Here is a 71,929-nt window from a genome sequence, read left to right as displayed (position 1 = left end):
TACTTTCCTGTGTTTCAAGACAGCAGAACACTTTCTAACTTGATTGAGTGAGGGGAAACCCCTCTTTCAAAAATGGTAATGGCTTTTTGAGAATGGAATGCAGTGTCTACTAGATTTCACTTCAGGGTAAGTGAATGAGACATGGGCACCTGTAGTTCCTGATATCCCAGGTGAAACTGGGTCAGATCCCCAGTGGATGTAAGTTAGAATTGCTCAGCTGGAATCAAAAGAGGTTTGCTAATTCACACAAGGTGAGGATCTGGTCCATGCAGTTTGACCAGGGTTGTAATTCCCCTCTGCGCCTCTAAAATTCAGGCATATGCTGTGTTCACATGGGACAGGATCCTGCTCCTATGCCAGTGCAAATCTGGAGTAACTCTCCTGAAGTCAGTGGAGTTATTCCTGTGTAAGCCCAGTGTCAGTGAGTGGATGATCAGGGGAAGAGACACTGGTTTTTGGCCCATTGGATAAATGGGCCTGATTCTTCCTCTCGTTCACCACAGTGTATCTCTGGGGTAACTCCACTGCAGTCAGTTTGGCTGAGTCCCCTCTTACCCATTCCAGAGTGAATCGCCCCTGTCTATGCCTCAGTTTCCCCATCTGTAAAATGGGGATAGTGACCCTGACCTCCTCGGTAAAGTTCTTTGAGAGCTACTGATTTTAAGCCCAGTATAAGAGCTAAGTGTTGTTTCTATTGGTTTGCTGCCTAAAGAATCTTTCCCACTGTGCTTTGTTATTCAGCCAACTCTTCTTGGGACTGGATCCACGAATAATGGAATGAGGTTTGACATGCGGCAAGAGCATGTAGAAATTACTCAGAATTTAGTGCAGAGGAAATCTGTGAAAGTAGGTGTGTGTGTTTACAAAACCCATGCGGGCATGTGGGAATTAAACCCAGCTTCTCTGAGGATTGGCCCATGAGTTATTTGGTTAATGGCCCCTCAAGCAATTCCCTCTGTAGTTCTGAGAAAGTCTGTGAATTTCTCTGAAGATTATGTCCCAAGGTGGCCTTCTGAGCTGATGAAATAAGCCATCCTGATTTAAACACTCTTTCATTGCCTGAATGGAGCACATAAGAAGACAGTAGTATATAAGAGATAGATAGATAAATAGATGTCACTGCAGCAGACAGTAGTATATAACATATACATAGCTCATTTTCAGTTATAAGTATATACTAAGATATACTGATAATCTCTTAAGGATATTTGATGGTTGATTTCATTAGAGCAGGTTGTGTTCTTGAATCTTTTGAAAATGTTCAAAAGGTGTGTGTCCTAGAAGCAGAATTATTGTCTGTTTTTAAAAAATTATAACTGTGTTGGTTTTTCTCTCCATGCTTAAGAGAGCACCTTTTTTCTACACTTGATGTGTTAGCAGTTATGTTTAATTCAGGATGCATCCACAGAACTGCCACCCACACAGTGAGTATTCTGAAAGGTCTTTGAGTATCTACCCAGAATGCTTAGAAGTTACACCAGTTTAAATGAAATCAGAATGTGGTGGTGGTATTATTATTCCTAGCATTCAAATTTATACTAGTTTAGAGCAAATTGCACAAATCCCTCAGAAATTCAATGGATTTGGGTTCATAATTCCCTCAAGCCTCTTAGAGCATGCAATCCTATGATTCTGCATTGCGCTCACTCTCCAGTATAAAAAACATGTTAGGCAATTTCACCTGTGTTTATAGTAGGTTTCTGGTCAGTTTCTTTTTGCTGTCTTGCAGATTAATTGTAGTTTTGCAAACTATGCAGAGATACTTGACACCTTCCAAAATAAAACAATCTTCCCCCATATATGGTGACTTTAAAGGAGAAAGAAAGAAAGAAAGAAAGAAAGAAAGAAAGAAAGATTCTAGCCATTGTATCACCAATAGAATTATTTGCTACATTCATGTCAGTGAGAACACCCTGAAAACAGTGCAGTTTGCAGAGAAACTAATTAAACTGAAGAAAATGGGATCACACTTTGTATTAGGGTTCCCTTTATAAGTTCTTTAGAAACAGACTTGGAAGGATCAGTTTTGTATTGGTAAATGACGATAAATGTTGATTTCACCACATACCCAGAAAAATGACAAATATATTTCCATCAATAATCCAGGTAAGGAAGGAAAATGCTGCTTAAGGGTATTTGATTTGCTTATTTTGCCATGTGATGTTGACAGAGTTTTAACAGTTATAAACCTTTAACATTTTGAATCTCAACATCTACTGTCATTAAATAATTATTGTCTGACTCTGCTCCATTGTCTGGTCCACATAATGAACTGCAACTGTGAACATTTAATTGATAAAAATGGAAATAAACACTTACAAGCGATAATATTGCGCAAATATGAAAATCTAAATCCATAAAAATAGAAAAGCAATGCTTTTAAAAATAAGCATTGATATTAGCCATCAAAATTATGAGGAAAATGAATTCTTCCACACCTATTGACAAAGTTTAATTGATTTTAAGCATGTAAAGACGTAAACATTATATGTTCCCAGGGTTATAAGCACATCAGTAGAAAGTTTCAGAAATGGTTATATATCGGGTTTATAAACACATTTGGAGTGGTTGGCCTCAATACAAATTAGTTAAGCATTTATTAAAACTTCAATTATTAATCCTTTACAAAACTTAAATATGGAACCTTACTATAGAGAATACCCAGAATTAGAAGTGAACTGAGTCTGGAAATCAGGGGTGCCATCATGGTTACCAATGGTTCAGAGGAGGTATAAGTCAAATATGCACACATCATCATCATCAACAACAGAGGATTCTCCTTTAGATGTCCTTTAAGATATCTCAAGGCAGACATTCTGTTCATTCCCTCTGGGGCACCTGCATTGGCCACTGTTAGAAGAGAGGATACTGGTCTAGATGGAAATTGATGTGACCCAGTATGGCCGTTCTTATGTAAGTTCTTACGTTCTGATGTTCTGGCTCTGTGGAGGGAGTGTGTGCTAATAGCTTAGAACAGTGGTTCTCAAACTTTTCTTTTCTTGGACTACTTGAAAATTGCTGAGGGTCTCAGCGGATCACTTAACGATCTTTCCAAATGTTTGTACCCTTAGCTAACTATTCTAAAGCACTTTGGATAAAAGCGCTATATAAAAAAAACCTTAATAATAATTAACATATTTTTTGTTCTACAAATAAAACCACACAACTCATATTTTAATATCAGTAATCATACTTTTTTAATGTGATGGATGTGCCTTCCCCCGCCACAGCAGCCCCCAAGCTGGGGCTGGGAAGGAGAGTCGTCTCTCCCCAGCAGCCGCAGCCCTGGAGCTGGGGAAAGTCGGCTCTCTGGCTGCCACAGTCCTGAAGTCCCAAATTTGCCCCACCCCCTCTTCTCACCCCACTGCCCCTCCCAACTACCCCCTATTCCCTCCAAGGCCACAACCTCACCTTTCATGTGCGTCTTCTCAAGGGTCCAGGCACCTAATTAGTGAAGCCACACCTTCACGGCTCCACTAATTAGATGGGTGGCCTTCATTCTGTTCTGTGCGGCTGCTCAGGCACTCACCTTAGAGGAAAATATCTGTGGACCACCTGAATGGAGCTCGCGGACCACTAGTGGTCTGCAGACCACAGTTTGAGAACCTTTGGCTTAGAAAAAGGAACCAGGAATCAGGATGCTTGGGTTCTGTTTTCCAGCTCTGGGAGTGTGATGGGAACTAAGGGTTGGAGGGCTAGGAATCAGGACTCCTGGGTTCCATTCACAGCTCTAGAAAGGACGTGGGGTATCGTGGTTAGAGCACAGGTCTGAGAGTGAGAAATCCAGGATTCTGTGTCTGGCTTTGGGAGGTGAGTTAGGCCAGGTTTCCTAGTTCTGTGGGTGGAGCAGAATCTAAGGCTGGGATTTTCAAAGGAACCTAGGGGAGTTAGGTGCCAATCTGCCATTTAAACTCTAGTTCTCATAGATGACAACATACCCACATCTACTGAGAACTGAATGTTCACTGCTTCACATAAACTGTGTTCAGTATCCTGTAGGATACTGCTCTTTAATGTGAGATGGGGGGGTCTCGTCAAGATAGGATACCTTTTTCCTAAGAGATAAGCTCTGGTTCAACCATTAGCTACTGGGCTTTGATGAATGGGATTATCCAACCTGTATGATACAGGACGTCAGACTGTATAATCCCGTTGGGCTTTAACAATATAATATATTCTCTCTCTTGCTCTCTCTCTTGTTCTCTCTCTTGCTCCATGACTGCTCACTTTGTTGTCAACAATGAACTGCAATTAAACAAGTCATCTGTTTCTTTGTCTTCCTTTTATGGTTTCTTGTGTTTTAACAGGGAGAGCACGCAATGGTGAAGGGAAATCAGACCAATGTGAGGGAATTTATTCTGCTGGGGTTCCCTGGCTCTCGGTATGTGCAGATCTCTCTCTTCCTGCTTTTCTTGTTCATGTACCTCCTGACGCTGATGGGAAACATCACCATCATCTCCTTAGTGGGGACTCACCGCCGCCTGCACACCCCGATGTATTTCTTTCTCTGCAATCTCTCCTTCGTAGACATTTGGTTCACTACGGGGTACATTCCCAAAACTCTTGCTCTCCTAGTGTCCCAAAGCAAAACCATTTCCTTCTCCAGTTGCCTCCTGCAGATGTACTTTGTCTTCTCCCTTGGCTGCACCGAATATCTACTTCTGGCCGTTATGGCCTATGATCGCTATCTGGCCATATGTCACCCATTGCGTTATAGCTCCATCATGAACAGCACTTTGTCCATTCAGCTGGCTCTTGGATCATGGGCAAGTAGCTTCTTGACTATTTCTTTGCTGGCGTTTCTGATCACCAGGTTGTCCTTCTGTGACTCTACCATCATCAACCATTTCTTCTGTGATGTAGATTCTTGGATAGAGCTGTCCTGCACAGACACACGCCTCGTTGAGATGGTGTATATTACTATCTGCTTTATTGTTGTCCTTGGGTCCTGTGCCATCATCCTGGTCTCCTACATTTACATCATCTCCACCGTCCTGAGAATCCCATCTGCCCAAGCCTGGCAAAAGGCCTTTTCCACTTGCTCTGCCCATCTCACCGTTGTGGTTATATGGTACGGCTGCTCCATCTTTCTGTATGTCAAACCATCCAAACAGAACTCGCTGGAAATGAACAAAGTTGTCACCCTCTTGAACACTATCATGACACCATTGCTTAATCCTTTCATTTACACGTTAAGGAACAAAGACATTAAAGAAATCTTGAGAAAGGCATTCAGTAGGACATAGGGTGACCAGACAGCAAGTGTGAAAAATCGGGACGAGGGTGGAGGGTAATAGGAACCTATATAAGAAAAAAGGCCCCAAAATCAGGACTGTCCCTATAAAATCGGGACATCTGATCACCCTAGTCCAAAGCCTTGTATATAACTGATTTAGGCAGGCAGTGAGGGGAAATCAAGTGGGAAATGATGACGTTTTGACATTTGTTTTCATTGCAAATCATAGCGGAAACAAGTATTTTCCAAATGTTTTTTGAAATGGAAATTACAAAACAAACCCATTTCAAACCATTTGTTGTGGAGGGGGGGAATCAAAACTCCACTTCAAAATGTAATGTTTGTTTTGCAATTTACTTTATTATTCCATTTATTAGTTTAACATTATGTCATGACATGTCAGTAGTGTGCACTCTATGGCATGCCTTATTATGTCAATTTTTCACAATATAACAATAAAAGAGTCAAAGTATTCTTTTCTTTTCTCATTTATTTTTTCTCTTCCCTTTTTCCTTTTCACAAACAAAACAAACCACTGATGCAGTGGGGAACACCACTGCATTTTGCAGCTGGACCGTAGGCGCAGACTTCCCCGCTAGCCGGGGGGGAGTGCTCAACCCCTTCCCTGCCCCAGGTCCTACCCCCACTCCACCCCTTCCCCCAGGCCCATGCCCCTACCCCTCCTCTTCCCGCCCCTGCTCTGCCCCCACCCCACTTCTTCCCCTCCTCTTACCTCCCTCTCCCCTGCGTTCGCTCCATCCCCACTCCTCCCCCTCCCTCCCGGGGCCCCAATCACAGCCTGAAACTGCTGTTTGCGGTGGGTGGGAGGCACTGGGAGGGAGGGGGAGGAGTAGATCCGCGGGGCCATGGGTGGACGAGAGGTGCTGGGGGAACAGGGGGTGGGGGGGAACTTGGCTTACGGTGGGTGCTGAGCAGCCACTAATTTTTCTCCGTGGGGGCTCCAGCCCTCGAGCACTCACTGAGTCGGCACCTATGAGCTGGACTCCATAGTGAACAAGGTAAGAAATTTTTCAGTCTTTTGGTTCTTTTCACAGCACTGCCAGGTACTTGCAGTGGGTTGGGATTCTGTGCTTCACCTTCCCCATCTGGCACTTAACCTATTTGAGAATCCCACGAGAACCTTGCTAGGCATTCTTATTTAAAAAAAACTAGAGATGTCTGTGTCTATGGGCCTGATCCCCCTCCCTCTCATTTTTTCTGGTCTAAATCAGGAATAGCTGCCCTTACCTCAATGGGCCAGATCCCCAGCGGGTGCAAATTGGCCATACCTCCCAATGGGGCCAGTTCCCCAGCTGGTGTGAATCTGCATAGTTCCAGTGCAGACAGTGGGGCTACCTCCACTAAGATCAAAGGGATAAAATGCCCAGCTGGTGTAAACCAACAGAGCTATTTCAGTCAACAGCAACTGAATACCTGGCACAATCAGCAGTTCCCGACTAAGAACTATTCAGTGGGCTGACCCTGCCAGCTGTTACTGAGGAAAGTACTTCTTACCCCAGTGATCTCATTGTTACCAATGAAACCACTGGTGTCAGCAGACCTACTCACATGAGTAAGGATTTTCAGGGTTAGGCCCATCTGAGGGTGTGCAGGACTCAGCCCCTGACTAATGTGGTTAACAGAAGGACAAACGACTGACTGGATAGTTCACTCACACCAGTTTTTTGCACTGATTTCTCTCCAATAACTTCAATGCAGCAACATGGGATTTGCCTCAGTGAAAGTGATGGGAGAATTTGGCCTGATCCTTTCTCACAGCCAGACCAAGCCTAAGGGAGTTAGACATCCACCTGGGATTCACAAAGGAGCTTAAGGGAATCTGGTGCTCAACTGCCACTGAAATTCAATGCGAGGTGGGTAGCTAACTGCCTTAGGCACTGCTGGAAATCACACCCTCTGGTAGCCTTGAAAATTACAACCTGTGTGTTTTGGATGTGCTGGATCAGGCTGGTCAGATAAAACACACATGCTTGACTTGAACCTTATATTCATCCACAGGACATATATATATATAGTGTGGGCAGCATCCTAGATATGTTCTAGGAATTATTTTGGAGAAGTTCTTTGGCCTTTGCTATACAGGGGGGCTGACTACATTAGCACAATGTTCCTTCCTGGCATCAGAATCTATGAATCTAAGCATTACATTCTTCCCCATCTCTTTATCCTAGTCTTTGTCCCCCAGCCGTAACGTAGAGGGATGATCTGCCTTTCTTTAGAGCACCACAAATCACCCTTGATCTAAAGGAATCCCCATGGTAAGCTGTAACATCTCTCTGTTAATGCAAAGTGACATTCACCCATGAGCAGAGTCAGCACATGGCCAATTAAGCTCTTGAAATAGGACTTCTATGATCCCCATGAAACAGTTGCACCAAGGCCACAACTTTGGGATGACGTGGTAAGAGGAAGCTGGGTTTACTGGACTTTAGCGGTGCATGGACCTTGTGTTTTACAGACATTGGCTTTGTGTTTTCAGAAATAAACTTTTCATCAGAAAAAAACTTACAATTTATCTCCTCCTTTGTCTCAGTGCCTATTATTTACCACCATCATATACAGTCTGTTTACTCCTTTTCCCCATTCCCGAACCTATGTCCATTTCTTAGTGAAGTTTAAGGCTGTCTGACCGTGTTGCCTTCTTGTGGTAATTATATACATTTGGCTAGGAGCTTCAAAGCACTGTAGGGGAGATGAAATGATTTGCTATTAGGGTGTTTAGCTCCTTAGGCTGTTTTGAAAATAGGGGCCTAAATCCACACCTTTTTTATTCACTGTTGCTGAGATTGGATACCTAAACCCTGTGATAACCCATTGCTCTCATTGTTATGCACTACAGAGCATTGCTTAAGGGCTGACCCAGCCCAGTGTTAGTGGGACCTCGTTACAGAGAGTGAACTTCAGGGAGCTTGTCCCAGGGGGAACAAAGCAGCATTTAAACAGGTTTCAGTTCTCAAGAAATCCACTGTTAGTCTTGGAGTCACCTTTGCTCCACTTCCACAGATAACCCTACACACCTGGAGTGGTTTCACTGCTCCAGGGAAAGGGTGCAAGAGTCAGGATAAGCTCTACCCCTGACATCTGGTGGTGAATTGTGGCAAGTGTGGAAAAGAACTTCAGGGGCTTATCTTGTTTATATAGGCACACCCACCTGCCTAGCATGAGCCCATAACAGCCCAAAATGGTCACTTTGGCTGCTGTGGGATCCCCAGTTTCTCTGTTATTGGGGCAGGAGGAATAAAGTGTTGTTACCCTGATTATGGGAAACAAGCACAATGAAACTGTTTTATGACAGAGGGTCTCACCATCAACTAAGTAGCACTCGCTAGACAAGGGACATGGGTTCCAAAACCCAGTGAATTGAGAGAGGTTGGGGGGTTAGGTATTTGTACTTAGTGGTGTGGACCTCTTGTGTGAGCCTGAAACATCAATTGTATTGCTTCCTCTCTCCACTGTTAAAAGTCAGACTTAATTTTGATTCCATTAGGAGTCTAGTTACAGGCTGTTGAGCTGAATTCACTTTGGGTCAATGGTGCACCAGTAGTGGGTCTCTTCTGTTACAAGCTGAAATTGCTAAAGTTATTAAGAGCTGAAATCACTGAGTGCTGTGTTAACTAATGGGGGAGCCTGAAGCTATATTGCTAAGCAGCTGATGGAGCAGGTTGTGGGACGGCTGGTGGTGTGGAGCGGCTAGCAGAGCGGAGAAGTTTGTGGGATGGTTGGAGCAGCTCACGGAACAGTGAGCGGCGCAGTTTGTGAGGACAGCTGGAGTGGCTCATGGGATGGCTGGAGGAGCGGAGCGGCTGGTAGAGCAGTTCGTGGGACAGTTGGTGGTGTGGACCAGCTAGCAGAGCGGAGCAGTTTGTGGGATGGTTGGAGCGGCCCACGAAACAATGAGCGGCACAGTTTGAGGGGACAGCTGGAGCGGCTCACGGGAAGGCTGGTGGAGTGGAGCGGCTCATGGTGAAGGCTGCAGCAGAACCCCAGGGAGAGGAGGAGCAGTTGGCCTTGGACCATGTAAGGTGCCCCTTAACACTCCGCATACCCCCCCCCATTTCCACTCAGGTGCGTGGGGGTAAAACTCTGCAGATAAACTTTTGAACTCCGGGGCTGCACTGACTGGGGACAGAGACTTTTGAGTTGTGGGACTTTGGGTGATTCTTGGGTTGCTGGACTCAAGAGACTTTTGGGGTGTTGGACCTTGGGGACTTTGGGTGATTTTTGGGTTGCTGGACTCAAGAACCAAAGGGAAAGGACATGGCCCAGTTTGCTGGGGTGGGTCTTTGCTCATGGTTTGGTCTATGAACTCTAGTTGTGGTGTTTTCCCAATGTAATGCTGATGTAGTTTACCTCATGTTATTAAACATTTTCAGCTATACCGAGACTCTGTGCTTGCGAGAGGGGAAGTATTGCCTCTTTGAGGCACCCAGGGATGTGTGTAAGATTTTCCCAGGTCACTGGGTGGGGGCTTGAGCTGGTTTTGCGTTACGCTGTTGGGAGGGGACCCCTATGTACTGAACCTGGCCCTTGCGGCTATCAACTCGGCCTGGCAGAAGGGTTACACATAGACACATTGGATGTCCGGAGATGCTGATTCCAGATGCAGATAGACAGGCTAGGTAGCCAAATCCATACATCAGTAGGTAAACTAAGAAAACAGAAAGAGAAAATCACAGGTCAGAATGATCTCACCATATGTTTGATCCATGTTTAAAAGGCAGGTGAGTTGATTCATATTTTTATTACTTGTAATCTTTCTATTGTTTCAGTTTCAAAGGACCAGATGCTGCTCCACTTGTCTAGGGGTGGATCTGTCTGCAGAGTCCCCTTGACTTCTGCCTGGATGCAGCAGTCTACTCCCGCACAGTCAGTTACAGCACAGGGACAATGGCTGGCAACCAAGCTACTTTCACTCGCTCACCACAACAACAAATGAGATCAGTTGGTGCGTTAGCCAATGTGTGTGTGTGTGTGTGTGTGTTAGGGGGTTGTAGGGCATTCTCTGGAGCAGGCACTTAGCTTTGGAATTCACTTTGCACAGAATCTGGCTGTGGTGGCATTCATGTTCTTACACAAGATCTCCTCCCTTGCATGTTTGTCTGATGAGCTGATAATGGGGAAAAGATTTAGTTTGTGTCTGGGAGGCATTCGGGGTTAAACATAGATGTGACATTGGACAGAACACTGGCTTCATTCCCAGTTCCACTAAAAATCAATGTCAAAATAGCCACTCGCTTCCAAGAGGGCAGGAGAGATTCTCTTACGTGTGAGCAGCCTGATATTCAGACTTGCGGGACACTGAGTCAGAAGTGCCAGTGGGTCAGATTTTCAAAGGAACTCAAGTTTCAGGCACAAAAGATTTAAGATTTAAGCACAAAATTCCCGTTAACGTTCAGTAGGACCCTTCTTTTTTGAATCATGTCAGCGTGCCTAGACAGTGTTTGCTGGGCACATTCCTTTATGATTATTATGAATGTCTCTCTGTATTACATACGGTGGATTTTTAAAAAAAGAAATAGCTTTTACACCATACTAAATCTTTAAGTTGAAGAAGGAGAAAGCTGCTGACTAAAATGTATCCGCATGAATCACCAATAAATCCTGGCTGAACGGACTCAGTAGATTTGGGTAGTCAGGACTTTTGTTAAGCCCTCTGCAGATTTCCTGCATTTTAGGTGCTCAAATTTATTCATTCTCCTTTGACATTCTATTCATTTCATTTTTCATTCCTCTCAGTATCTCATTTCTTTCTTTCTTTCTTTGATCTTTCTGTGTATTCCTCGGTGGTGTGATTTGTAAGTTTTTCCTCTCATTTTTAATCCATTTCACTGTCTGATTATGTTGCACAGTCTCAGACCAGATTTCTTTCCAGTAGTGCTGAAACTCTTCCATCTTATTTATTAGCTCTCTATTTTTTCCTATGCTGGTTTTTAACATCCATCAGATCAAAGAATCTCCTAGGGTCTCTGGTGAAGAAATTGTTCTCTTGGTACTTTGTGCTCAATATCTTTCAAGCCTATGACTCAGGTGGCTCAGCCTCCATTTACATTGTCCCTTCACAACTCTCTCATCCAGTTGCTATCTCCAAGGCCATTTGCTTCTCTTGTCTCTTCAGATGGTTTTTCTCATGCATCCTGTAGGCTGATATAAAAGCTTATTCTTCTGCTTTAACCTTCATTGCCATGGAGGATGGCTCACATCCTCAGATGGCCTGATCTTAAACTGATGAGCTGCTATGGTTACTGCAGCATAAATTATATAATTCTATCGGCTATTGGTGGTTTTACTCCACAGTTTCCTTGAGTGCTTCATTAAGTGCTTGTGTTATGTCATCCAGTCTTTGCTGGTGTACAAATTTCCTACTTGGCCACACTGGCCACTCCTCAATGTCTCTACATTTTGCATGATCTTGATCAACAAATTATTCATATTTCCTGTACTCTCTTCAGGTACTGTTTCATTCATATTTTTTCCTCAACTTTTTTCCCCATTTTTGGTTTCTGTTTATCCTGTATCATTGCTTCTCCCAAAATGTTTGCATGCAGTTCTACATGCCTAGTCTCCCTTTTCAAGTTTTCAGTCGTCATTTGCATAAATTCTCCTCTTTGGAATAAATTTCTCAGTTGTGCAGTGAGTCTATGCTCTGTCATTTCTTTCTTCGTTGTCATTTCTCTCCTTCCAGTGTTGGAGCATTTGTGTGCTCCACCCTCTCTCTTCTGGTTTTGCCAAAAGACAACCTCAGATCATTCATCCTTTTGGTCAGATGATTTCGACAGGCCATTTCAATTTACTTCTATGTGTTAATTTCATTATTTTTTTACAATCTGACAGGTCAGATTTCCTGAGAGAGCATCAATGGGGAATCAAACCAAAGTGACCAAATTTATTCTCCTGGGACTTTCCAGTGACCCAGCGATGCAGATTTTCCTATTCCTGGTGCTTGTAGTTATTTATGTAATCACCCTCGTGGCGAACATGGTCATCATACTGGTGATAAGGACTGATCGTCACCTTCACACCCCCATTTACTTCTTCCTGTCTCATTTATCTTTTGTCACTATCTGCTATTCCTCAGCCATAGTTCTTAAGATGTTGGTGATTTTCCTAGACGAGAACAAAACCATTTCTGCTGATGGCTGCCTTGCCCAGATATTCTTCATTTTACTGCCAGCTGGTGCTGAAATTTTTATTCTATCAGCAATGGCGTATGACCGCTACGCTGCCATCTGTGACCCATTGCGTTACATGGAGACCATGAGGAAAGGGATCTGTGTTCTGCTGGTGAGTGGTGCATGGGTAATAGGCTTCATAAATACCCAGCTTAACACAGATTTCGCCCTCAGGTTGCACATCTGTGGCCCCAATCAGATCAGCCATTTCAGCTGTGAGCTCCCTCCCCTATTGCATCTGTCCTGCACTGATACCTTCACCAGTCAAGTGGTGCTTCTCCCTTCTGTTGTGATACTTGGATCAAGCTCCTTCCTCTTCACCCTGATCTCCTACATTCACATCATCGCCACTATCCTGAGGATATGCTCGGCGCAGGGCAGGCGTAAAGCCTTCTCTACCTGCAGCTCCCACTTGATTGTGGTTGGTTTATGGTACCTGACAGGTTCTTTCCAGTACACAAAACCCAGCTCAGTCTCCTCTGTGGCTCTGGATGAAATGTTCTCCGTTTAGTATAACATCTTGACTCCAATGTTAAACCCCATCATCTACAGCCTGAAAAACAAGGAGGTGAAAAGAGCACTAGGGAAAATATTGGGGACATGGAAGTTTCTCAAGTAGCGTTGATGACCTTATTTAATTTAATTTTATTTATTTTAAAATCTGAAAGCATAGAATTGTGGATAACTAGTGTTTGGGACGTTCTCAGCTCAGGTAATGGACAGACACACTGGGACAAAACCACAACTGGTCTTAATCAGTGTGGCTCCATTCAAGTCACTGGGCCAGATCCCCAGTGTTAGAAGAGTCACCGAAGCATGGGTGACTGGATCCTGGGTCTCCTACTTCCAGAGTGTGTGCTGTGAGCATCAGCCTGTAGAATCATTCACACATTCCTCTCTTTCAATAGCTCTTTAATCTGGACCAGTGACTTCAGGGGTGCTCTGGCCAATTTATATCAGCTGGCGATCTGGACAATTCTATAAAAAGAATCTTCTCATCTATCTATTTCTGTTCTTTTCTTTTTTACTAAATTGTTGAAAACCCCATTTATTGAATTCTATCCTATTAAAAAGCTCAAGCATTTTAACTAATGATAATAATAATTAATACATAATCTAATCTGTGGAGCGAATGGGTTTCCTCCCCAGGTAGGGCTAGATCCACTTGTGACATTGCATGCCATACTCTTCATAGAAACATTGTTATAACATGATTTTGGCATAACTAAAATGCATTTTACACAAGATGGTTCATGTAAGATCTCATTGGAAAGGTTATGATTTGCTGAACATGTTTATCCTATTTGTATGCACATAACATTTCTGTATCTGAAGTTAGTAATATTAACTGTGTAACTATTACAACTGTGTTTATACTTGGGGAACGCCTATCAAACAGAATGCAATCAGTCTGGATGGGCCATTGGGGGAACAATGGGACTTGGAAAATATTAGTCTCTCTCCATCCTGAGAAGCTTCCTGAGACGCTGCTTTGACAACAGTAGGTCAGGTGGTCATGTCATCTGGTACAGGTTCCCATCTTGAGCTGGTATTTTTACACTGGAAGGGTCTGGAAAGCAAAGGATTCCTGCCTTATGTAAATTCTATTTAAGGCTGAGGAGTAAGTTGATCTTGATTCACTCTTCACTGAATCCCCACCCAAGATGACAGCTGGAAAGATCTGAGAAATAAAGACGGAGGGAGAAGTCTGGAACCAGTCAGGGCAGCCTGGGGGGTGGAGGGGGAAGTGTGGCAATTTGCCCCAGGCCCCGGGCTCTGCATGGGCCCTCACAAGAATGACTGAGGCTCCTGCCCCTGCCTGACCCCGCCTCTGCCCCTCTCCCAGAGCCTCAGCGCATCCAAGAGCGTCCCTGGACAACTGCTGCATGGCTCCAGCGGGGCCTGAGCTCCTCTTCGCCCGGGTGGGGCTACGAGCAGCAAATATTTGGCCACACACTTCTGAAACCCCAAACCATACCCAGGTTTTGGCAGACTAATTTCAGCTTTTCAATTGAAAAAAACCACAACAAATTTTGAAGGAAAGCAGACATTGTCCGTGATTTTTTTCTACTTTTTAAAAAACCCTAGTTTTTGATCCAAAAAAAGTTTTGATGGAAAATATTTGTCCAGCCCTTTTAATGAGCTTTAGTGCCTTTTAGCACTAGCTGATGCTGAGAACCAGTGATACCCTGTAAAGAAGTTTTCTCAAAACTGGGTTTGTGCTGCTCTGTATTCTGTTGGTGACAGTGGTGGTGGTGTTGTTTGTTTAAATCTTCCTCTGAAGCATCAGAGATTTGAAACTGTGGGAGACAGGACACAGGACGGGGTGGATCGCTGATCTGAAGTGGTACAGAAACTTCTTTCTCAAGAGCTTGGTTGGTATGTTTTCCTCTCATGATCAGGTCAAAATGATCCTCAGATTTCAGGTCAGGAAGGAATTTTCCCCTTGAGTTTTTTTCACCCTCCTCAGCATGGGACATAGATTGCTTGGTACAATCATCTGGACAGATCTCAGCTGACCAGTTCCCTGTCCTTGCAGGGGCCTTGGGCATTGGTGTCACCTCGGTCGCTCCTGGTCTCTGCCTGTGGCTCACAACAGCTTAGTCTCCTAAGGACTGAAAGTCTAACCCAAGTATATGTGTAACTGGATGAAATTCAATGGCCTGTGATTACAGAAGGTCAGACTAGATAGTCTAATGGTCCCGTCTGGCCTGACACTATGACTTTCAATTTATGGAGGTTGCTTAACCCTCTTAGACCCCATTGGTAAAACCCATTTCTCAGTCACCAGAACTGGCCAAATGTTTTCAGGGTTTCACATGATATTTCATCAAAATCAACATGTTTCATGAAAACAATGTGATTTCAGATAATTTAGCTTATTTTTACAGAAATAATTTGTAAGTAAATGAAATAAAATGTTAGTGTTGTTTAGTCTGCAGAAGAGAAGAATGAGGGGGGATTTGATAGCTGCTTTCAACTACCTGAAAGGGGGTTCCAAAGAGGATGGATCTAGACTGTTCTCAGTGGTAGAAGATGACAGAACAAGGAGTAATGGTCTCAAGTTGCAGAGGGGGAGGTTTAGGTTGGACATTAGGAAAAACTTTTTCACCAATAGGGTGGTGAAGAACTGGAATGGGTTACCTAGGGAGATGGTGGAATCTCCTTCCTTAGAGGTTTTTAAGGTCAGGCTTGACAAAGCCCTGGCTGAGATGATTTAGTTGGGTTTGGTCCTGCTTTGAGCAGGGGGTTGGACTAGATGACCTCCTGAGATCCCTTCCAACTCTGAGATTCTATGATTCTATGATTCTATGAAACATTTCATTTCAGCATCCCTTCAAAATTAAAAAAATTGCTGGTTTAAAAATGACCTTGTTTAGCGGGGAAGTGAAGGCAGCTATACAAATTAAGAAATAATAAGGGAAGAAAGGGAAGTTAATAGTAAGAAATATAAAGCAGAAGTTAGGAATTCTAGAAAAATAATAAGGTAAGCGAAGGCACACAAGGAGAAATCTACGGCCAGCAGAGTTAAGGACAATAAGGCATTTTTACAATATATTAAGAACAAAAAGAATCCTGCCAATGTTACTGGTCCATTAATAGATGGAAATGGCAGAATTATCAATGATAAGAACATAAAAATGACCATATGACTTAGAACAATGGTTCATCTAGCCGAGCATCCTCTCTGCCAACAGTGGCCAATGCCAGGTGCCTCAGAGGGAATGAACAGAACAGGTAATCATCAAGGGATCTGTCCCCTGTCGCCTATTCCCAACTTCTGGCAAAAATCCAGAAAAGTGTTCAATAAATAATAAATAATAAATAAATAATAAATAATTCTGTTCTGAATCTGGGGAAAAAACAGATGATATAGTTTCATCATATGGCAATAATAACACTCTTTCCATTCCACTGGTATCTCTGGAGGATGTTAAACAGAATCTACTAAAGTTAGGTATTTTTAAACCAGCAGGTCCAGAGAACCTGCATCTAAGAGTTATAAAATACCTGGCTGAGAAGTTCATTGGACTGTTAATGTTGATTTTCAATAAATCTTGGAATACTGGGGATGTTCCAGAAGACTGGAAGAAAGCTAGTATGCCAATTTTTAAAAGAGGTAAATGGGATGACCCAGGTAATTACAGACCTGTCAACCTAACACTGAACCCTGGCAAGATAATGAAGTGGCTGATATGGGACTCAATTAATAAATAATTGAAGGAGAGTAATGTAATTAAAGCAAATCAACATAGGCTTGTGGAAAAGAGATACTGTCAAAGTAACTTAGTGATATACATATTTGTAATGAGATTACACATTTGGTTGCTAAAGGTGATTGTATTAACATAATACACATAGACTTCTGTAAGGCATTTGGTTTGGCAACACCCAACGTTTTGATTAAAAAATAGAATGACCTAAAATTAACATGGGACACGTTAATTGAATTAAAAACTGGCTAACTGATAGGTTTCAAACTATAATTGCAAATGGGGAATTGTCATCGAGGAGCGGTGTTTCCAATGGGGTCTGGCAGCAATCGGTTCTTGGTTGTTCACTATTTAGAATTTTTATCAATGGCCTGGAAGAAAACATAAAATCATCACTGATGAAGTTTGCAGATGACACACAAATTGGAGGAGGGGTAAATAGTGATGATGACAGGTCACTGATTCAAAGTGATTTGGGTGACTTGGCAAGATAGGCACTAGCAAGCAATGTATGTTTTAATGTGGATAAATGTAAATATATACTTCTAGAAACAAAGAATGTTGGCTGTATTTGCACAATAGGGGACTCTATCCTGGAAAGCTGTGGCTCTGAAAAAGGTCTGGGGGTCCTGGTGATGCTGTGGCCAAAAAATCTAATGTGATCCCGGATTGTGTAAATGGGAGGATCTTGAGGAGGAGTAGAGAAGTTGTTTTACCTCTCTATCTGGCAATGGTGCAATCGCTGCTGGAATCCTGTGTCCAGTTCTGGGGCCCACAATTCAAGAAAGATGTTGACAAATTGGAAAGAGTTCATAGAAAAGCAAAGAGAAATTAGAAAATGTGTCTCAAGGAGTTCAAACTATTTAGCTTAACAAAGAGAGAGTGAAGCGGTGACTTGATATCAGTCTCTATACAGGGAGGGAACAAGTATTTAATAATGGGCTCCTCAGTCTAGCAGATAAAGGTATAACACAATCCAATGGCTGGAAGTTGAAGCAAGACAAATTCAGATTGGAAATAAGGTGTAAAATTGTAACATTTCAGCTTGGAAAAGAGGAGACTGGGGAGGGGGGGATATGATAGAGGTCTATAAAATCATGAGTGATGTGGAGAAAGTAGATAAGGAAAAGTTATTTATTTGTTCCCATAATATTAGAACTAGGGGCCACCGAATAAAATTAATGGGCAGCAGGTTTAAAACAAATAAAAGGAAGTTCTTCACACTGCACAGTCAACTTGTGGAATTCCTTGCTGTTGGAGGTTGTGAAGTCTAGGACTATTACAGCATTTAAAAGAGAAATGGATAAATTCATGGAGGTTAAGTCCATTAATGGCTATTAGCCAGGATGGGTAAGGAATGGTGTCCCTACCCTCCGTCTGTCAGAGGGTGGAGATGGATGACAGGAGAGAGATCACTTGATCATTACCTGTTCGGGTCACTCCCTCTGGGGCACCTGGCATTGGCCACTGTCAGTAGAGACGATACTGGGCTAGATGGACCTTTGATCTGATCCAGTATGGCCGTTCTTATGTTCTTATGTAACATTGAAAGTAATTAACCATTGGAACAACTTTCCAAGGCTCATGCTGGATTCTCCATTACTTATCATTTTAAAATCAAGATTGGATTGTTTTTTCTAACGTATCTTCTCTAGAAAATATTTTGGAGAAGTTCTCTGGCCTGTGTTATACATTAGGTCAGAATAGATGATCACAATGTTCCCTTTGGTAATTAGAATCTACAAGTCTATAGAATCTGTGGTTTATGTTAAAATTTCTGATGGTGTTAACATGTTCCCATGGAACTGTTCTGTCAGAACATTTTTGACCGCTCTACTTCCAACACTTCAGAATGAAACATTTCATTTCAGTATCCCTTCAAAATTAAAAATATTTCATATTAATGAACATATTGACTTAAAATGGCATTGAAACAATCATTTAATGTCAATTTTTTCAATTTGTCTATTTAAAAAATGAAATCTATATTTGAAAATAAAATATTTTTGTTTCGATTTGATTTTTGAAAGAGAAAAAAATGTTTTGATTTTTTTTTAATGTCCAACCTAAATATATATTTTTATTTTCCAACAGAAAATTGAGATATTTTGTCAAAACTGACATTTTCCCATGGACAATTTTTTATTTTAACTATTCTACATTTTCTGGTATTAAATGGACCATGGAAAAAAAGATTAGCTTGCTCCTCCTAGCTCAATTACTTGTCTTTCAAGAATGAGCTGCCCCTTATCATGCCACCTGTTTTTTTTTTGTCCTCTCTTTTATGGTTTATTATGTTTTGGCAGATTGTGAAATCAATGTGTTATATCCTTGGGGGCAGCCGGTTTAGGAAGAAATCACTGAGGCCAGACAGCAGACAGCTAACAAAACTACCATTTATTTACAGACACAGAGCTCCCCTAACCGGCTGAAGCTGGCTGGGCTATCCCCTAATAATCTAACGCAGTTGCCATAGGAACAAAAACCATGACAACCAAATACACAACATATTCCTCCCCCCCAATAAGAACATTCCCTAAATAAAACACACACTAGACTAGAGAAGGAGGGTAGACTGCCTCCATTCCCGGCTAAACCCTGGGGATTATTTTGCCCCATAACCGTGGGTTCGCCCTAGCTAAAGATCCAGCCGATGAGGAGGCCTTCTGTCTCTAGGTGGATTACGGCGAACTTCTGGTGTTGTTGCACCTGAAAGTACCATGGGCTCAGGGTCCGCAGCACGAACGGGTGAGGAGGTGGTATCAGCTCGTGCTGGGCAAAGGGGTATCTCAGCAGCCGGCAGTAATGGAGGAGAACAGTCAGGAACTGGTGATTCATGATTCGGTGTCCTACCAGAAGAGGTGAAGTCAGACCACTCAACTGCAGATGTGTCCTGAGGACTGGCATGACCTGGCAACAGCTGATCTACATTTCGCCACCAGGTAAGATTCTCTGCAGTCCGGACTGTGTAGGAAACAGGTCCTGTTTGAGTGATGATCGTGGCAGGAACCCATTTAGCTCTGGAAGTATAATTCCGAGCCAAAACTGGCTGTCCCAAGCTAAAGGTTTGGTCTTTTGCTCTGGGTGCCCGTCTGATGACTTCATATTGCTGCTGATGTTGCACAACTTGTCGGGGTTCAGAAGGTTTCAGCAGATCAAAGCAAGTGCGCAGCTGTCATCCCATCATTAGAAAGGCCGGGGATGCCTTGGTCATAGCATGAGCTGTGTTTCTGTAGGAAAGTAAGAAGGTATCCAGACGCTTTTGAATGGAGTGTTGTCCCCTTGCTGATTTCAAAGCGTGTTTCATTGTCTGTACAAATCTTTCAGCTAATCCATTGGTGGATGGATGATATGGTGCTGAAGTGATGTGGTGTATCCCATTTGCCTTCATAAAATTTTGAAACTCCTGAGAGACGAACTGCGGTCCGTTGTTGCTCACAAGTTGTTCTGGCAGACCGAAACGACTAAAGAGTCCCCGTAGTTTTTGAATAGTACTCTCTGCAGTAGTGGACTGCATTATAGAGACTTCTGGCCATTTAGAATGGGCATCTACTGCCACCAAGAACATGCTTCCTTCAAGGGGGCCAGCAAAGTCAACGTGAATACGTTGCCACGGGTTTTCAGGCCAGTCCCATGGGTGTAGGGGTGCCCACTGGGGTGCATTCCTCACACCCTGACATGAAATACAAGCTTTTGCCTTCTCTTCAATAGCACTGTCCAATCCAGGCCACCAAAAATAGCTTCGTGCTATTTCCTTCATGCGCACTATTCCACAGTGACCGAAATGGAGCTGTTCTAACATCTGTGATCTCAGTGGTGGTGGAATAATAACACGTCTCCCCCACAACAAACAACCAGATTGGACCGATAACTCCGTCCTCCTGGACATGTAGGTAACAAGGTCGGATGAGACCGGAGAGGTTTGTCGAGTTTTTCCATGCATCACCAGGTCCATAACTTGGGACAATACTGGGTCAATGCGAGTTGCCTTCTTTATCTGAGTAGCAGTGATGGGTGTATTCTCTACCTGTTCAAAGTAGAAGATTTCCTTTTGGCCACTATCTTGATGTTTGACCGGCAAAGGCAACCTTGAGAGGCCATCTGCATTGTCTTGCAGAGTGGATTTCCGATATTTGATTTCATATGTGTGTCCTTAAAGTAACAATGCCCAACATTGCATATGACTAGCAGCTAATGGGGGAATGCCTGTGTAGCGTCCAAAAATTGACGTCAGAGGTCGATGGTCTGTGAGAAGAGTAAACTTCCACCCAAACAGGTACTGATGAAACTTCCGAATTCCAAAAACAATTCCTAATGCCTCACGTTCGATTTGGGCATAGTTAGTTTCTGCTTTGCTTAGAGTGCGTGAAGCAAAAGCAATAGGTCTCTCTTCTCCCGAAGGCATAATGTGTGACACGACTGCTCCCACTCCATAAGGGGAGGCATCGCAGGCCAATTGTAGGGGTAAGGATGGATCAAAGTGCGTTAGAACTTCAGAATTTAGCAATGCATCCTTAGCTTTGTTAAATGCAACATCACAGGCTTCAGTCCACTTCCAGGCCTTGTACTGCCCAAGTTGTTCGTGAAGTGGTTTTAGCAGTGTGGCTAACTGTGAGATGAACTTTCCATAATAGTTCAGTAGTCTTAGAAATGAGCACAGCTGGCTTACATTTCAAGGTGGGGGAGCTTCCACAATAGCCTTAACTTTTGCAGGGGCCTTATGAAGACCCGCAACATCAATGATCAGAGGGGTAGCCGTGTTAGTCTGGTTCTGTAGAAGCAGCAAAGAATCCTGTGGCACCTTATAGACTAACAGATGTTTTGCAGCATGAGCTTTCGTGGGTGAATACCCACTTCTTCGGATGCAAGCAGTGCATCCACAAACCCGGAAATCCTGGACGCCCCATCATCTCTGGCATTGGAACTCTCACTGAAGGACTGTCTGGATATGTGGACTCTCTACGCAGACCCTATGTTACCAGCACTCCCAGCTATCTCCGTGACACCACTGATTTCCTGAGGAAACTACAATGCATTGGTGACCTTCCAGAAAACACCATCCTAGCCACCATGGATGTAGAGGCTCTCTACACAAACATCCCACACACTGATGGAATACAATCTGTCAGGAACAGTATCCCTGATGATACCACAGCACAACTGGTTGCTGAGCTCTGTGCCTTTATCCTCACACACAACTATTTCAAATTTAATGACAATATATATCTCCAGATCAGTGGCACCGCTATGGGCACCCGCATGGCCCCACAATATGCCAATATTTTTATGGCCGACCTGGAACAACGCTTCCTCAGCTCCCGTCCACTCACGCCCCTTCTCTACCTACGCTACTTTGATGACATCTTCATCATCTGGACCCATGGGAAGGAGACTCTGGAAAAATTCCACCATGATTTCAACAGCTTCCACCCCTCCATCAACCTCAGCCTGGACCTATCTACACGGGAGGTCCACTTCCTAGACACCACGGTGCAAATAAGTGGTGGTCACATTAACACCACCCTATACCGAAAACCTACTGACCGCTATGCCTACCTTCATGCCTCCAGCTTCCATCCCGGGCACACCACAAGATCCATTGTCTACAGCCAAGCACTGAGGTACAACCGTATCTGCTCTAACCCCGCAGACAGAGACCAACACTTAGAAAATCTCCACCAAGCATTCTCAAGACTACAGTACCCACACGAAGAAATAAGGAAACAGATCAACAGAGCCAGATGTGTACCCAGAAGCCTCCTACTGCAAGACAAGCCCAAGAAAGAAACCAACAGGACCCCACTGGCCATCACATACAGTCCCCAGCTCAAACCCCTCCAACGCATCATCAGGGATCTACAACCCATCCTGGAAAATGATCCCACACTTTCACAGGCCTTGGGTGGCAGGCCAGTCCTCGCCCACAGACAACCTGCCAACCTGAAGCATATTCTCACCAGCAACTGCACACCGCACCATAGTAACTCTAGCTCAGGAACCAACCCATGCAACAAACCTCGATGCCAACTCTGCCCACATATCTACACCAGCAACACCATCACAGGACCTAACCAGATCAGCCACACCATCACCGGTTCATTCACCTGCACGTCCACCAATGTAATATATGCCATCATATGCCAGCAATGCCCCTCTGCTATGTACATCGGCCAAACTGGACAGTCTCTAAGGAAAAGGATAAATGGACACAAATCTGACATTAGGAATGGCAATATACAAAAACCTGTAGGAGAACACTTCAACCTCCCTGGCCACACAATAGCAGATTTTAAGGTGGCCATCCTGCAGCAAAAAAACTTTAGGACCAGACTCCAAAGAGAAATTGCTGAGCTCCAATTCATCTGCAAATTTAACACCATCAGTTTAGGACTAAACAAAGACTGTGAATGGCTTGCCAATTACAGAACCAGTTTCTCCTCCCTTGGTTTTCACACCTCAGCTGCTGGAACAGGGCCCCATCCTCCATGATTGATCTAACCTCGTTATCTCTAGCTTGCTTCTTGCTTGCTTATATATACACACCTGCCCCTGGAAATTTCCACTGCTTGCATCCGAAGAAGTGGGTATTCACCCACGAAAGCTCATGCTGCAAAACATCTGTTAGTCTATAAGGTGCCACAGGATTCTTTGCAACATCAATGATGTGTCCCAAATATTCAACAGAGGGCTTGAAGAATTCACACTTGTCTTTGCGAACTCGTAGGCCATACTCTTCCAGTATTTGTAGGGTAGCCTCTAAATTCTTTAAGTGATCCTGTTCATTCCTTCCAGGGACCAGGATATCATCCAGATAGCACTGAACTCCTGACAAGCCGCACAAGATCTGGTCCATAGCCCTCTGGAACAGGGCGGGAGCAGACGTTGTTCCTAAGGGTAGGCGACAGTATCGATAAAGCCCCTTATGAGTCACAATAGTCAACACCTCTTGGGACTTTTCATCGACGTGCATCTGTAAATATGCTTGACTCAGATCAATCTTACTGAACTTTTGTCCCCCAGCCAGGCCTGCAAAGAGGTCATCGATGTGGGGGAACAGATATTGCTCTGCACATAACACTGGGTTGACAGTGACTTTAAAATCACAACAAATCCGGAGGGAGCCATCTTTCTTCACGATTGGAACTATAGGAGTGGCCCATCGGCTATGGGTAACTGGTATTATGACTCCATTGGTGACCAGGTGCTCCAGGTCTGCTTCAACTTTTGGCCTGATGGCATATGGCACAGTTTGGGCTTTCAGATATTTTGGTTGACTGTCAGGTTTAATGTTCAATGTCACAGTGATTCCCTTCATACTTCCCAGATCCTCTCCAAAAACAGCAGCATGTTTCCTTAGTATAGGGGTTAGATTGGTTTCTTCTTTAGTCATCCGGTGCACTTCCACCCAGTTCAGCTGAATCTTCCCAAGCCAAGACCTACCCATTAAGGCTGGGTAATTACCTCTCACCACAAACAGTGGCAATTTAGCAGCCTGTCCATTGAGCTCCACCTTAACATCAATAGTGCCCAACATGGGCACAGCTTCTCCCATATTCGTCTTCAGAACAGTTTTTGTTGCCTTAAGTGGAAGATGCTGTAGCTTTTCTTTATACACAGTCTCGGAGACCAGCGAGACAGCTGCACCGGTGTCCAGTTCCATGCGTATAGGTTTGCCATCCAACAACGGGGTTACCCCAGTATTCATGTGAGCCCACCGCCAAAGACAAAACATGCAGTGGCACTTCCTCTTGCGATGAGGTGTCACTTTGATCATCCTGGGTCTGCTATAGGGTATGCAGGGTTCCTCTTTTTGTCGGCCAGACCACAGGCCTCTTTTTCTTTTATTTACAGGCACACTCAATGTGTCCCTTTTTGCCACAGTGTTGACACACCAGGTCCTTACAGCAGCATTCTGATGCCTGGTGACCCGGCTTACCACAGCGGTAACATTCCTGACTCTGCACAGTTTTGTGGGTAGGTTCTTGTGACACTTTTTGCACCCTAGGGGATACACCGATGTATTGCGCCTCCCTTGTAGCCAGTTCCGTGGAGACAGCAATATCAACAGCCTTCTGTAATGTAAGCTGAGCCTCTGTCAGTAGGTGCTTCCGTATAGCTTCACTGTACAGGCCACACACTAACCTGTCACGCAGGGCATCATTTAACATCTCCTTAAATTCACAGTGTTCTGCTAGCTTTTTTTAAATTGCTACAGATTGTACAACTGTTTCATCTTCTTTTTGATCTTTTTTGTGGAACCTATATCTTTCAGCAATTACCAGTGGTTTGGGGGAAAAATGGGACCCCAGGATTTCCACAATGTCACTGTAAGATTTAGTCTCAGGCTTAACAGGGTGTAGTAAGCTGCGTAGCAGGGAGTAGGTTTTAGCATCTACAACACTTAAGAATATTGGCACCTTCTTCTCTTCTGTCATGTCATTTGCAATAACAAAAAGCTCAAAAAGCTCAGTATACACATGCCATTGCACTATATTCTCATCAAAAGGTTCCAGTGGCCCGGTCAGAGTAGCCATGATTTTTAGTTTCACTTTCACAGTCAGTGCAAACAAGCAGTTTTTTTGTTTGTTTGTTCTTTACCTTGACTTCTACTTCCTTCTGTTACTGGAACAGCACCGGAATCCCATCTATCGTCGCCACTTGTTATATCCTTGGGGGCAGCCAGTTTAGGAAGAAATCACTTGAGGCCAGAAAGCAGACAGCTAACAAAACTACCATTTATTTACAGACACAGAGCTCCCCTAACTGGCCGAAGCTGGCTGGGCTATCCCCTAATAATCTAACACAGTTGCCATAGGAACAAAAACCATGACAACCAAATACACAACACAATGGTGAAGGGAAATCAAACTAATGTGAAGGAATTTGTTCTGCTTGGCTTCCTTGGCTCTCGGTATTTACTGATCTCTCTCTTCCTGCTATTCTTGTTCACCTACCTCTTGATGGCCATGTGAAACATCTGTAAACAATGCCTACATAATGGGCTACTCCTGCTCCATTGAAGGAATAAATGTGGATAGACACCTGAGGTCACTACATGGAGGGTATTTTGGTGCCTGAAGATGCACATAGACACATTGTCATCTAAGTCCCATTGAAATCAATGGGAGCTAGGCATCTAAATACCTTGAGGATCTGGGCCTCAATGGGATTTTCAAAAGTGCCAAAAGATGATAGCCATGTAACATCCAATGGGAGTTAGGCACTTCATCTGTTCAGGTGCTTTGGAAAGTCCCCCTAGGTTCCCGTCTGCACCTTTATGTGCCTAAACACCTGGCCTACAAGATCAAAGTGTGAGTAGGCACCTCGTGGTCTGGCTGCTCTTCTCCTGCCGAGGATGCCTGGTATACGAGGAGGGAATGACAGATACTTTGTGCTTTATTTTACTTTCCTGTGTTTCAAGACAGCAAAACACTTTCTAAATTGATTGAGGGAGGGGAAACATCTCTTTCAAAAATGGTAATGGGTTTTTTGAGAATGGAATGCAGTGTTTACTAGATTTCAGTTCAGGGCAAGTGAATGAGACATGGGCACCTGTAGTTCCTGATATCCCAGGTCAAAATGGGTCAGATCCCCAGTGGATGTAAGTTAGGCCTGGTCTACACTAGGACTTTAAATCGAATTTAGCAGCGTTAATTCGAATTAACCGCTCAACCGTCCACACCAGGAAGCCGTTTAATTCGACCTAGAGGGCCCTTTAGTTCGAATTCGGTACTCCACCCCGACGAGGGGAGTAGCGCTAAATTCGACATGGCTATCTCGAATTAGGCTAGGTGTGGATGCAAATCGAACTTAGTAGCTCCGGGAGCTATCCCACAGTGCACCACTCTGTTGACGCTCTGGACAGCAGTCCAAGTTTGGATTCTCTGACCAGCCACACAGGAAACGACCCGGGAAAATTTGAATTCCTTTTCCTGTCTGGCCAGTTTGAATCTCAATTCCTGGTTGGACATCGGGGCGAGCTCAGCAGCACCTGCAACGATGCAGAGCTCTCCAGCAGAGGAGTCCATGCAATCCCAGAATAGAAAGAGGTCCCCAGCATGGACAGACCGGGAAGTCCTGGATCTGATCGCTGTGTGGGGCGATGAGTCTGTGCTTTCGGAGCTGCGCTTCAACAAACGGAATGCAAAGACCTATGAGAAGGTCTCCAAAGCCATGGCACTCAGAGGATACAGCCGGGATACAACGCAGTGCCGCGTGAAAATCAAGGACCTGAGACAAGGCTACCAAAAAGTCAGAGCGGCAAACGGACGCTCCGGAGCCCAGCCCCAGACATGCCGCTTCTACGAGGTACTGCATGCCATTCTAGGTGGGTCTGCCACCACTGCCCCACCAGTGACCGTGGACTCTGAGGATGGCATAGTGTCGACGGGCAGTTCCTCGGCGATGTTCGCCGATGGGGAAGATGAGGAAGGGTTTGTGGAGGACGGCGCAGGCGACAGCGCTTACAATACCGCTTTCCCCGACAGCCAGGATCTCTTCATCACCCTCACAGAGATCCCCTACCAACCCTCCCCGGCCGTTAACCCAGACTCAGAATCAGGGGAAGGATCAGTCGGTAAGTGTTATAAACATGGAAACATTTATTTCTTAAAAAACAGGAATATATACTATATAAAAACTAGCTAAAAAGTTGTCCATATAAAACTATATAAAAAGAAGGTCCATACATATAGGGATGGAAGAGAAATCCTCTTGGGACACTTCCACGAAGCTCTCGTAGAGGTGCTCGAAAAGCCTCCGCAGGAGGTTCCTGGGGAGAGGTGCCTTATTTGGTGCTCCGTGGAAGCACACTCTTCCGCGCCAGGCCATCCTCACGTAAAGCGGAATCATTGCCTCCACCAGCATGGCTGCATACGGTCCTGGTCTGTGCAGGGATTCTCGCAGCATCCTCTCTCTCTCTCTCCGAGTGACCCGCCTCAGGGTAATGTCGTTCGGCGACTGCTGCATCTAAGTAGGGCAATTAGTGTACTGTTACTATTGTGAATGCTTGACTTTTACTTTGCATAGCAAAGACCTTCGTTTAACAGCCACGCGTTGGAGGCCGCAGAGGAAAAGCATACAGTGATCTTTCCCGGGCACAGCCGCGAGGGGCTGAAACAGGGTCAGACTTTATGCTTTCCAGATTACCTTCTGCGGGAGGGCACAGCTATCCATTAACTGTTAAGCAGCCTATAGTGTAGGGCTTACCAGGCCTGGCTGATAAACGGATTCAGCTGTACCGCCCCGCTTGTCCGATCTCCGGTGCAAGACCGCAGCCACTGAAAGCGTATTCTGAAATCTCGAACTTGTCCTGAGAGCTCGTGAGACTAGGATCCCTGTATGGTCTTGTTCACAGAAACTGAGTAGACTGTGTTCAGTGTTCGCAAACATGTATCTTTTCAAGGAAATCACTTCCTTTTTCCCATCACACAGCTGCGGCTCTTTCACGAACTGCCCCGCCATCCCCCTCACAGAGGCTGGCGCAGATTAGGCGGCGAAAGAAAAAGACTAGGGACGACATGTTCTCGGAACTGATGGCCTGCTCCAGAGCCGAGGCGGCCGAGCAGAGACAGTGGAGGGAGACCCTATGTCAGCACCAGCGCTCACACATCGAACGGGAGGACAGGTGGCGGCAGAAAGACCAGCAGGCGACTCAAACGCTGCTTGGGCTAATGAGGGAGCAAACGGACACGCTCCGGCGCCTTGTAGATGTTCTGCAGGACCGCAGGCAGGAGAAGAGAGCCCCCCTGCACTGTATCTGCAACCGCAATCCCCCGCCACAAAGTCCTGTCCCCCCCCCCACCCAAAATCACAAGAAGGAGGGGCGCTAGGGGCCGTGAAAACTGTCACTGCACCCCAGCTGAGCGCTCATGTACCACACAGCTCTGATGCCATAAAATTTGAGAAGTGCTTCCCTTCTTGGATCACCCAGTCCCAAATCCAACTTTCATCCCCCCACTGTGTAGTTGAGTATTAAAAGTAGTTTGTTGTTATTCACTGTTTCCGTCCCGTTTTTCTTGTCACAAGACTTTGTGTAAAGGGGGGGGGAGGGTTTTTTTAATTGCATAGGACAGCCTCCATTACCAGGGTACAGACTTGGGGGCAGGATCAACAGCAGGACACACACAGACCGCAGTCACTAGGCACCAGGGTCAGTCTGTGAGGTGTATGCCGCCCCAGGGTCCTAGCGCCTGCCATCCACAAATGGCAAGGCAGGCTGGCCTACCATGCCCTTCCACCCTAGCCACGAGCCTCTCCGATGCCCTGAGCCCCAGCAAGAGCCCTCATCCATGGACACATACTCACCCTTCCCACACACCCCTCACCCCTTCCTACGCCCCAACCCCCAGCCCAGAGCCTGCATCCAAACTCCGTCCCAAAGACGGCACCCCTCACCCCTTCCTGCAAACCCACCCCTTCCTGCACACCTACCCGCAACTGTCCTCCCCCCAGAGACCGCTGTAGGAGCAGGAGCCTGTCATTCCTCTAGTGTAGAAGCGGTCTGTACATCAGTGCACACCGTACCCACCACAGTCTGCGTCCATGTTTCAACCCTAGAACAGGAATTCATAATTAAAGAAAACTTTGTTAATAATCAGTGTTCAATTAACTTTATTTTAAAACGTGTGTTGGAAGGGGGGAAACCTGCAGAACGGGGTATGTAACTGCAGATCGAAGTCAACAGTCACTGAAACAGGCTCAGGTTCAGCTTCTCTGTAAATCAAGTGGACAGTCATAGGTTACCCTGCTCTCCGAGGAACCTAGCTTTCAAAGCCTCCCGGAAGCACAGCGCTTCCCGCTGGGATCTTCTATCGGCACGGCTGTCTGGCTGAGCGTAATCAGCAGCCAGGCGATTTGCCTCAACCTCCCATCCCGCCATAAAGGTCTCCCCCTTGCTCTCACAGAGATTGTGGAGCACACAGCAAGCTGTTGTGTATTTGGTTGTCATGGTTTTGTTGCTATGGCAACTGAGTTAGATTATTATGGGTTAGCTCAACCGGTTCCAACCGGTTGAGGAGCTCTCTGTATATATGTAAATAAAATGGAGGTTTTGGTTAGCTGCCTGCTCTCTGGCCTCAAGTGATTGCTTCCTACACCGGCTGCCCCAAGTATTTAACACTGGCGACGAGGATGGGATTCCGGTGCTGCTCCAGTAACAGAAGGAAGTAGAAGTCAAGGTAAAGACCAAACAAAGGAAAAAAGCTGCTTCTTTGCACTGACTGTGAAAGTGAAACTAAAAATCATGGCTACTCTGACCAGGCCCCTGGAGCCTTTTGATGAGAATACAGAGCAGTGGCATGTGTATACTGAGCGTTTTGAGCTTTTTGGTATTGCAAATGACATTACAGAAGCGAAGAAGGTGCCAATATTCTTAACTGTTGTAGGGGCTAAAACCTACTCTCTGCTACGCAGCTTACTACACCCTGTTAAGCCTGAGACTAAATCTTACAGTGACATTGTGGAAATCCTGGGGTCTCATTTCTCCCCAAAACCACTGGTAATTGCTGAAAGATATAGGTTCCACAAAAGAGACCAAAAGGAAGATGAAACAGTTGTACAATTTGTAGCCATTTTAAAAAAGCTAGCAGAACACTGTGAATTTAAAGAAATGTTACATGATGCCCTGCGTGACAGGTTAGTGTGTGGCCTGTACAGTGAAGCTATACGGAAGCGCCTACTGACAGAGGCTCAGCTTACCTTACAGAAGGCTGTTGATATTGCTGTCTCCATGGAACTGGCTACAAGGGAGGCACAATACATCGGTGCACCCCCTAGGGTGCAAAAAGTGTCACAAGAACCGACCCACAAAACTGTGCAGAGTCAAGAATGTTACCGGTGTGGTAAGCCGGGTCACCAGGCATCAGAATGCTGGTGTAAGGACCTGGTGTGTCGACACTGTGGCAAAAAGGGACACATTGAGTGTGCCTGTAAACAAAAGAAAAAGAGGCCTGTGGTCTGGCCGACAAAAAGAGGAACCCTGCATACCCTGGAGCAGACCCAGGATGATCAAGGTGACACCTCATCGCAAGAGGAAGTGCCACTGCATGTTTTGTCTTTGGCAATGGGCTCACATGAATACTGGGTAACCCCGTTATTGGATGGCAAACGTATACGCATGGAACTGAACACCGGTGCAGCCGTCTCACTGATCTCCGAGACTGTGTATAAAGAAAAGCTACAGCATCTTCCGCTTAAGGCAACAAAAACTGTTCTGAAGACGTATACGGGAGAAGCTGTGCCTATGCTGGGCACTATTGATGTTAAGGTGGAGCTCAATGGACAGGTGGCTAAATTGCCACTGTTTGTGGTGAGAGGTAACTACCCAGCCTTAATGGGTAGGTCTTGGCTTGGGAAGATTCAACTGAACTGGGCAGAAGTGCACCGGATGACTAAAGAAGAAACCAGTCTAACCCCTATACTAAGGAAACATGCTGCTGTTTTTGGAGATGATTTGGGAAGTATGAAGGGAATCACTGTGACATTGAACATTAAACCTGGCAGTCCACCAAAATATCTGAAAGCCCGAACTGTGCCATATGCCATCAGGCCAAAAGTTGAAGCAGACCTGGAGCGCCTGGTCACCAATGGAGTCCTAATACCAGTTACCCATAGCTCATGGGCCACTCCTATCGTTCCAATCGTGAAGAAAGATGGCTCTCTCCGGATTTGCGGTGATTTTAAAGTCACTGTCAACCCAGTGTTGTGTGCAGAGCAATACCCACTTCCCCGCACCGATGACCTCTTCGCAGGCCTGGCTGGGGGACAAAAGTTCAGTAAGATTGATCTGAGTCAAGCATATTTACAGATGCATGTCGATGAAAAGTCCCAAGAGCTGTTGACTATTGTGACTCATAAGGGGCTTTATCGATACTGTCGTCTACCCTTCGGAATAACATCTGCTCCCGCCCTGTTCCAGAGGGCTATGGACCAGATCTTGTGTGGCTTGTCAGGAGTTCAGTGCTATCTGGATGATATCCTGGTCACTGGAAGAAATGAAGAGGATCACTTAAAGAATTTAGAGGCTACCCTACAAAGACTGGAAGAGTATGGCCTACGAGTTCGCAAAGACAAGTGTGAATTCTTCAAGCCCTCTGTTGAATATTTGGGACACATCATTGATTCTGCAGGTCTTCATAAGGCCCCTGCAAAAGTTAAAGCTATTGTGGAGGCTCCCCCACCTCGAAATGTAAGCCAGCTGCGCTCGTTTCTAGGACTCCTGATCTATTATGGAAAGTTCATCTCACAGTTAGCCACACTGCTAAAACCACTTCATGAGCTCCTTGGGCAGAACAAGGCCTGGAAGTGGACTGAAGCCTGTGATGTTGCGTTTAACAAAGCTAAGGATGCATTGCTAAATTCTGAAGTTCTAACGCACTTTGATCCATCCTTACCACTGCAATTGGCCTGCGATGCCTCCCCTTATGGAGTGGGAGCAGTCGTGTCACATATTATGCCTTCAGGAGAAGAGAGACCTATTGCTTTTGCTTCACGCACTCTAAGCAAAGCAGAAACTAACTACGCCCAAATCGAACGTGAGGCATTAGGAATTGTTTTTGGAATTCGGAAGTTTCATCAGTACCTGTTTGGGCGAAAATTTACTCTTCTCACAGACCATCGACCTCTAACATCAATTTTTGGACCTTACACAGGCATTCCCCCATTAGCTGCTAGTCGTATGCAACGTTGGGCATTGTTACTTTCAGCACACACATATGAAATCAAATATCGGAAATCCACTCTACACGGCAATGCAGATGGCCTCTCAAGGTTGCCTTTGCTGGTCAAACACCACGATAGTGCCCACAAGGAAATCTTCTACTTTGAACAGGTAGAGAATACACCCATCACAGCTACTCAGATAAAGAAGGCAACTCGCGTTGACCCAGTATTGTCCCACGTTATGGACCTGGTTATGCATGGAACATCTCGACAAACCTCTCCGGTCTCATCCGACCTTGTTCCCTACATGTCCAAGCGGACGGAGTTATCGGTCCAATCTGGTTGTTTGTTGTGGGGCAGACGTGTCATTATTCCACCACCACTGAGATCACAGATGTTAGAACAGCTACATTCCGGTCACTGTGGAATAGTGCGCATGAAGGAAATTGCACGAAGCTATTTTTGGTGGCCTGGACTGGACAGCGCTATTGAAGAGAAGGCAAAAGCTTGTATGTCATGTCAGGGTGTGAGGAATGCACCCCAGTGGGCACCCCTACACCCATGGGACTGGCCTGAAAACCCGTGGCAACGTATTCACGTTGACTTTGCTGGCCCCCTTGAAGGAAGCATGTTCTTGGTGGCAATAGATGCCCATTCTAAATGGCCAGAAGTCTCTATAATGCAGTCCACTTCTGCAGAGAGTACTATCCAAAAACTACGAGGACTCTTTAGTCGTTTTGGTCTGCCAGAACAACTTGTGAGCGACAACGGACCGCAGTTCGTTTCTCAGGAGTTTCAAAATGTTCTGAAAGCAAATGGGATACACCACATCACGTCAGCACCATATCATCCGTCCACCAACGGATTAGCTGAAAGATTTGTGCAGACAATGAAAAACGCTTTGAAATCAGCAAGGGGACATCACTCCATTCAAAAGCGTCTGGATACCTTTTTACTTTCCTACAGAAGCACACCTCATGCTACGACCCACGCATCTCCGGCCTTTCTAATGATGGGACGACAGCTGCGCACTTGCTTTGATCTGCTGAAACCTTCTGAACCCCGACAAATTGTGCAACATCAGCAGCAATATCAAGTCATCAGACGGGCACCCAGAGCAAAAGACCGAACCTTTAGCCCGGGACAGCCAGTTTTGGCTCGGAATTATACTTCCAGAGCTAAATGGGTTCCGGCCACAGTCATCACTCAAACAGGACCTGTTTCCTACACAGTCCGGACTGCAGAGAATCTTACCTGGCGGCGACATGTAGATCAGCTGTTGCCAGGTCATGCCAGTCCTCAGGACACATCTGCAGTTGAGGGGTCTGACTTCACCTCTTCTGGTGAGGGATCGAATCACGAGTCACCTGTTTCTGACTGTTCTCCTCCATTACTGCTGGCGGCTGAGATACCCCTTTGCCCAGCACGAGCTGATACCCCCTCCTCACCTGTTCGTGCTGCGGACCCTGAGCCCCTAGTGCTTTCGGGTGCAACAACACCAGTAGTTCGCCGTAATCCACCTAGAGACAGAAAACCTCCTCATCGGCTGGATCTTTAGCTAGGGCGAACCCACGGTTATGGGGCAAAATAATCCCCAGGGTTTAGCCGGGAATGGAGGCAGTCTACCCTCCTTCTCTAGTCTAGTGTGTGTTTTATTTAGGGGATGTTCTTATTGGGGGGGAGGAATATGTTGTGTATTTGGTTGTCATGGTTTTGTTGCTATGGCAACTGAGTTAGATTATTATGGGTTAGCTCAACCGGTTCCAACCGGTTGAGGAGCTCTCTGTATATATGTAAATAAAATGGAGGTTTTGGTTAGCTGCCTGCTCTCTGGCCTCAAGTGATTGCTTCCTACACCAGCTGCCCCAAGGATTTAACACAAGCTGCAGTAACAACGGGGATATTTTTTTCGCTGAGGTCCGAGCGAGTGAGTAAGCTCCACCATCTCCCCTTGAGACGTCCGAAAGCACACTCCACCACCATTCTGCACTTGCTCAGCCGGTACTTGAAGAGTTCCTTCTCACTGTCCAAGGCGCCTGTATAGGGCTTGATGAGCCAGGGCATTAGCGGGTAGGCTGGGTCCCCGAGGATCACTGTAGGCATCTGCACATCCCCAACCGTTATTTTGTGGTCTGGGAAGAAACTACCTGCCTGGAGGCATCTAAACAGACCAGAGTTCCTGAACACACGCGCGTCATGAACCTTGCCCGCCCACCCGACGTAGATGTTGGTAAAACGTCCCCTATGGTCCACCAGTGCTTGCAGCACCATAGAAAAATAGCCCTTTCGGTTAATGTACTGGCTGGCCTGGTGGGCTGGTCCCAGGATAGGGATGTGAGTCCCATCTATAGCCCCACCGCAGTTTGGGAATCCCATCGCGGCGAAGCCATCTCTGACGACCTGGACGTTTCCTAGAGTCACTACCTTTGAGAGCAGTTGCTCAACGATTGCGTGGGCTACTTGAATCACAGCAAGCCCTAGGGTAGATTTGCCCACGCCAAAGTGGTTCGCTACTGACCGGTAGCTGTCTGGCGTTGCAAGTTTCCAGAGGGCTATGGCCACTCGCTTCTGCACAGTCAGGGCTGCTCGCATCCGGGTGTCCTGGCGCTTCAGGGCAGGGGACAGCAAGTCACAGAGTTCAAGGAAAGTGCCCTTATGCATCCTGAAGTTTCGCAGCCACTGTGATTTATCCCAGACCTGCAGCACTATGCAGTCCCACCAGTCCGTGCTTGTTTCCCGGGCCCAGAATCGCAGTTCCACACCATGAACTTGACCCATTGCCACCATGATCTCCACTGCGCGGCGTACCCTGCTTTGTGAGAGGTCTGCGCCACTCTCCTCACCGCGCTGACGGAGCCTCCTCGCCCGATTTCTCAGCAGCTGACTGTGGAAGAGGTGGACAATAAGGTGCGAGGAGTTGACAACGGCCATAAGTGCAGCGATGATCGCAGCGGGCTCCATGCTCGCAGTGCTGTGGCGTCCGAGCTGTAACCGACCAGAGAAGGGCGCGAACAGATTTCCCGCCGGCGCTTTCATGGAGGGAGGGTGTGATTGACGGTTCAATGATGACAGTTACCCAAAACCACCCTCGACACATTTTTTCCCCCAGCAGGCATTGGGGGCTCTACCCAGCATTCCAATGGGCAGCGGGGACTGCGGGAACTGTGGGATAGCTTCCCACAGTGCAACGCTTCCAAAGTCGACGCTGGCCCCGTTAGTGTGGACTCACAAAGTCGAATTAGTGTCCTTAGTGTGGATACACAAATTCGACTTCATAAGGTCGATTCCACAAATTCGAGTTAAGTAGATTCGAAATAGTCTTGTAGTGTAGACGTACCCTTAGAATTGCTCAGCTGGAATCAAAAGAGGTTTGCTAATTCACACAAGGTGAGGATCTGGTCCATGCAGTTTGACCAGGGTTGTAATTCCCCTCTGCGCCTCTGAAATTCAGGCACATGCTGTGTTCACATGGGACAGGATCCTGCTCCTATGCCAGTGCAAATCTGGAGTAACTCTCCTGAAGTCAGTGGAGTTATACCTGTGTAAGTCCAGTGTCAGTGAGTGGATGATCAGGGGAAGAGACACTGGTTTTTGGCCCATTGGATAAATGGGCCTGATTCTTCCTCTCTGTTCACCCCAGTGTAAATCTGGAATAACTCCACTGCAGTCAGTTTGGCTGAGTCCCCTCTTACCCATTCCAGAGTGAATCGCCCCTGTCTGTGCCCCAGTTTCCCCATCTGTAAAATGGGGATAGTGACCCTGACCTCCTTGGTAAAGTTCTTTGAGAGCTACTGATTTTAAGCCCAGAATAAGACCTAAGTGTTGTTTCTATTGGTTGGCTGCCTAAAGAATCTTTCCCACTGTGCTTTGTTATTCAGCCAACTCTTCTCGAGACTGGATCCACGAATAATGGATGGAGGTTTGACATGCGGCAAGAGCATGTAGAAGTTGCTCAGAATTCAGTGCAGAGGAAATCTACGAAGGTAGGTGTGTGTGTTTACAAAACCCATGCGGGCATGTGGGAATTAGAGCCAGCTTCTCTGAGGATTGGCCCATGAGTTATTTGGTTAATGGCCCCTCAAGCAATTCCCTCTGTAGTTCTGAGAAAGTCTGTGAATTTCTCTGAAGATTATGTCCCAAGGTGGCCTTCTGATGAAATAAGCCATCCTGAGTCAAACACTCTTTCATTGCCTGAATGGAGCACATAAGAAGACAGTAGTATATAAGAGATAGATAGATAAATAAATGTCAGTGCCATAGAAGAGACAGAGAGAGAAAGACAGCAGACAGTAGTATATAACGTATACATAGTTCATTTTCAGTTATAAGTATATACTAAGATATACTGATAATCTCTTAAGGATATTTGATGGTTGATTTCATTACAGCAGGTTGTGTGCTTGAATCTTTTGAAAGTGTTCAAAAGGTGTGTGTCAGAGAAGCAGAATTATTGTCTGTTTTTAAATAATTATAACTGTGTTGGTTTTTCTCTCCATGCTTAAGAGAGCACCTTTTTTCTACACTTGATGTGTTAGCAGTTATGTTTCATTCAGGATGCATCCACAGAACTGCCACCCACACAGTGAGTATTCTGAAAGGTCTTTGAGTATCTACCCAGAATGCTTAGAAGTTACACCAGTTTAAATGAAATCAGAATGTGGTGGTGTTATTATTATTCCTAGCATTCAAATTAATACTAGTTTAGAGCAAATTGCACAAATCCCTCAGAAATTCAATGGATTTGGGTTCATAATTCCCTCAAGCCTCTTAGAGCATACAATCCTATGGTACTGCATTGCGCTCCCTCTCCAGTACAAAAACATATTAGGCAATTTCACTTGTGTTTATAGTAGATTTCTGGTCAGTTTCACCTTCTCGCTGTCTTGCAGATTAATTGTAGTTTTGCAAACTATGCAGAGATACTTGACACCTTCCAAAATAAAATAATCTTCCCCCATATATGGTGACTTTAGAAGGGAAAGAAAGAAAGAAAGAAAGAAAGAAAGAAAGAAAGAAAGAAAGAAAGATTCTAGCCATTGTATCACCAATAGAATTATTTACTACATTCATGTCAGTGACTCTTGTGAGAACATCCTGAAGACAGTGCAGTTTGCAGAGAGACTAATTAAACTGAAGAAAATGGGACCACACTTTATATTAGAGTTCCCTTTATAAGTCCTTTAGAAACAGGCTTGGAAGGATCAGATTTATATTGGTAAATGATGATAAACGTTAATTTCACCACACACCCAGAAAAATGACAAATATATTTCCATCAATAATCCAAATTAACAGGTAAGGAAGGAAAATGCTGCTTAAGGGTATTTGCTTTGCTTATTTTGCCATATGATGTTGACAGAATTTTAACAGTTATAAACCTTTAACATTTTGAATCTCAACATCTGTCTGACTCTGCTTCATTGTCTGGCCCACATAATGAACTGCAATTGTGAACACTTAATTGATAAAAATGGAAATAAACAATTAAAAGTGATAATATTGCGCAAATATGAAAATCTAAATCCATAAAAATAGAAAAGCAATGCTTTTAAAAATAAGCATTGATATTAGCCATCAAAATTATGAGGAAAATGAATTCTTCCACGCCTATTGACAAAGTTTAATTGATTTTAAGCATGTAAAGACGTAAACATTATATGTTCCCAGGGTTATAAGCACATCAGTAGAAAGTTTCAGAAATGGTTATATATCGGGTTTATAAACACATTTGGAGTGGTTGGCCTCAATACAAATTGGTTAACCATTTATTAAAACGTCAATTGTTAACCCATTACAAATTATGTATTAATGGAACCTTACTATAGAGAATACCCAGAATTAGAAGTGAATGGAGTCTGGAAATCAGGGGTACCATGATGGTTACCAATGGTTCAGAGGAGGTATAAGTCAAATATGCACGCATCATCATCAACAACAACAACAGAGGATTGTCCTTTAGATGTCCTTTAAGATGTCTCAAGGCAGACATTCTGTTCATTCCCTCTGGGGCACCTGCATTGGCCACTGTTAGAAGAGAGGATACTGGTCTAGATGGAAATTGATATGACCCAGTATGGCTGTTCTTATGTAAGTTCTTACGTTCTGATGTTCTGGCTCTGTGGAGGGAGTGTGTGCTAATAGCTTAGAACAGTGGTTCTCAAACTTTTCTTTTCATGGAGCACTTGAAAACTGCAGAGGGTCTCAGGGGACCACTTAATTATCTTTCCAAATGTTTGAACCATTAGCTAACCATTGTAAAGCGCTTTAGATAAAAGCGCTATATAAAAAATCCTTAATAATAATTAACATATTTTTTGTTCTACAAATAAAAGCACACAACTCATATTTTAATATCAGTAGTCATACCTTTTTAATGTGATGGATGTGCCTTTCCCCCGCCACAGCAGCCCCCAAGCTGGGGCTGGGAAGGAGAGTCATCTCTCCCCAACAGCCGCAGCCCTGGAGCTGGGGAAAGTTGCCTCTCTGGCTGCTGCAGCCCTGAAGTTCCAAATTTGCCCCACCCCCTCTTCTCACCCCACTGCCCCTCCCACCTACCCCCTATTCCCTCCAAGGTCACAACTTCACCTTACATGTACATCTTCTCAAGGGTCCAGGCACTTAATTAGTGAAACCACACCTTCACGGCTCCACTAATTAGGCGGGTGGCCTTCATTCTCTTCGGTGCGACTGCTCAGGCGCTCACCTTAGAGGAAAATATCTGTGGACCACTTGAATGAAGCTCGCGGACCACAAGTGGTTTTCAGATCACAGTTTGAGAACCTCTGGCTTAGAAAAAGGAATCGGGATGCTTGGGTTCTGTTTTCCAGCTCTGGGAGTGGGATGGGGTCTAAAGGTTGGAGGGCTAGGAGTCAGGACTCCTGGGTTCCATTCACAGCTCTAGGAGGGAAGTGGGGTCTCGTGGTTAGAGCAGAGGTCTGAGAGCAAGAAATCCAGGATTCTGCGTCTGGCTTTGGGAGGTGAATTAAGCCAAGTTTCCTGGCTTTGTGGGTGGAGCAGAATCTAAGGCTGGGATTTTCAAAGGAATCTAGGGGAGTTAAGTGCCAATCTGCCATTGAAACTCTAGTTCTCATAGATGACAACATACTCACATCTCCTACTGAGAACTGAATGTGCACTACTTCACATAAACTGTGTTCAGTATCCTGTAGGATACTGCTCTTTAATGTGATATGGCAGGGGGGGGGTCTTGTCAAGATAGGATACCTTTTCCTAAGAGATAAGCTCTGGTTCAACCATTAGCTACTGGGCTTTGATTAATGGGTTTTTCCAACCTGTGTGATACAGGAGGTCAGACTGTATAATCCTGTTGGGCTTTAACAATATAATATATTCTCTCCCCCTCTCTCTCTCTCCATGATTTCTCAGTTTGTTGTCAACAATGAACTGCAATTAACCAAGTGACCTGGATGTTTCTTTGTCTTCCCTTTATGGTTTCTTGTGTTTTAACAGGGAGAGCACCCAATGGTGAAGGGAAATCAGACCAATGTGAGGGAATTTATTCTGCTGGGGTTCCCTGGCTCTCGGTATGTGCAGATCTCTCTCTTCCTGCTTTTCTTGTTCATGTACCTCCTGACGCTGATGGGAAACATCACCATCATCTCCTTAGTGGGGACTCACCGCCGCCTGCACACTCCGATGTATTTCTTCCTCTGCAATCTCTCCTTCGTAGACATCTGGTTCACTACGGGGTACATTCCCAAAACTCTTGCTCTCCTAGTGTCCCAAAGCAAAACCATCTCCTTCTCCAGTTGCCTCCTGCAGATGTACTTTGTCTACTCCCTCGGTTGCACTGAATATCTACTTCTGGCCGTCATGGCCTATGATCGCTATCTGGCCATATGTCACCCATTGCGCTATAGCGCCATCATGAACAGCACTTTGTCCATTCAGCTGGCTCTTGGATCATGGGCAAGTAGCTTCCTGACTACTGCTGTGCTGGCATTTCTGGTCACCGGGTTGTCCTTCTGTGACTCTACCATCATCAACCATTTCTTCTGTGATGTAGATTCTTGGATAAAGCTGTCCTGCACAGACACGCGCCTTGTTGAGATGGTGTATATTATTATCTGTTTTATTGTCGTCCTTGGGTCCTGTGCCATCATCCTGGTCTCCTACATTTACATCATCTCCACCGTCCTGAGAATCCCATCTGCCCAAGCCTGGCAAAAGGCCTTTTCCACTTGCTCTGCCCATCTCACTGTTGTGGTTATATGGTACGGCTGCTCCATCTTTCTGTATGTCAAACCATCCAAACAGAACTCACTGGAAATGAACAAAGTTGTCACCCTCTTGAACACTATCATGACACCATTGCTTAACCCTTTCATTTACACGCTAAGAAATAAAGACATTAAAGAAAACTTGAGAAAGGCATTCAGTAGGACATAGGGTGACCAGACAGCAAGTGTGAAAAATCAGGATGGGGGTGGAGAGTCATAGGAGCCTATATAAGAAAAAGACCCAAAAATCGGGACTGTCCCTATAAAATCGGGACATCTGTTCACCCTAGTCCAATGCCCTGGATATAACTGATTTAGGCAGGCAGTGAGGGGAAATCAAGTGGGAAATGTTGATATTTTGACATTTGTTTTCATTCCAAATCATAGCGGAAACAAGTATTTTCCGAATGTCATTTGAAATGGAAATTGCAAAACAAACCCATTTCAAACCATTTCAAAGTTGGCTGGGTAACTAACTGTCTTGGGATCCTTTTGAAACTGCAGCATAAATTCTTCTCTCTGACCTGTTCCCCAGTACATTGCTTATGAGCCATTATGGTTTGATGTCTAGGGCACTGAACCATGAGCCAGGAGAGTGACCTCAGTTACACTGATCTAATCCCAGGGAAACACCACTGCATTTAACAGCTGGACCATAGGCACAGACTTCCCCCGGGGAGTGCTCAACCCCTCCCTGCCCAAGGCCCTTCCCCCAGGCCCACGCCCCTTCCCCTCCTCTTCCTGCCCCTGCTCCCACCTCTTCCCCTCCTCTTACCACCCCCTCCTCTGCGTTTGCCCCATCCCCGCTCCTCCCTCACCCTCCCGGTCCCAACTCCCACTGAAATTCAATGCGAGGTGGGTAGCTAACTGCCTTAGGCACTGTTGGAAATCACACCCTCTGGTAGCCTTGAAAATTACAACCTGTGTGTTTTGGATGTGCTGAATCAGGCTGGTCAGATAAAACACACGTGCTTGACTTGAACCTTATGTTCATCCACAAGACATATATATATAGTGTGGGCAGCATCCTAGATATGTTCTAGGAATTATTTTGGAGAAGTTCTCTGGCCTTTGCTATACAGGGGGGCTGACTAGATTAGCACAATGTTCCTTCCTGGCATCAGAATCTATGAATCTAAGCATCACATTCTTCCCCATCTCTTTATCCTAGTCAGTGTCCCCCAGCCCTAACACAGAGGGATGATCTGCCTTTCTTTAGAGCACCACAAATCACCCCTGATCTAAAGGAATCACCATGGTAAGTTGTAACATCTCTCTGTTCATGCAGAGTGACATTCACCCATGAAAAGAGTCAGCACATGGCCAATTAAGCCGTGGAAATAGGACTTCTATGACCCCCTTGGGTACATATGCGGGGACACAAATCCATCCCATGAAACAGTTGCACCAAGGCCACAGCTTTGGGATGACTTGGTAAGAGGAAGCTGGGTTTACTGGACTTTGGCGGCGTGTGGACCTTGTGTTTTACAGACATTGGCTTTGTGTTTTCAAAATAAACTTTTCATAAGAAAAAAAACCTTACAATGTATCTCCTCCTTTATCTCAGTGCCTATTATTTACCACCATCATATACACTCTATTTACTCCTTTTCTCCATTCCCTAACCTATGTCCATTTATTAGTGAACTTTAAGGTTGGCTGGCTAGATTGCCTTCTTGTGGTAATTATATATATTTGGCTAGGAGCTTCAAAGCACTGTAGGGGAGACGAAATGATTTGCTATTAAGGTGTCTAGCTCCCTGGGCTGTTTTGAAAATAGGGGGCTAAGTCCACACCTTTTTTATTCACTGTTGCTGAGATTGGATACCTAAACCCTGTGATAATCCAAGCCCCTTTGCTGTCATTCTTATACACTACAGAGCATTGCTTAAGGACTGACCGAGCCCAGTGTTAGCAGAAGCTCCTTACAGAGACTGAACTTCAGGGAGCTTGTCCCAGGAGGAACAAAACAGCATTTAAACAGGTTTCAGTTCTCAAGAAATCCACAGGGGCCATGGCTGGCAACCCAGCTACTTTCGCTCACTCACTACAACAAAAAATGAGATCAGTTGGTGTGTGTTAGCCATAGTTTCTGTGTGTGTGTCTGTGTGTGTGTTATGGGGTTGCAGGGCATTCTCTGGAGCAGACACTTAGCTTTGGAATTCACTTTGCACAGAATCTGGCTGTGGTGACAATCACATTCTAATCTAATATAAAATCTCCTCCCTTGGGTGTTTGTCTGATGAGCTGATAATGGGGAAAAGATTTAGTTTGTGTCTGGGAGGCATTCGGGGTTAAACATAGATGTGACATTGGACAGAACACTGGCTTCATTCCCAGTTCCACTAAAAATCAATGTCAAAATAGCCACTCGCTTCCAAGAGGGCAGGAGAGATTCTCTTACGTGTGAGCAGCCTGATATTCAGACTTGCGGGACACTGAGTCAGAAGTGCCAGTGGGTCAGATTTTCAAAGGAACTTAAGTTTCAGGCACAAAAGATGTAAGATTTAAGCACAAAATTCCCATTAACGTTCAGTTGGACCCTTCTTTTTTAAATCATGTCAGCGTGCCTAGACAGTGTTTGCTGGGCACATTCCTTTATGATTATTATGAATGTCTCTCTGTATTACATATGGTGGATTTTTAAAAAAAGAAATAGCTTTTACACCATACTAAATCTTTAAGTTGAAAAAGGAGAAAGCTGCTGACTAAAATGTATCCGCATGAGTCACCAATAAATCCTGGCTGAACGGACTCAGTAGGTTTGGGTAGTCAGGACTTTTGTTAAGCCCTCTGCAGATTTCCTGCATTTTAGGTGCTCAAATTTATTCATTCTCCTTTGACATTCTATTCATTTCATTTTTCATTCCTCTCAGTATCTCATTTCTTTCTTTCTTTCTTTGATCTTTCTGTGTATTCCTCGGTGGTGTGATTTGTAAGTTTTTCCTCTCATTTTTAATCCATTTCACTGTCTATTATGTTGCGCAGTCTCAGACAGATTTCCTTCCAGTAGCGCTGAAACTCTTCCACCTTATTTATTGGCTTTCTATTTTTGCCTATTCTGTTTTTAACATCCATCAGATCAAAGAATCTCCTAGGGTCTCTGGTGAAGAGACTGTTCTCTTGGTACTAATAACTTTCTGCTCAATATCTTTCAAGCCTGTGACTCAGATGGCTCAGCCTTCATTTACATTGTCCCTTCACAACTCTCTCATCCAGTTGCTATCTCCAAGGCCATTTGCTTCTCTTGTCTCTTCAGATGTTTTTTCTCGTGCATCTTGTAGGCTGATATAAAAGCTTATTCTTCTGCTTTAACCTTCATTGCCATGAGGATGGCTCACATCCTCAGATGTCTTGATCTTAAACTGATGAGCTGCTATGGTTACTGCAGCATAAATTATATAATTCTACCGGCTATTGGTGGTTTTACTCCACTGTTTCCTTGAGTGCTTCATTAAGTGCTTGTGTTATATCATCCAGTCTTTGCTGGTGTACAAATTTCCTACTTGGCAACACTGGCCACTTCTCAATGTCTCTACACTTTGCATGATCTCGATCAACAAATTATTCATATTTCCTGTACTTTCTTCAGGTGCTGTTTCATTCATATTTTCTCCTCATTTCCCCTCCCTGCTCATTTTTGGCTTCTGTTGATCCTGTATCATTGCTGCTCCCAAAATGTTTGCATGCAGTTCTACATGACTAGTCTCCCTTTTCAGGTTTTCAATCGCCATTTGCATAAATTCTCCTCTTTGGAATAAATCTCTCAGTTGTGCAGTGAATCTATGCTCTGTCATTTCTTTCTCTGTTGTCATTTCTCTCCTTCCAGTGTTGGAGCATTTGTTTGCTCCAACCTCTCTCTTCTGGTTTTGCCAAAAGACAACCTCAGGTCACGTTCTGGTTTATAAGATGAGTCCTTTTCCCTCTATTGTTGCAAATGATCTCTGGTTGTTCATTTGAACAGATGAATGATATGTTGGTTTGCCCACCTCCACACAACACACCCTCATAGTGGAGGAGGCTGTCAACCAGATAAGCTTATCTGACCCCCACTTCATGTTATTCATAATATTTATGAATTACCTGTATTTTCCATATTAGTTTGGGTTGACAGGCTATACCCTGCTGGGTGGCAAACCAGAATTTCTAGGCCTCGGAGGTTTCTTCCACTTCCTCTGCCTCCTCCTCGTCGTCTTCGTCTTTATCTTATTCTAGAATCCTAGAGATCTTAATAGGCATCCATCCAATACAATTCTACAGATTATACATTCTGTATTTTTTTAAAAGTATTTATAGAACTGGCCAGATCCCATATTAGTGTAAATCATCAATAGCGCCATAGGAGTCAATGGGCCAAATCTCCAGCTGGTGTAAATCAGATGTAGCTCTGTTGAAGTTAGTGGGACAGATTAAAGAGATATTGGACCTGAAAGAGATGGCAAGAGCATGAATGACTGTATATGCTGGTGGTTAGAGTGCTCACCCGCCAATACAGAAGGCTGAGTATCCAGTCCTTCTGCTCCAAAGCCTCTTTTATTATTTAACCACAGTGGAACAGCTTCAGTAGGAGAGACTGGGACTGTCATAGGGGTACCTCAATGTCACAGCTGAGCAGGTTTTATGTGAATACCAGTGGGGCTTGATTCTGGGATTTAGGCACCTAAGGTGGTAGGTAGGTGCCAAGGTCCTTCTGTGCAACTAGCCCATTTTGTCTATTTACAGCACACATTTTATAGGTGGTAGTCGGCCTCACTTTACATTCATCCTTTTGATCAGATGATTTTGACAGGCCATTTCAATTTACTTCTATGTGATATGTGACAGGTCAGATTTCCTGAGAGAGCATCAATGGGGAATCAAACCAAAGTGACCAAATTTATTCTCCCAAGACTTTCCAGTGACCCAGCGATGCAGATTTTCCTATTCCTGGTGCTTGTAGTTATTTATGTAATCACCCTCGTGGAGAACGTGGTGATCATACTGGTGATAAGGACTGATCGTCACCTTCACACCCCCATGTCCTTCTTCCTGTCTCATTTATCTTTTGTCACTATCTGCTATTCCTCAGCCATAGTTCTTAAGATGTTGGTGATTTTCCTAGACGAGAACAAAACCATTTCTACTGATGGCTGCCTTGCCCAGATATTCTTCATTTTACTACCAGCTGGTGCTGAAATTTTTATTCTCTCAACAATGGCGTATGATCACTACGCTGCCATCTGTGACCCATTGCGTTACGTGGAGACCATGAGCAAAGGGATCTGTGTTCTGCTGGTGAGTGGTGCATGGGTAATAGGCTTCATAAATACCCAGCTTAACACAGATTTCGCCCTCAGGTTGCACATCTGTGGCCCCAATCAGATCAGCCATTTCAGCTGTGAGCTCCCTCCCCTATTGCATCTGTCCTGCACTAATATCTTCACCAATCAAGTGGTGCTTCTCACTTCTGTTGTGATACTTGGATCAAGCTCCTTCCTCTTCACCCTGATCTCCTACATTCACATCATCGCCACTATCCTGAGGATATGCTTGGTGCAGGGCAGGCGTAAAGCCTTCTCCACCTGCAGCTCCCACTTGATTGTGGTTGGTTTATGGTACCTGACAGGTTCTTTCCAGTACACAAAACCCAGCTCAGTCTCCTCTGTGGCTCTGGATGAAATGTTCTCCATTCAGTATAACATCTTGACTCCAATGTTAAACCCCATTATCTACAGCCTGAAAAACAAGGAGGTGAAAAGTGCACTAGGGAAAATATTGTGGACTTGGAAGTTTCTCAAGTAGTGTCGATGACCTTATTTAATTTAATTTTATTTATTTTAAAATCTGAAAGCATAGAATTGTGGATAACTAGTGTTTGGGACGTTCTCAGCTCAGGTAATGGACAGACACACTGGGACAAAACCACAACTGGTCTAAATCAGTGTGGCTCCATTAAAGTCACTGGGCCAGATCCCCAGTGTTAGAAGAGTCACCGAAGCATGGGTGACTGGATCCTGGGTCTCCTACTTCCAGGGTGTGTGCTCTGAGCATCAGGCTGTAGAATCATTCACACATTCCTCTCTTTCAATGGCTCTTTAATCTGGCCCAGTGACTTCAGGGGAGCTCTGGCCAATTTATACCAGCTGGCGATCTGGCCATTTCTATAAAAAGAATCTTCTTATCTATCAATTTCTGTTCTTTTCTTTTTTACTAAATTGTTGAAAACCCCATTTAATATCAGTAGTATCTTATTGAATTCTATCCTATTAAAAAGCTCAAGCATTTTAACTAATGATAACAATAATTAATACATAATCTAATCAGTGGAGCCAATGGGTTTCCTCCCCAGGTAGGGCTAGATCCACTTGTGACATTGCATGCCATACTCTTCATAGAAACATTGTTATAACATGATTTTGGCATAACTAATTTGCATTTTACACAAGATGGTTCATGTAAGATCTCATTGGAAAGGTTATGATTTGCTGAACATGTTTGTCCTATTTGTATGCACATAACATATTCTGTATTAACTGTGTAACTATTACAACTGTGTTTATACTTGGGGAACGCCTATCAGACAGAATGCAATCAGCCTGGATGGGCCATTAAGGGGAACAATGGGACTTGGAAAATATTAGTCTCTCTCCCTCCTGAGAAGCTTCCTGAGACTCTGCTTTGACAACAGTAGGTCAGGTGGTCATGTCAGCCAGTACAGGATCCCATCTTGAACTGATATTTTTACACTGGAAGGGTCTGGAAAGCAAAGGATTCCTGCCTTATGCAAATTCTATTTAAGGCTGGGGAGTAAGTTGATCTTCACTGAATCCCCACCCAAGATGACAGCTGGAAAGATCTGAGAAATAATGACGGGGGGGGAGAAGTCCTGACCCAGTCAGGACAGCCCATGGGGGGGGGGAGTGGGGCAATTTGTCCCAGGCCCTGGACTTCGCAGGGGCCCCCACAAGAATGACTGAGGCTCCCTCCCCGGCCCCTGCCTGACCCTGCCTCCGCCCCTCTTCCAGAGCCTCAGCGCATCCAGGAGCATCCCTGGAGAGCTGTAGCGTGGCTCCGGTGGGGCCTGAGCTCCTCCCGGCTCAGAGCCGCGTGGTAAGGGGGTGGGGCTGTGAGCAGCAAATATTTGGCCGCACACTTCTGAAACCTCAAACCATATTCAGGTTTTGGCACACTAATTTCAGCCTTTCAACTGAAAAAAAACCACAACAAATTTTGAAGGAAAGCAGACATTGTGATTTTTTTCTACTTTTAAAAAAACCCTAGTTTTTGATCCAAAAAAGTTTTGATGGAAAATATTTGTCCAGCCCTTTTAATGAGCTTTAGTGCCTTTTAGCACTAGCTGATGCTGAGAACCAGTGATACCTTGTAAAGAAGTTTTCTCAAAACTAGGTTTGTGCTGAGATGCGGGTTTATTTTTCCCAGGGCCACCCATGGCGGGGAGCAAGTGGGGCAATTTGCACTGGGCCCCACAGAGGCCCCCACGAGAATATAGTATGGTATAATATTGCAATTTTTTTTATGGAAGGGGCCCCCGAAATTGCTTTGCCTCAGGCCCCCTGAATCCTCTGGGTGGCCCTGGAACCAGGTTGGGGAAAGGTGTCACTAGTCTGTGAGAGAAATACCTAAAACAACATTTAGTGTGAGAAATTCCTAGCTGTAACCAGTTTCTTTAAGTTCTTAAACTAGGTATGCATGTTTTGTTTTATTTGCTTGGTAATCTGCTTTAATCTGTTTGCTATCCTTTATAATCACTTAAAATCTGCCTTTGGTAGTTAATTAACTTGTTTTTGTTTATATTTAAACCCAGTCTGTGCAAATTATAACTGGAGGGACCAGGAAGCTGTGCATATCTCACTCCACATTGGGGGAGGGGGCAAATTTCAATGAGCTTCTGTTGCACAATCCTCTGGGTAGCACAAGACACTACTACCTTCGGGGTGACCCCAGAGGGGAGGTGCACCTGAGTCCTCCCACACAGAGGTGAGTCCTCCCACACAGAGGTGTTTGCAGACTCTGTGTGATTCTACAGCTAGTGAATCCCTATGTGTGTGTGTGTGCGCATGTGCGCGTGTGCGTGTGTGTGTGCTGCAAGCGGCCGGGGAGCCTGATTCAGCAAAACAGGGGGAGGGAGTCCAGGCTGGTGGAGCAGGTGGGCTCAGTGAAACCTCAGTATATCAGGTGGCATCCCAGAAGTGGGGTCCAACCCATCATACCACAAAGGGACTTAGGCTTGAACAGGAGAGTTTGAGAGAGACTCACATCAGGAGATCCCATATCTTGGTGGTTAGGACACCCACATAGGTCAGGGAAGAGACCTGTTTAAATCCTTTCTCCTTATCAGGCACTGAAAGTGGGGCCTTCACACATTCCAGGTGACTATTCTGATCACTGGGATAAAAGTTATCAGTCTCCTTCTAATTCCTCCTTCCTCCTCCCACCCCCCAGGCCAGCTTCTTGTAAGAAAACACCTTAATTGGGGTTAGAGGGTTCCCAGCTGAGAATCCTAAGTAGAAGGAGGTGTCTCACTCCAGGGGACATCGGGACTGAATTCTTTGACAGCTGGGGAGTTTAAAAAACACCCCTCTCCTCAGCATCTCCCATTGGCTAAGAAACCGGTTATCATCATGTTAGAACATAAGAACCAATGAAAGATCATCCCAGGTCAGACCAAAGATCCATCTAGTCCAGTATCCTGTTTCTGTGAGTGCCCAGTGCCAGATTCTTCAGAGGGACTGAATAGAACAGAGCAATTATCGAGTGATGTATCCCCTGTCATCCAGTCCCAGCTTCTGGTAGTCAGAGGTTTAGTGACACCCAGAGCATGGGATTGGGTCTCTAATAATCTTGGCTAATAGCCATTGATGGACCTATCATCGAGTTATCTAATTATTTTTTTAAAACAGACTCCAGCTAAAGAGAATGGAAACAAAGGACATTGTTAAAATGAAAGTCTCGTTTAATATTTTACATTTCAAATGCTTTAACAGTTTTTCTTGTCTATATCTTTAATAAAAATGTTATAAAAAGAGATTATAATGGTGGTTTTTTTCCCAGGGTTCCATGTCTCTGCATACCGAACTCCTAATCTTGTTTAAAACTGTTTAATCGTGGACAGTGACTGGGTTATGTGGCCTCTTTGGGCCTATATATGGATCCAAGTTAATACACACAAAATACTTTGAGATCTTTGTGAGTCACAGATCCTGCTGAAGAAAATTGCTCAGTTCTGCCATTGTCTGTGTGATGGAAACAAAAGAATTGCCATCCGGTATCCAACCTGAGGGCCATATCTAGCCCAGTATCTTGTTTCTCACAGTGACCAGAACCAGATGTTCAGAGGAAGATTCCCAGTAGACAGAGATGGGATAATCAGTCCCCACAGTAGAATTGTTAACAATTAGATATTGGCTTAATCCCTGAAACATGATGTTTAATATCCCTTCAAAATATGTTATCCTAATTAATTTATAATAATCCTGAATATTCTTCTTATCCAAACCTTTTATGAATCTTGCTACATTTTTGGTCTCAATGTCTCTCTGTGCCAAGAAGTGCCACAGTCTAATTATGTGTCTTCTTCGTACCATCAGCACATGCATAGAACACCCTCCCAACACTGGTTCACCAAACCATCATCCTCACTTTGTGAAAATTCTACACAAAAAAAAGAGAAGAGGTCTCCAATGAATGGACTTTTTTATTCCTCTATTATGTTTTTTGTGAATCTCTTCTTCTCTACAGACATGATACTGCATGCACTTGAGTGTTTAGACTAAATAGAAATACTCCTATAGCCTGTCTGCATTCAGAACTCCAATGGAGACTATAGGATTTCTACTTATAGATTATCTGCATTATTGAGCCTAATCAACATTATGCACCATCCCAATCCTGCAGACAAATTTACACTCATGTTAGTAATCCGTACTCTCATGTAATTTCATGTGTTCAATTTATTTACAGATGTACAGCTTTTGCTGTATTGGGCACTATATGCCTATTTATATGAACATGCACGTTTCCTCTAAACCTATCAAATTGAAAAGTGAGATATACAAGCTGTTAATTAGGACTGAACTTTCTAGGGCCCTGAATTCTGGGCACTGAGGAAGAGACAAGAGCAGATCTTGAATACAATGGAAATGAAAAAGTAAAGATGGGTGGTTGGAGTTACATGGCTGGTCCATTATTTCAAACCAGAGAAGTAGGAGAAATTTGAAGGTGGTTCCAATTATAGAAAAAAACTAAGGGATTCCAGGTGTAGATGGGTTGGCCATGTGATAAGAAAATTGGAAGAATGTATAGGAAACAGAGTTTATCCTAGAAGTGGAGGGTAAGAGAAGGGTTGGAAGACCCAAACTGGATGGATGTCATGCAAAAGGATATTATTAGCCGCACCGTCTCCAAGGAATTGCATTCAAGGTAGGGAGTAAGGCTGCAGGAAGGTTTGAGTTGAGTAAGTGCAGCCAGGGGTTCAGACACTGTATTGCAAGAGTATCATTGTGACAGATATGATGGTGTCCTGTAACATCCTGGACAAATCTTATTGAACTAACTTTTACATCTTTGGAATTCATCGTATTAAAAATGCAAATGTTTGTATACTTTTGTAGGATTACATGGAGCTTTAGGAGGAAGACATGAATCACGCAATCTCTGGCAGATAGTGAGGATATCAAAGGCCATTTGGGGACAATACGCATGAAGTGGATTTTCAAGAAAATTGTTGGTGGTGAAGATTATGCAAATAACTCACCTGGAAACCTTTTGAAGCTGCACTTTGAGCAGATACTGATTGTCTGGCTGATTATGTAAGCAATGTCTCTTTAAAGAGCAATACTGGAGAAATCAATGTCTTACAGAGTAAGGAGTAGTTCTTGGTCTGGGCTGAGGATGTGATGAAAAGACAGGAAAACCCCTGGGTAGTGGTTGAAGAACAGCTCTACCAGAGCCCTGCACACATACTTAATCTCATCTAATCTCATACTTCACTAGAATCTAAATTAGTTTAGCTTCACTCTTAAATTGCAAGAACAGAATCTCTCTGATTTACATGCTCCTGGCTTGCTCAGATTTTCCAGTGTGTCCATGCAACGGTCAGTATGGTTCCCACAGTGTGACCCAGCCTGTTCAAACTGGTTCCAGTGCTCCCCAGGGGCAGAAGGCTACAGACTTTAAGTCATTGCCTCTCAACGTCCATTAAGGCTATGTCTACACTATGAGCAAGAGGTGTCAGTCCCAGTTCATCCAACTAGCATTCCAAAATTAGCAGTGTAGCAATAGTATCACAGGCTGCAGTGAGTGGAGCCACAGGCTATTTTCACTGAGTAGAAACCCACCTGAACCCAATGGGTATGTATTTGGCATACCTTGCCCATGCCAATGTCTGTACTTCATAGAATCATAGGACTGGAAAGGACCTTGAGAGGTCATCTAGTCCAGTACCCTGCACTCATGGCAGGACTAAGTATTATCTAGACCATTCCTGACAGGAGTTTAGGTGTTCAATAGCTACACTACTATTTTAAGTAATCTACCTCACTGAGAGCTAGTGTGAGTATGTCTACATAATCTGGGAATCACACCCCTAGCTGATTGTGTAGACATACACTAAGTGTAAGGTGTTAGTCAACTATTGGAAAGGGCCTCCTCCCTTTCCCTCTAGGGAGGTAAGTTCTACAACCCAGAGAGACCTGTTGTGTGAAATGCCGATTCCATTGTACAAAAACCACAACAGTAGTGACAGATTCTGAAATAATCTTAACAATTACTAAAGGGAAACCCCATGTGCCAGACTTGATAGACAGATAAGTTTACTGAAAAATGAATACAGTGACCAAAGGATGTTACCACTGTGTTTATAGACTTTGCAGCCAGTTTTGACTCACTGCATCAACCAGCGCTGTGGATACCGCTTCACCAGTGTGGGGTGCCTGAGGGCTTAGTGCGCCACATGGAAGAACAGTACCATGGTACATTGACCTGTGTGAGGGTCAACGGTTGTATTACAGACTGGTTTTCAGTAGAATCGGAGGTGCGTCAGGTATGCAATCTCTCACCCTTTGGTATTTAATGGTATAATAGACTATCCGATAACTGAAGCCCAAGGAGGAGGTGTACTATTTAAAGATTCATCTTTAGTGGATCTTGAATATAATATGAGAATGATATTGCCTTAGTTGGAGAGACTACTGACCAAAGCCGAGAAAAATTGCTTACTCTATGATGATAAAACCAAAGCCTATAAAACGGAAATGAATGACCTTGTGATGCACATGTAGATAGCAATGACCTTGAATGGGTGAATAGTAACTGGTTGGCAACAGGAGGTTCTCTATGCAAAGAAGTCACACATCTGATCAGTCTTGTTCACTGGCATTTCAGCATCTTCAAAGGCCTCTGTTTGGTTGGCAGAATGTCTAGCTGATCACTAAGAGATGAGTGTCTTAGTGTCACCATTGCTGCATTAGTGTGATGTGTGTCTCCTGCTGCTGATGTGCTGCTGATTTATACAATGTAAACAGCTTCAGCAGGAGATTCTGAGAAAAGCCTTGCCCTAAATTACTTTATGGCCCAGAGATTAAAATACTTACAGGGAGGGGGGGTGTAACTTCAAATCTCTTCTTCACAGCAGGCAGAGGTGGGAAGTGAATGAGTTTCTCCCACATCTGAGTATCCCAACCAATAGGCTAAAGGGATTTGGGGTGGGTGCTACATGTCCATATGCTGGATTGTAATTTTGACACCCCCTCCCCCCATTAACTAAAATATTTGGCAAATAGGTGTCAAATGTGCAAATAGTACCGGATCAACCAATACTGCTTTTTATGGGTTCAAGAAAACAATGTTTCATCCCCTACTTTTCCCCACTATCTCATGCCGTCTATTTGCTCCATTTACATTGTGGCTAGCATCTTCAAAGTAACATATGGGAGAGAAAATAATTTGCTATTTGATTGTCTAGCTTCTTGGGGGCTTTGAAAATCTGACCCTGTCACTAAAATTGGATACCTAAATCCAATAGGCTCCTTTTGTAATCCAAGCATCAATTCTCTCATTCTTATGCATGGTAAATCACTGCATAAGGACTGACCCAGCATGGTGTTACTGGGATCTTGTCCCAAGGGGAACAGGACACCATTTAAACAGCTCTCAGGAATCACTTCTTAGTCTTGGAGTCAGATGGGGACAGGTTCTTTGCTCCACTCCCAATGCTAACTGTACCTCCCTTGTCAGATGTAAGTGTTTGGGTAAAGAGGAGTTGATATCCTGAGGTGCTGTATTGCGGAGGCAAATAGAGAGACTAGACAGACAAATCAGTAAGTAGGTAGATAGACTAAGACAACAGAAAGAGAAAAGCACAGGTCAGAATGATCTCACCATGTTTATGATCCACATTAAAAAGGGAGGTGAGTTGATCCATATTTTTATTCCTTTATAAAAAAAAAAGTTTATCCTTTCCATTCCAAAGAACCAGATTCTGTCCCTCCTTATCTAGGGGTGGGTCTCATTGACTTCTGCCTGCTCACACAGCGACAAGGTAGGTGAGGTGATATCTTTTATTGGACTAACTACTGTTGGTGAGACAGACAAGTTTTTGAGCCACACAGAGCTCTTCTCTCTCACCCACAGAAGTTGGTCCAGTAAAAGATATCATCTCACCTGCCTTATCTTTTGAATATCCTGGGACCGAGACAGCTACAGCTACACTGCATGCGCACACAGAGTAAGTTACAGCACAGGGACGATGACTGGGAACCCAGCTGCTACTTGAATCACCCATCATTCTCTCTCTCTCTCTCTCTCTCTCTCTCTCTCTCTCTCTCTCTCTCTCGGCAGCACTGAGAAAGTTCATTTGTTACACGTTAGCTGTAATTTTTATTTTTTGGAGAGTGTGGTATGTGTGTGGTTTATGGGACTGGAGAGGAGAAGACACTGAGTTTTAATAAGAATGTAACAATGGCCCTACTTGTTCAGACCAAGAGTCCCCTAATTCAGTATACTGTCTTCCAATAGTGGTCCATGACAGATGTTTCAGAGGGAGTCAACAGAACATTGTAATTTATTGAGTTATCCATCCCCTGTTGTCCAGTCCCATCTTCTAGCAGTCAGCAGATTAGGGACACCCAATCATGGGGCTGCATCCCTGACCATCTTGGCTAATAGCCATTGAAGGATCTATCCTCCATGGATTTATCTAATTTTTTTTAAATCCATTTATACTTTTGGCCTTCCCAACATCCCCTGGTAATGAGTTCCACAAGCTGATTGTGTATGTTTGTTTAAAACTTGCTGCCTATTAATTTCAGTGGGTGACTCCTGGTTTGTATGGTATGTGAAGGGATATAACATTCCCTTATTCACTTTTTCCACATCATTCATGATTTTGTAGACCTCTATCATGTCATTTTAATTTCTCCTTATATGGAAGCTGTTTCATACCAATGTTGCCCTTCAATTTTAATATATCTTTTTGTATGTGGGCCCACTACAACTGCACACATAATTCAAGGTGTGGACATACCGTGCATTTGTATAGTGGCATTCTGATATTTTCTGTCTTATTATCTATCCTTTTCTTAATGGTTCCCAACATTCTGTTAGGGTTTTTTTGCTATCCACTTTACACTGAGCCGATGTTTTTAGAGAACAATCCACAATGATGCCAAGATCTCTCTTCTTAAGGGATAACAGATAATTTAGATCTATTCATTTTTTTATGTATGTATGGGATCATGTTTTCCAATATGCATTCATCAACACTGAATTTCACCTGCCGTTTGTCACTCAGTTACCCAATTTTGTTAGATTCCCCTTGTAACTCTTCGCAGTTTGTTTGGGCTTAACTATCTTGAGAAATTTTGTATTGTATGCAAAAATTTTGTGTGATTTAACCATTTTTTCCAGATCACTTGTGTCTGTAACGAAGACCAGTGTTCCCAGTAAAGATCTTTGCCAGGGGCCAGCAATTTACTTCTATCTACTGTGAAATTTCCCTTCACACAAAATCTGCCTCTGTTTACATTCAGGTTCTAGTACAAAGTCAATCTCTGTGCTTAGGTATTTGTCTCATGAGTTGATAATGAAGGCATGGCGATTTTCTCTCTAAGGTCATATGGGGAGAAAAAAATGATGGGACATTAGAGAAAGCATTGGCGTCATTCCCATTTCCATTGAAAACTAATGTTAAAATAACCACTGACATCCATGGGGGCAGGATAGATTCTCTTCTATATGTAAAGCCTGATATTCAGACTTGCAGAATAATGAGTCAAAAGTTCCATTGAGTCGGAGTTTAAATGACTTACGAACAACAGTCCCATTAATTTCTATCAGACCTCTCTTTTCAAATTTATGTCACAGTGCTGAGAGAATGTTTGCTGGCCCCATTCATTTCTTCTTCTTGAAAAATCCTGATGATTTTAATAGATGTGACTCCAAACATACACTACAGATATTAAAGAGTGTTTCAATAAAATTGTCTAGAACAACTGACAAAATGTAATAGAGAAAGATTATTTTTATAGATTTGGCCAGTTGCCCAGCTATTGCAAATTGTCCATAGCACCGTTGGAGTCAATCTTCCAGACCCCATGCTGGTCTAACTCAGTTGTAGCTCTGTTGAAGTCATATGACCAGATTGAAGAGCGAGCGTGGGAATACCTTTACAGCCTTGTGGTTAGAACCCTCACCCCAGATGCAGAAGTCCAAGGATCCAGTAACTCTGCTGCACTGCCTCTTTTATTAGGTATCCACAGCGGAACAGGGTCAAGAGGAGAGGCTGAGGGAGTCCCACAGCAGACTGTCCCTTAGTCACAGCTGAGCATGGTATTTGTGAATACCGGTGGGACATGATGCTGGGATTTAGGCATCGAAAGGGGCAGTTAGATGCCCAAATCCTTTTGTGTATCCAGCCCATATTGTCAATTTAAAAAACACAAATTCCATCCAGCCTCTCTCTCTCTCTTTCAATTTACTCTGTTTAAAACACACCTTTTACGGGCAGGAATAGGGCTCTCTTTACATGCATGCTACTTGTCTGAGGATGTGCACATGTTGCAATTTACTTTTATGAGAAGTGTTAATTTAATTTTTTTCTGGTCTTCCAGATCAAAGATATCCTAAATAAATGCTAATGGAAAATCAAACCAAAGTGACTGAATTTATTCTGCTGGGACTTTCCAGTGATCCACAGGTGCAGATTTTCCTCTTCTTGGTGTTTTTAGTTATTTACCTGGTTACTCTGGTTGGGAACATACTGATCATGCTGGTGATAAGAACTGACTCTCACCTTCACACCCCCATGTACTTCTTCCTCTTCCATTTATCCTTTGTTGATATCTGCTATTCCTCCATCACAGTGCCTACAATGTTGATGAACTTCCTAGCAAAGCACAAAATTATTTCAGTCAATGGCTGCATTACCCAGATGTTCTTCTTTATCCTCTTAGCTGGTACAGAAGTTTTCATTCTTTCAGCAATGGCTTATGACCGCTACGCTGCCATCTGTGACTCATTGCATTACATGGAGATGATGAGCAAAGAGATCTGTGTTCAGCTGGTGAGTGGGGCATGGACCGTAGGGTTTTTAAATGCCCTGCTTAACACAGTTTTCACCTTTAAGTTGCATTTCTGTGGGCCCAATCAAATCCGCCATTTCAACTGCGAGCTCCCTCCCCTATTACAACTGTCCTGCACTGATACCTTCACCAATCAAGTGGTGCTTCTCACTTCTGCTGTGATACTTGGAGCGATCTCCTTCCTCCTCACCCTGATCTCCTACATTCACATCATCTCCACCATCCTGAGGATGCCCTCTGTGCAGGGCAAGCGAAAAGCCTTCTCCACATGCAGCTCCCACCTGATTGTGGTTGGTTTGTTGTACCTGGCAGCTTTCATCCAGTACACAAAGTCCAGATCAGTCTCCTCTGTGGCTGTGGATGAAATGGTCTCCATCCAGTACAGCATCTTGACTCCCATGCTAAACCCCATCATCTACAGCCTGAAAAATGAGGAGGTGAAAACAGCTCTAAGGAATTTATTGGGGAAATTCAAGTTTCTCAAGTAATGTTGAACATAGAACTGTGGGTAACTAGTGTTGCGATAAATGAAGGGAGGGGGAGTTCCCTTTTATGGATACCCAGCCAACCAGTAGCTATAAAATCCCTCTTAGAAGCTATTCTCTAATTGCTCTACCCGTAAAGGATTAAGAAGTCTCACTGCTATGCATAGGTAAAAGGAAGTGAGTGGGCACCTGGCCAAAAGAGCCATTGGGAAGGCTAGAACTTTTTAAAATTGAAAAACAACTCCCCTTTGGTCTGTCTGTTGTAATTCTCCTGGAGAGAGGCGGACAGGGCAGATTTATGCTGTGAAAAACTTGGGCCAGGTATGAAAAAATCATCAATATCATACCTAGAAACTACTCATTTAAACACCAGATATGTAAGTCGATTAGGAAATGTCTAGGAAGACGTGATTAGTTTTATCCCTTTTATTTCTTGATGGCTTGTGGATTCCTCTGTGTGCTAACCACGGTGTTTTTGGTTTGCTCGTAAAATTTTAAGCTAGACCTCAAGAAAGCTATTCTCGGTGCTTAATCCTTGTAATTGCTCTTTTAAAATCATGCAATAGCTGAATTCCCAGATGTATTTTCTTTCCTTTTTAAAAAAAAAAAAATAAAATATACCTTTTTTAAGAACAGAATTGAATTTTTGTGTCTTAGGTTTGTGCACATGTTGTTTAATTAGCTGGTGGCAACAACTGATTTCCTTTTTTTTTCTTTCTCAGTTCTTCCCTGGATGGGTGTGTGTGAAAGGGCTTGAGGGTACCAAACAGGAAGGAATTCCCAAGTGGGCCTTCCTGGGCTTTCAAAGGGGTTCTGCACTTGGGTGGTGGCAGCATCAACCAATCCAAGATCAGAGAGAAGCTGTAACCTTGGGAGTTTAATACAGGTCTGGAGTGGCCGGTATTAATTTTAGAATTCTTGCGGACCCCACCTTCTGCACTTGAAGTGCCAGAGTGGGGAATTAGCCTTGAACAGTGTTTGGGACATTCTCAGCTCAGGTAGATGACTGACACTTCGGGCCAAGTCTTCCACTGCTCTAAATCAGCATTGATCCATTGAAGTCAATTGGCCAGATCCCCAGAATATGTAAATCAGCTATAGCTCTACTGGAGCCTGTGACCCTGGCAGAGAAGCTCAGGCTCAGGTTCAGTCTGGAGCAACAGGGTAATTCACTCAGGTATGAAGACCAAATAAATGCTAAATGGTTGTGGTACATTTGACCCAATTCACGTGTAGGTATAGATTAAAGGGACATGTTAGTGCTATTGTCTTGGCTGATCAACTTGTTGATGTGCATTATACTTCATTAACTCTAGACCAAAAGGATGTACAGTAAAAGCTGTTTTATCTGGCACGTCACCAACTGGAAAGCTCTATAAACCAGCATTTATGATTTTCATTGAAATTCCAGTTTATAATCTGGTTGGATGGGGCCAGCAGGGGGTTGGGCCAGTGAGGGGGGTTGGGGCACGGGCTCTGGAAGGGAGTTTGGGTGCGGGAGGGGGCTCGGGGCAGGGGATTGGGGCATGGGAAGGGGTATGCCATGTCGGATCCAGGAACCACTTACCTCGAGTGGCTCCCCGCAAGCAGCGACCTTTCCTGCCTGCTCCTAGGCAGAGGCACAGCAGGCAGTTCTGCATACTGTCCCCCTGTGCCCTGAGTGCTAGCAACACAATTCCCATTGGCTGGGCACTGCAGCCAATGGGAGCTGCAGGGGCGGCAGTATGCAGAGCTGCCTGCCACCCCGTCCTGGGGGTAAGTGACATAATGTGTGGTGATTTCGGTATTAATAACCTTTCATCACAGAAGTCCAGTTTATCTGGGTGCTAATAGAAACCTAGTGTCTAAGAGGACTGTCTGAGGCTTCATGGTGAGCACATATTTATTGCTGGCCTGGTTAAATAAAATGATAGTATATCACCAGTTTAGGGAGTGTCTGCTGGCTTATGACAGTCTGACCTGATATTGGCACGCACATTTGTGACCCATATGCAACATTATGACAGAACCAATAGATTTGATCCCCAGTTGGGGTTAGATTCACAAAGGGACCCAGGCTTCAACAGGAGAGATTGAGAGAGAGACCCACACCAGGACATCCCATGACCCCAGGGGTCAGGAATGCACATGGGCAGGGGCAGATACCTGTTTAAATGATTTCTCCTCATCAGACACTTGAAGCGGGGGTCTCCCTCATCCCAGATAAGACCCCTACGTGCTGGGATAAAAGTTATGCCGGAGCTCCTCTTCCTAATTCTGTCTCTTTGTTGGAACAAAAATAAGTGGATATAAATGGCCATGAACAAATTCAGGCTGTAAATGAAAAGAAGGTTTCTCACCGTCAGAGGGGTGCTGTTTTGGAACAGCCTTCCAACAGGAGCTGTAAGGGGACACAACTTAATTAGTTTTAAGAGAGAGATGGATAAATGTATGAGTGTATTTCTTGTGATGGTGAGGGGGGAGAAGGGCTCAGTAGCCATGGGGATCACTTCTGGTTTATGTCTTAGGTTCCTAAAGTTCATGCTTCAGGGTTTTGGGTCAGGAAGGGGATCACCCACCAGCAATGTATATTAGGAGAGGTGTTTTTTTGTCTCCTTCCTCTGAAGCATCAGGGATGGCCATGGCTGGAGATGGACCTCTGAGGTGGCATCCAGCATTCTCTTGTTCAGATGTTTGCCTAGGCTGTTCTTACTCACATAATCAGGGACTAGCTGATTGCCAACTAGCTAAGGACACAAAAACTAACAGCCAAAAAAAAAATTAAGTACATCATAAGCAGGAAGCCTGCCCAACAACCAGTGGGGCCACTGGAAGGATGACTGAGGTGCTAAAGGAGCACTCCAGGAAGATAAGACTGCTGTGGAGAAACTAAATAAATCCTTTGCGTTGGTCATCACTGCAGAGGATGGGAGGGAGAATCTCATACCTTAGGTGACAAATCAGAGGAACTGTCCCAGGTTGCAGTATCAAACTAACTGTAGTCTGTAACTTATCATTTAAATCAGCTTCTGTACCAGATAACTGGAGGATAGCAAATGTGATGCCAATTTTTAAAAAGGGCTCCAGAGGTGATCCTGGCAATTACAGACCTGTAAGCCAAACTTCAGTACCAGAAAAACTGGTTGAAACTATAGTAAATAACAGAATTGTCAGACACATAGTTGAACATGATTTGTTGGGGAAGACTCAATATGGGACAAGGTCCCTCACCAAAGGCTCTTAAGCAAAGTAAGATGTCATGGGATAAGAAGGAAGGTCCTCTCATGGATCAGTAATTGGTTTAAAGATAGGAAACAAAGGGTAGTAATAAATGGTCAGTTTTCAGAATGGAGAGAAGTAAATAATAGTGTCCCCCAGGGGTCTGTACTGGGACCAGTGTGGTTCAACATATTTATAAATGATCTGAAAAAAAGAGGTAAAAAGTGAGATGGCAAAATTTTCAGATAATACAAAACTACTCAAGATAGTGAAGTCCCAGGCAGACTGTGAGGAGCTACAAAAGGATCTCAAAAAGCTGGTTGACTGGGCAAAAAATGTCCAATGAAATTCAGTGTTGATAAGTGACAAGTAATGCACATTGGAAAACATAACCCCAGCTATACATACAAAATGATGGGGTCTAAATTAGCTGTTACTACACAAGAAAGAGATCTTGGAGTCATTGTGTATCGTTCTTTGAAAACATCCACTCAATGTGTAGCAGTAGTCAAAAAAGCTAACAAAAAGTTGGGAATCATTAAGAAAGGGGTATATAATAAGACATAAAATATCATAATGCCACTATACAAATCCATGGTACACCCACACCTTGAATACTGAACGCAGTTTTGGTCGCCCATCTGAAAAAAAATAAATATTAGTATTGTAGAAGGTGCGGAGAAGGGCAACAAAGATAATTAAGGGTATGGAACAGCTTCCACATGAGGAAAGATTGAAAAGACTGGGACTGTTCAGTTTAGAAAACAGATGACTAAGGGGGAGTTCTATACAATCATGAAAATGTGGCGAAAGTGCATAAGGAAGTGTTATGCACCCCTTCACATTTCACAAGAACTAGGGGTCACCAAATGAAATTAATAGGCAGCAGATTTAAAACAAACAAAAGGAAGTTTTTTTCACAAAATGCACAATCAACCTGTGGAACTCCTCACCAGAGGATGTTGTGAAGGCCAAGACTATAACAGAGTTAAAAAAAGAACTAGATACATTCATGGAGGATATGTCCATCAATTGCTATTAGCCAGGATGGGCAGGGATGCAACTCCATGCTCTGGGTTTCCATAAACCCCTGACTGCTTCTGAATGATAGAGGATGGATCACTCAATAATTGACCTGTTCTCTTCATTCCCTCTGAAGCACCTGGCATTGATCACCTGACGTGTGATGTAGGAGCACAGGTCCCCAGGGACTCTCATCCGGTGCATTTCACTTCCATTTGTTACTATTTCTATTTTATATAGATATATATATATAATTTTCAATTTTATAAATATTTTCTTATATACATTTTGTTTTAAATATCATTATATTATTTTTTATTACATTTTATATTTATTACTTTGATGCTATAGTCTTTGGTTTTGTTTTATTTTTATGTTTTTACAGTTAATTTTATTTTTATTTTATAATTTTATAGTGTTTTTTCTTATTTTAATTTATGTCCTTTTGGTTTAGTTTATTTTACTTTTTTATATTGTATTTTTACTTCTATTTCTTTTATAATTTTAGAATGTTTAATATTTTGATTGTATATCCTTTTCATTTATATTATTATCTGTAGGTCTATATAATTTTATTTCTTTTTTAATTTATTTGTTAAAATTATATGTATTCACAACCTAAATTTCACTGAAAAGAACACTGTCCCAATGGAAACCTTTGAGTTTAATGAATCAAACATATTCTTGATGGAATGTTGTTCCATTGGAAAATTTCCAATCAGCATCCAATTTCCACTAATCCTATTGATATTGATTTTACACAGACTCTGAATTCAGGGGTGAGGCAGTGATCTGAGGGTCAGGGTCTCTGGAATGTGAAGGGTTTCAGGGACCTTGAGGTTTTGGAAGATTGGATTGGTTTTGAGAACATCTCAAACATTCCTCTGCCTAGAGCACCAATGGGAATTCTGTGGGCCTGACGTTAGTGGAGAGGTTGCCCCAAAAAAACATTTATAGAGGAAATTCACAGTCTATTTATAGGGCCTAGCTCTTACTGAGGATAATTTATTAAAAGCTATTACTAGGGATAATCTTGATAAGAGATAACACTGCAATATCTAACCTGGGTTTGTGGTTTGAAGCCTGCACCTCTTCAATCACATCAACATTGTAAAGGTGTATGGAGTTCGTGGGGTGGCTATTTGATCATGTTTGTGGATAGCAAGAAGATCCAGTTATTATGATGAACCAGGTTGTGATGCCATAGATTAAGGGTGCTGTGTTATCGATTTCCTTTTGAGAAATCTTCTATTCCTGAAGGAACGGGACACCCCAGCTCTGCTTTTAACACACAGAACTTGGATCAGAGGGAAAGCAAATAGTAATTTATTTAAGGAAGACCTGAGATTCAAATGGTAGCCAGCAGAAGTATTACAAAGAAAGGTTTACATAGACAATAAAACATCAACACATGTTAGAGTCTCAACTCAGCTATAACATGATATCCTCCTGTCTATGAAGTTTAGCTCAGCGAAAGTTGTTCTCCTACCAGCATTTACTGTAAACATATTCTGTAGGTGAAGGATGCGGAGTGAGTCCAAAAATTTATTGCCATCTCTCTCCTGCTGGTTTATAAAACTCCCTCTCTCGGAAGATGTCACAATCCCTTCATTGGCAATTCACTCAGCTGTAAAAAAGGGAGTCCATTATGACTCATACAATACTCAATTTACTACATGTATTCAGACTGATAAATAAAACTTGTTTATTGACTTCTGGTGACCGGTCCCAACTCACAAGCCATAAATAAAGAACATAATTTTCAGTGTATATACATAATTCCTCACATATTATCCATACATATCACAATGCTGATGATGACCAGTGTGACACGGGCTTTCTGTAGCCACCTTCCATGGCACCCCAGAGGATACCTCAACCATTATTCACCCTGTGTCTTCTGCCAGTTGGCAACAAGCAGCCCCTGGGTCACAACATGAGATGCATAGGGAGAGCTAGGCGCCTGAGAATGGAATCCACAAAACCCAGCATCTAGGTTGGGAGTTGCTTAATCTAGCCAAGACCAGATGCTGACATGAGGAGTGTGTCCTAAGCCATGCCCCTCAAAGAGATCGGTACCAAAATCTGGGCTGCAGGGAGGTGCATTTCTCCACTGATGATCTACGAACTGGAAACACAAAACAGCTAGTGAGGGAGGAGATCTCCTTTAAAACTTGTAGATCCCATGGCTAGGGACCTACCCCAGGTATAGGAGGAGACCCTAGTTCAATTCCCCTTCCCTTGGGTTTATTCTCAGAAACAGAAAGTTAGGTTCTTAGGGAACTTACAACAAACAGTTTGGTGTCTAGTGAATTGGGGGTTAAGCGGCAGCTAAATGTGTGTATGGGGGGAGGTTGTGGATCACAGCAGTGCCTAAATATGGGATTTAAGTGCCTAAGTCCGTTGGTGGGTCTGGCCTTTGGTGACCGTCCCAGAAATCATGAAAACCTCTAAGTCCATAGGTTACTTCAAGTAAATCAGTAGGTGCCATTTTCCCCCCTCCAACTCTCCTTTCTACACGCAAGTTTAGATAACCCTTATCACCTGTCACCCACTCTGAGCAAGTTACAACGCACGCCTCTGACAAACAGGTGGGCCAGATTCTGCTTCTTGGGTGGAGGGGCTGAGATTACACGGTCTCCATGTCATTTCATCTTCAGTCCATTAATTCATGAAAGCCACGTATTTCCTGACAGCTTTTCTAAAGGCCAACTTGACCTCTTTGTTTCTCAGGCTGTAGATCAGGGGATTGAGCAGGGGTGTCAGGACCGTGTAGCAAAGGGAGAACACTTTGTTGAGCTCCCTCAGCTTCTCAGTTTTTGGTAAGATATAGACAATCATCAGGGTCCCATAGAAAATGGTCACCACAGTGAGGTGGGAGGAGCAGATAGAAAAGGCCTTTTGTTTCCCAGTGGTGGAAGGGATTCTCAGGATGGCAATTATGATATAAACATAGGATGTCATGGTCAACAGAAATGGAGGTAAAGTGAATAAAACAGAGCCCCAAAAGGTCACAAATTCCATCTTATGGGTATCACTGCAGGACAGTTTTATCATTGGAGTGAGATCACAAAAGAAATGGTCAATTTCATTAGGGCCACAGAAAATTAACTGTGACATTAAAATTATGACAATGATAACAGCCAAAAATGCACTTATCCAAGAGCCAGCTGCTAGCTGGAAGCAGAACTTGTTATTCATACGGGTTCCATAGTGCAGTGGTTTGCATATTGCTAAATACCGATCGTAAGACATCACAGCTAGGAGGTAACATTCTGTGTCAACTAGAGAACCAAAGAAATATAATTGTATTAGGCAACCAGTTACAGAAATAGTTCTGTCCCCAGTCAGGAAACTGGCCAGCATCCTGGGCAGGATGGTGGAGGTGTAGCAGGTCTCCAAGCAGGACAGGTTCCCCAGGAAGAAGTACATGGGGGTGTGAAGGTGCTGGTCAGTCACAACTAGCACCATGATGAGGATATTCCCAGCCATGGTCACAACATAGATCACTAAGAACAGCAGGAAGAGAAAAATCTGCAGTTCAGGATGATTTCCAAATCCCAGGAGGATGAATTCTGTGATGGATGTTTGATTTCCCCATTTTATGTTTGCCATGGGTTGCATCTAAGAGTCACAGAACAAATCAGAATAGAATTTGTTGACCACGTTTTATTTCAGTGAGCAGCCTTACACCTCATTATAGAAATATTCAAAACTTCACTGCCAGGGAAGTGAGTTGCCTCAATTTGGAGCAGATTTTTTATATTCTGGTGCCCTATTTCAAACAAAACAAAATCTGTTTCTTCTTTAATCAAAGACCTGACTGGTGCTATGAATGTTTAAAAGATCTGCTTTTATATTCTACCTCTTGAGATGAGAAATGTCCCTCTTTGGCTAGGTTTCCAGTACAGTGTAGATATACCCATAGCAACTAACCCCGGGTTTGTGAATTCCTTGATTTTCAAGGCATCTAAACGTTAGGTGTTGCAACAATGATTGTTGTAATGTCCAAGTCCCTTTGTGAATCAGGGCCTAAGGGTTAGATTTGTAAAGAGTATTTGGATGTTTAATGGAATTTTCAGAAGCATTTTGGTGTCTGTTTCCCATTGACTTTAATGAATTTTAGGCCCATAGGTTATTTTGAAAACCTACTCAGCAGCTAAATATCTTTATAAATTTGGCCCTAAGTGCTTATATAGGGAACAAATATTTGGTAGTGGTCACTTGTGTCTAGCAAGTATAAAATGATCCAGTGGTTGGAAGTTGAGGCTAGATAAATTCAGAATGGATATAAGGTAGGGGTAGGCAACCTATGGGACACATGCCAAAGGCGGCACGCGAGCTGATTTTCAGTGGCACTCACACTGCCTGGATCCTGGCCACCAGTCCAGGGGACTCTGCATTTTAATTTAATTTTAAATGAAGCTTCTTAAACATTTTAAAAACCTTATTTACTTTACATACAACAATAGTTTAGTTATATATTATAGACTTCTAGAAAGAGACCTTCTAAAAAATGTGAAAATGTATTACTGGCATGCAAAACCTTAAATTAGAGTGAATAAATGAAGACTCGGCACACCACTTCTGAAAAGTTGCTGACCCCGATATAAGGCATACATTTTTAACAGGGAGGGCTAATTAACTATTTACAGAAACTTACCAAGTTTTGTGGTGGATTCTCCATCACTGGCAATTTTCAGTTTCAATTGGATATTTTTCTAAAAGACCTTTCTCCAGTTCTACCAGGAATTATTTTGCAGAAGTTCTATGGTCTGTGTTTACACAGGAGGTCAGATGATCATAGTAGCATTCAGGTCTTGGAAATTATGAGTCTTTGAAAGTTTGTCTTTGCATTTTGCCATCTGATTTCAAAAAGAAAGAGTGGGTAAAGGTTGCTTTACCTTTAAGGCTGATCTGGATGTTCTCATATCTCTGATCTGACCCCAGTTCAGTCAACATTTTATAAACCAGAATATTTGTTGCACTCTCTGCCTTCAGATGACCTCCTGAGGTCCCTTCCAACCCTGAGATTCTATGATTCTATGATTGTTTGCTTCATTTGCTTCCATTCTCTCAGCAGACAGCCAGGTCTTGACATCCCACTTGGCTTGCCTTGTATGAAGTACCAAAGAGCCTGCATCTCTTCTAATTTATTATTTATCCTTCATGTGAGAAAGAGGAATTTCCCTTGGCATTTTGTCTGATGAGTGGTTGAAATTAACCAAAAGCTAATCACATCTGTATTCTCTAGACTGTATTAACAGCGATGGGAATGGAGTCAGCTCTTAGACTCAAAGGGAAAATTATGGAGTGAGAAGAATGGCTAACCTCCAAAGGCATTTCAGGTAGATGAGATGACAGCTCAAGTAACTGTGACACAATACTTCACCAAGTCATGAAGATAAGTTTAGTGGGAGTGATCCTGAATATTTTGTGCAACTAATTGTTAGATGCAGTCTGTCTAACAATCACAGAATCTAAACAGAATAGACGAGGGTCTCTACCTCAGAAATGGAGTTGGATGGAGTGAGAAAGGATATACCTTCTGTGTGTGTAAAGGAGGTCAAATCTATCACATGTTTCTTTTTGACATGCGTAATCCTTCTTAACTATTCTCATGTGAAAAAGATATGTTAGCAGGATTGCTAAATTAGTTGATCATTGTATAACCAGAAATAACATATTGGGCCTATATTATTATATATGGACTACTGAACTGGGGTTTATGTTATATTGTATGGATGGACTTACATACATATAATGCCATCTGTTTAGGGCCAGATTCTTTTCTTAGTTACGTAAGTGGAGATGTAGTGTAACACCCGTGACTTCAATTGATTTATTCTATACTTATAACAGGGTAACTGATAGCAGAATCTGCTACTTATGTTCTAACTACAGTCTCAATGAATTTACAGAGACAAAAAATGTTTCTATTGAAATAAAATGTCACTGATTTGGGATAAACTACTATTTTTTGTTTTAGCTTTTCTGGAAACTGACTCGTTTGATTTCAGTCTATCTATCAAATCATTAACAAATAATGATATTTTTTTCTAGTATATGCCAAATATAAACACAATTCAACTTCTGTTAGTTGCTTTATGGTGTGGCATCCTCCATGTATATATGCTGTTATCTGGTGGCCACTACTTGGAATAGCTTCATCTTTTTCACCTCTTAAATGGTACATCCATCTTGATCTCAATATAATTGTGTTATACACCCTCTTCTCATCCCTTTCTCCTCTCTCAGACTTTCTAGTATGATTTATAAATTGGAATTTCCCAGTCTTCAGCTGCCAACTTCTGATTCCCTCTTCCACTTTTTATTTTATTTTCTTCTCTGTAAAAGTTGTCATAGCAAATTGTTCTGTGTATAAATAGAAACTTACAATAAGAGATTATACATTCTATTAAAAAAATTGATGTTTCTTTCTGTCTTTCCAAGTTGCCCATTTCAGATGGCATTTCAGTGCCTAACTCCTTTAGGCTCCTTTGGAAATTCCAGGCAACATCTAGATTGTTGCCAAATCCTGCAATATTTTATTCTAAAAAGCCCCAGCTCCTGAAGTCCTGTGAATACAAGAGAATTTCAGTGTTCCGCTAAAAATAAAGTACATTTGTAGCCCATGTGGTTTGAAGAAAAGCTTCAAAATGTAGCCTCCTGAAAGCTCAAAGTCCATAAGAACCTTCTTCTTCTTCTTCTTCTTCTTCTTCTTCTTCTTCTTCTTCTTCTTCTTCTATTAAACAAAGCAGTGGCAGAACCTATCCAAAGACACATACATTCACACAGAGAAAAAACACTCTCATGCATACACAAACATATATATTCAACCGCAAACATTCAGAAATTATGTCAGACTCCCAAAATCTCAGGAAGTGGGCTTGAAAATCATGAGATTAGAAAAAAACCCGGATGCTTTTCATTTGCCTTCTTGTTTCTCAGATTTTAGGGTTCACTCAGGTCACATTTTCTCCACAACCATGATCACAACATCAGTATTGTCACATACAAAGTGAAAATGCAGCTCTGGAAATGGGCAACTTGTGTCCACACCCCACTTATGTCCCAACTAAGGTTTAAGGGTATGTCTACACTGCAATCAGAGGGCATGAGTACAGCATGTATAGACATACACGCACTAGTTTTGATCTAGCTAGTTTGGGCACCAATAGCAGTGAAGCCATGGCAGCATGGGCTGGCCATGCCTGTTCAGAACCCTTGCTATGTATTGGGGTGGCTAGCCCACACTGAAGTCCATGCCACCACAGTTTCACAGCAATTGGTTCTCATGCTTGCTAGATTAATTGAATAATAGAAATGTAAGTCAGGAAGGGACCTTGAGAGGCCATCAAGTCCAATCCCCTGAGCTGAGGCAGGACCAATTAACCATAGGCCAGATCTGGCAGGTGACTCTCCAATCTATTCTTAAAAACCTCCAGTGATGGGGATTTCACAGCCTCCCTTGGAAAGCCTTTTCCAGACTTTAACTATACTTATAGATAAAAAGTTTTTTTTCTAATGTCTAACCTAATTTCCCTTGCCGATGATTAAGCCCATTTCTTTGTGTCCTCTCTTCAGTGGACATGGAGAAAAATTTATCCCTGTCCTCTTATTAACATCTCTAAACATATCTAAAAACTGTAATCAGGTCCCCCCATCAGTCTTTTTTTTTCTCAAAACTAAACATAACCAATTTTTAACCGTTTTTCACAGGGTAGGTTTTCTCAACCTTTTATCATTTGTGTTGCTCTCCTTTGGACTCTCTCAGTTTATCCACATCTTTCCTAGAGTGTGGCATCCAGAACTGGACACAGGACTCCAACTGAGGTCTCACCAGTGCTGAGTAGAGCGGACAATTACCTCCCATGTCTTACATACCACACTCCTGTTCATAGATCAGAAAGTTATTTGTCTTTTTCGCAACTCCATCACATGGTTGACTCATATTCAGTTTGTGATCCACTATAATCCCCATCTGCTTTTCAGTAGTACTACCACTTAGTCAGTTATTACCCATTTTGTACTTGTGCATTTGATTTTCCTTCCCAAGTGTAGTATGTTCCATTTTCCTTTATTCAATTTCCTTATGTTGATTTCAAATCAATTGTCTAATTTGCCAAGGTCTAATTTGAATTCTAATCCTGTCCTCCAAAGTGCTTGCAACCCCTTCCAGCTTGGTGTTATCTGCAAATTTTAGAAGCATACTCTGCAGTCCATTATTCAAGTTATTAATGAAAATATTTAATAGTACCAGACCCAAGACTGACCCCTGCAAGATTCCATTGGATACACACTCCCTGTTTTACAGCGAACAATTGATAACTACTCTTTCAGTAATGTCTTCCCTAGTTTCCTTATGAGAATGTCATGTGGGACTGTATCAAAAGTCTCACTAAAATCAACATGTATTATGCTTACTGCTTCCTCCCATCCTCTAGGCCAGTACCCCATCAAAGAAGGAAATTAGGTTGGTTTGGCATGATCTGTTCTTGGCAAATCTATGCTGGCTCTTCGTTATAACCCTATTATCCTCTAGATGCTTATGCATTATTTAATAATTTCTTGTCCGAGTGTCTGTCCAGATATCAAAGTTAGGTTAACTGGTCTATAATTCTCCAGGTTGTCTTTGTTCCCCTTTTTAAAAGCTAGATACTATTTTTTCCCTTCTCCAGTACTCTGGGACCTCAATCATCCTCCATGAGTTCTCAAAGATAATTGCTAATAAGTATCCTAGGATGGATTTCATCAGGCCCTGCCAACTTGAGTACATTTAACTTATCTAAATATTGTTTAACCCGTTCTTTCCCTATTTTGGGTTGTGTTCCTTCCTCCTTGTTGTTAATATTAATTGTGTTGAGTATGTGGTGACTATTAACCTTTTTAGTAAAGATTGTGACAAAATAAACATAGCTTGACCATGTCGTTTAAGGGTGTGCACACAGCAGATGGAGAACCCTAGTGAATTAGACCCAATGTTCAGATTACTGCAAGGTCTCAAAACATTTTCTTGCATTTGAATATCCCCAGACTTTGGATCTGGATTTTGTGTCTTGGAACCATTGCTACTGAAAACTGAAATGAGGAAATTTTCATTGAAACATCCATTTTTCTTCTTCTTCATAGAATCTTAGAACACCAGGGTTGGAAGGGACCTCAGGAGGCCATCTAGTCCAACCCCCTACTCAAAGCAGGACCAATCCCCAGACAAATTTTTGTCCTAGATTCCTAAATAGCCCCCTCAAGGATTGAATTCATAACCCTGGGTTTAGCAGGCCAATGTGCAAACCACTGAGCTATCCTTCCCCCCTCAATCTTCTGTGAACAATAACAACCTTCACTCCAATCACTTACAGGCTGAAAACCTGAGCACAGAATTAAGAAGTTAGAACTGACCAGATTTGTTTTAACATCTTCATAAATATGTTAATAAATAAAATACCAGAGTTCAGATTGCATTGATTCCTTGGAAACTGTGTTATGTCTTTTGTATGATTATTTAGGGATCAGTGCAGTGTTTGTGAATATATTCATGAGTGACATGGCTGTGTAGAAATCTGGAAAAGTTGAACTAAGAGTAACAAACAGAATACCATCTCCCTGAGTCTTCAGAGAGCCGGAACCAATCATCCTGAGAGGGGAAGCTTGCCTGAGTCTGACTGATGCAGCAACATCTACATGAGTCTGCAGAGGACCTGAAACAATTGCTTTCAGATGGAGAAGCTTTGTTGTTCACAAAACCTTATTTTCTGAACGTTATTTTCCTTTTCTTGGAAATTTTTCAACCAGTTCTAATTTAGGCACCTTTGAAGATCCATCCTCTTTTGTTCCAATTTACTGTGAACAATTAGGAATCCATGAGAGATACCCAGGATATTTCTGATGCATTGTAGGCTTTATTTATTTGAAAGTTCAATGTCAAGCACTAAAGAAGGTTGTGCTATGTTATTACAAACATCCCAGGGCCAGTGATACAGATATTAACTAGCAAAAGAAGAAGATCCCATTACAAATAATAGGCCAGGTTATGATCTCGGTGGGAAGCCAAAGACCAGCTCCCCAGCTGGATTAAATCATTGGCTTCTTTGGAGACAATTGGC

General features: G+C 43.4%; 6 protein-coding genes across 6 annotated transcripts; 5 read left to right on the top strand and 1 right to left on the bottom strand.

Moving 5' to 3' along the window:
* Positions 1-4,319: 4,319 nt before the first annotated feature.
* On the top strand, positions 4,320-5,246 carry LOC123347268 (olfactory receptor 287-like). Its single transcript, XM_044984669.1, has one exon. It carries the CDS (start codon positions 4,320-4,322, stop codon positions 5,244-5,246), a length of 927 nt encoding a protein of 308 aa, XP_044840604.1.
* Positions 5,247-12,112: 6,866 nt separating this feature from the next.
* Positions 12,113-12,937, top strand: LOC123348056 (olfactory receptor 5A1-like). The gene has a single exon (XM_044985309.1). The coding sequence runs from the start codon at positions 12,113-12,115 to the stop codon at positions 12,935-12,937; it is 825 nt and encodes a 274-aa protein (XP_044841244.1).
* Positions 12,938-39,782: 26,845 nt separating this feature from the next.
* On the top strand, positions 39,783-40,709 carry LOC123347279 (olfactory receptor 6F1-like). The gene has a single exon (XM_044984677.1). It carries the CDS (start codon positions 39,783-39,785, stop codon positions 40,707-40,709), a length of 927 nt encoding a protein of 308 aa, XP_044840612.1.
* A 4,679-nt stretch (positions 40,710-45,388) lies between these two features.
* On the top strand, positions 45,389-46,321 carry LOC123348102 (olfactory receptor 5A1-like). The gene has a single exon (XM_044985452.1). The coding sequence runs from the start codon at positions 45,389-45,391 to the stop codon at positions 46,319-46,321; it is 933 nt and encodes a 310-aa protein (XP_044841387.1).
* Positions 46,322-56,666: 10,345 nt separating this feature from the next.
* LOC123347170 (olfactory receptor 5V1-like) lies at positions 56,667-57,605 on the top strand. The gene has a single exon (XM_044984546.1). The coding sequence runs from the start codon at positions 56,667-56,669 to the stop codon at positions 57,603-57,605; it is 939 nt and encodes a 312-aa protein (XP_044840481.1).
* Positions 57,606-64,487: 6,882 nt separating this feature from the next.
* On the bottom strand, positions 64,488-65,438 carry LOC123348338 (olfactory receptor 11A1-like). Its single transcript, XM_044985852.1, has one exon. The coding sequence runs from the start codon at positions 65,436-65,438 to the stop codon at positions 64,488-64,490; it is 951 nt and encodes a 316-aa protein (XP_044841787.1).
* Between the last annotated feature and the right edge of the window lie 6,491 nt (positions 65,439-71,929).

Source organism: Mauremys mutica, chromosome 13, assembly GCF_020497125.1.
Source record: "Mauremys mutica isolate MM-2020 ecotype Southern chromosome 13, ASM2049712v1, whole genome shotgun sequence".
NCBI lineage: Eukaryota > Metazoa > Chordata > Testudines > Geoemydidae > Mauremys > Mauremys mutica.
The sequence above is the reverse complement of the archived record's forward strand: the minus strand, read 5'-3'. Positions and strand labels throughout refer to the sequence as shown.

Coding starts and splice junctions, on each gene's coding strand:
- LOC123348102 (XM_044985452.1), top strand. CDS start 45,389: ATGGGGAATCAAACCAAAGTGACCAAATTTATTCTCCCAAGACTTTCC.
- LOC123348056 (XM_044985309.1), top strand. CDS start 12,113: ATGGGGAATCAAACCAAAGTGACCAAATTTATTCTCCTGGGACTTTCC.
- LOC123348338 (XM_044985852.1), bottom strand. CDS start 65,438: ATGGCAAACATAAAATGGGGAAATCAAACATCCATCACAGAATTCATC.
- LOC123347170 (XM_044984546.1), top strand. CDS start 56,667: ATGCTAATGGAAAATCAAACCAAAGTGACTGAATTTATTCTGCTGGGA.
- LOC123347268 (XM_044984669.1), top strand. CDS start 4,320: ATGGTGAAGGGAAATCAGACCAATGTGAGGGAATTTATTCTGCTGGGG.
- LOC123347279 (XM_044984677.1), top strand. CDS start 39,783: ATGGTGAAGGGAAATCAGACCAATGTGAGGGAATTTATTCTGCTGGGG.